This window comes from Ctenocephalides felis, unplaced genomic scaffold, assembly GCF_003426905.1.
Source record: "Ctenocephalides felis isolate EL2017-DRISC unplaced genomic scaffold, ASM342690v1 CF-g0.4_SCAFFOLD_03571, whole genome shotgun sequence".
NCBI classification, from domain to species: Eukaryota; Metazoa; Arthropoda; class Insecta; order Siphonaptera; family Pulicidae; genus Ctenocephalides; species Ctenocephalides felis.
The window spans coordinates 26,479,660-26,550,371 of NW_020539725.1; the positions used below are offsets into that span (position 1 = coordinate 26,479,660).

The following is a 70,712-nucleotide window of genomic DNA, read 5'->3' on the forward strand; positions in this document are numbered from 1 at the left end:
CAATTGACGTAATAGATTGCACACGTATATATCCATCATATAATATGCCATTTGGTTATCTGAAATCAGACTGCGTAATCGCGTTGAGCCTACTACGTTTTAGCTATCTCTTATTGATTTGTGTGACGTACGAGGAGACGTCACACTTTCCACTCTGACGTCATTATATGAAAATAATGACGTCACTGTGAAACAGAGACAGAGAGGGTCGTTAGATAGAGATCGCAGCAATTTTCACATTCACAGGTGAACTTAAATTCGCATTGTATATTTATGATCACAACACAAAACACATGTGCCTGCTGCTAAATGCGCTGTAACATTTTTATGAGATAAATGTAATAAGCAGTTTACCCAAGGAAAGTGGTATACCTTATGAAGGTACCCTGCTCTATATAGTAGGTTTAGTGTTAAATCTTTTTAGTCTGTATAGATAAATCTTGTTGAATATTTGGTAATAAGCTTGAATATACTGGTAACTCATTGGTTATTGTTATATATGGCAAATTCAATCGATACTACAAATAGCACATCACAATGCTAATTTAATATGCAGAGTTTCCGATTATTTACTTAAAATTATATTCAAATATTTCATATATTTACATCAAAACTTGTGGATGTTCGAGTTTTGTATCAATAATATTTTTTATATTACCTTAGGCAGAAGCTTCTCGTTATGATCTATCTTTTTTCAAATACTGTTGTCAAAAATGTGGAATAGTATATTTAGGGAGACATTTTTTATAATAAAAAGATTCTTTATATATTTCATTTTCACACAGGTTTAAGAATGATATAAATATTTTTAAAGCACTAATTACATCAGAAAAGAAGTCATCTGCAAATCTATAGTATTTTAAATGATATTACAAGTAATTACAACCTATTTAAATGCAAGGTAATCACTTTTTAAAAGCATATTTTACGATAAAATACTTCTTTTAGTTCATGTGCTCATAAATGTAAATATTTATTTATTTATTAACTTCCCAAAGGGTAAGTTATAGGAATGGCAAAAAAATCGAAAATGAAAATTTGTATATATCTTTACGATTCAAAGCTTTTGAATATGTTGGCATACCTTAGAAAAAATGGATGTATGTGTGTGTATGTGTGCGAATACAAATTTTCGTCCACGATTTCGGAAACACAGATCAACCGATTTGAATAATTCAAAAAACATTCTAAAAATAAGTTAAAATAAAGTCATTTAGCGGTCAAAAATTTTTATTGTACATCAAATTATCAGATATTGTATAGAAATTTTAATAATGTGTACAAAACACATTTCGTACAATTTTTTTTGGGTTCCGTACCAAGATTTTTAATTAGGGTACGGGAAGTACCAGCAATTTCGCTTAAGATACGATGCCATGCACCCCACTAGTTTATTTACTTATTTAAAGCCCATGACAATGTCTAAAAGATTGTCCATTCATGTATTTCTGTATATTTTAAGTAAAAAACATGTATATACAATAAGAAATATATGTCAATGCTTTGAATAGCCATCATAAGATATTTTTGAGGTATATCAATAATTATAACCGTATTTAAATATATTACATATATTTTTCAAATATATTACAATATTTTTCTGGAAAAAATTATTTTATAACAAACAGCATATAAGCACCGAATGCCATGAATTATTAACTTCCCGTAGGGTAAGTTATAGTAATCGTCCAAAAATCGAAATCAAAAATTTTTACATTTCTCGACGTTTTGAAGGTTTTTGAACATTTTGGCATACTTCAGAAAAAATGGATGTGTGTGTGTGTGTGTGTGTGTGTGTGTTTTGTATGTCCGCTTTTTTTCGTCCACGTTTTCGGGCGCACGGATCAACCGATTTGAATGGTTTAAAAAACATTCGATTCCTATTGATAGGGAGATGTGCTGATTAGTTTTTGGCAAAGGCAGGTCCAGCCGTTACGGAGATATGGAGCAAAGAGTGCAAAAAATAGAAAGCGAGTTTTTGAGAGAACGGATCAACCGATTTGAATGGTTTAAAAAACATTCGATTCCTATTGATAGGGAGATGTGCTGATTAGTTTTTGGCAAAGGTAGGCCCAGAGGTTTCGGAGATACAGAGCTAAATTTAAAAAAATGGCTGTTTTTGAGAGAACTAAGCGTCCGATTTAAATGATTCAATGAACTTTCTGCTTTTTTCAACAAAATAATTGATTTTGGAAAAAAAAAAATTTGTTTCTAATTTTTTTTTCAAAAAAATTTTTTTGTAATTTTGGATTAAAAATTCAAAAAATCACCCAAGCTAAGCACAGTCTAAGCGCCACTCTGGTACAAATGTTTACCCAAGTGCGTTTAGACTGTTTGTGTACTGGAGCACTTTTCCAATTTTGTGAAAATTATTGAAAAATGTGAAATTGCCGCCAAGCTGAGCACAGTATAAGTGAAAATGTCGCATAGAATTATTCGCAAATGCGTTTAGACTGTGACTATGCGGAAGCTCTTTTTCAATTTTGTGTAACTTTGGCAACTATTTTTTTTTTGGAATTTGATTCGAAATGAAATGACGATTGTTAATGTTCTGGAGATGATAAATTGATTTATTTATAATTAATTTTCCATAGGGTAAGTAATCGCAAAAAAATCGAAAATGAAAATTTTTATATATCTTCACGTTTCAGAGGTTTCTGAATATGTTGGCATACCTTAGAGAAAATTGATGCATGTGTGTGTATGTGTGTGTGTGTGTGTGTGCGTGCATGTGTGTGTGTTCGGATACGGATGAAGCAATTTGAATAATTCAAAAAACATTCTAGCCGTTCCGAAGATATGGGGCAAAAAGGGCCAAAAACGGTAACTCAGTTTTTAAGAGAACGGAGCGTCCGATTTGTATAGTTCAAAAAACATTTTACTTGTATTAACAAGATGAAGATTTGATCAAATTTTCATGAAGATAGGTCTAGCGGTTTCAGAGATCTAGTAAAAAAAAACTAAAAAAAAATAACATTTGGCGGTCAACAATAATCATTAGACATTAGACATATGCATATCAAATTACCAGATATTTTATTGAGATTTTAACAATAAGTATGAGTTTTGTTTACATTCCTATGGGTTCCGTACCATTGTTTTTCCGTTAGACAGCGACGCGGCGCTTACGCGCTTTATATTTTGTCCCTATGCAGTTAAAGCAGTACGATTGCTTTGAAAAAAAGTTCAGATCTTCCAAAATATATCAAAATGAAGATAACATTTTTTCCAAAAAAAAATTTTTATAAAAAAAATTGTTTAAAAATTTTTTAAAAAAAAAATTTTTTTTTCAAAAAAAAGTAATTTTTTGTCCAATTTAAAATTTCTAAAAAATCTTATTTTTTCGAAGTAAATTTTTTTCAAAAATGTTAATCGTTTTTAAAAAAATAATAATTTTTGGCACGGGAAGTTCCAGCAATTTGCCTTAAGGCACGATGCCTTAATTGCCTTAAGACAGAATTCCACTTACAGCTAGTTTTAAATTGTAATAATGAAATAGATTTTACCACAAGGAACAATAATCATTACTGTATTAATAAAGACATTTAACTAGTTATTGATAAATGTAACAATATTGTTTATAACTATTAGGTCTGTAATGTACACCGTTATTTTTATCAGTAGTGCTTACAGAAAACCTTCAAAGTTATAGCATTAATATTCATGAGGATTATTTAAAAAGAAGTATTTTTAAACATGCTTAATTTAATAATACCTAAGACGCAGAGAAATATAAATCTGAATATTAGATTTGATCACGCAAGTTTCATGAATATTACGAACATGAACTTACTTCGGTAAAGAGTCTTTATTGAAGACAAATTTTATTTAATAATCCTAGTACATCTGTGGGTTCACATGTTTAGACACGTGAGGACTAGATTTTTAAGGAATAATGAAACAGAAAAAAACATTTCTAAATACACTTTTCTCGAATTTATTCATTTACTTCTGAAATAATTACAAGTGGCTGATGTAAGTGGCATTTTGTCTTGGCAAGCTGCATGAATATCCTATATGTCTATAAATGTTTGTCATTCCAGATCGAACTAATAAATAAACAATCGATATAATAATTTATGACTGATTTATAAGTATATATACAGATTTTATTTAGGAACCTTATAATATTAAAAAATATTGCAGATAAATTTGGCAAAAAACTCATTATTTTAAACTAATACAGAATTTAAATCTTATATATGATTGTAGAAAAATGAACAAATGTACACATCATGAATGATTGCATGCATGAATATCCTATATATTTATAAATGACAAATCCCAGATCGAACTAATCAATAAACAATCGATATAATAATTTATGACTGATTTATAAGTATATATACAGATTTTCTTTAGGACCTTATAATATTAAAAAATATTGCAGATAAATTTGGCAAAAAACTCATTATTTTAACTAATACAGAATTTAAATCTTTTATATGATTGTAGAAAAATGAAGACAAGAACACATCATACATGATGTATTTTTCTTAAAAAGCCTCATTATTACAAACTGATTGTGAGGTCAAAATTCGGCCCACATGGACACACATATTTTTTCGTTTCAATTTTGGTTTCAAATGGTTCGGAACAACTTGGAAATATAAAATTAACAAGTCGGATTTTCTGACGAAAAACAGACTTATTCTTCACGTCGTTAAAAATATTTATAATTGACTTTTTAAATAAATTAATTTGATTTTAATAACCAACGGTTTGTAGCATATTTATTGATGAGTTTCATAAAACCAAGATTGCTGTGGTTTAACATGATTATATGAAACGTGATCGTACACTGAGAATTCTTTACAAATTCCTATGTAATAAAATAAAATAAAGATATAATCCTGCGTTCCAAGACTCTGCAATATTCCTAAATGAGGATTCTGTAATTTAGTTGTTTTTCCATAATTGTTTTATGTTTATGTTAATTGTTTAAAAACACATTTCAAAATATTGTAATTTAATATTGATACTGTTCTGATATTTTGAGTAAATGCAAAAGAAAAAAAAATCTTCAAATTGTTATGATATCAGATAAAATCAAAGCATGCCCTATAAGGAGCCCTATGAAATATTTTCAAAAATATTTACTACAGAAAAATAAAAAAAATAATAAGCGAGTTGAAATACATGGAAACGTTTTAGGATTGTTATTATTATAATTATTATTATTATTATTATTATCATTATTATTATTATTATTATATAGAAATTTTAACGCATGTCCTGAAATGGACAAGTAAAACAGTAGCATTAAAAAAATGACTTCAAACGTACATAATCATCTGACCATCTGAGAGATTTTAAAAATTGGCATATGTATATGAATGAAAAATGAATATTTTTTTATACTTAGCATTGTCTTGTTCCAGCTTAGTTCGCTTGCAAGTGAGTTCGAATGATCCTCGAGGCGACTTTTGTAATTGTCTGAATGTTTTCGTATTTCATCGTTTATTTTGTTCATTTTCGTGCTTTTATGTATTAACCAACTCGATATGTTCAGTCAGCTTGTTTGAAAGCTGATCCTCAATTTAAAGAAATCAGTTCGACTAATCGCCATAAAAAATTAATTAAATCAAGTGCTTGTTGAATTGGCTTTTAAATTCATGAAATCAGAGCAAAGACTAAATTTGCGCTGCCACATGCCCACACAATATCTCCTATTATTGTTGCTAGATTCAGAATAACTTGAAGAGTCGAGAAAATATAAAATTATCTTATATAATTTATTGGTAAGAACATTCAAAATATAGTAATCAAATGTGCAAGATAAAATCGAAATTAGGCTTTTCTGATTGTACACGTGCACATTTTGGATCTTATTGTGCTTTTAGCCTCATACTGAAATTGTTTTCAGTAAAGTTTAAAATAGTTTTTGAAACATGTCAATTACTATTTGTTTGTACAAGTCTCTGAACTTTAATAAAAACAAATCATCGTGATTGGACCTGGTGAGTCATCTAAAAAACAATCTTGGCAAAACCCAAAGTACATGGCACTATGGCAGAAACATAAATATTGTGCAAAATACTTGCGCAACCTAATATATATATATATATATATATATATATATATATATAATATATATATATATATAATAAAACATATTTGTCACGCTCTACAAGTAGCAATAAAATACTTCAACATATCATCTGTAGAAATTTTGGTGCATTTACACATGCGAAAACTAATTGAAGGCCACTTTCGATTTCATTTAGCTTTTGTCACGTACAAATAATAAAGAGTTATGTTCACAAACTTATTTTACAAAATATCTCACGCAGAGAAAATATACAAAAATAAACTACGTTAATTGTCTTAAATTAATGAACGAGTTGGAATTTGACTGAAAAAAATCATAAGTAAACAAAATATAATTATATTTGGAATAAATTTAGATGTTGATCAAATTAATGAAAAACTGAGAGAATATGTAAATTAATTTGATTCGCTATAATCGACATTCTTTATCAAAAAACACCTGTAAGAATACTCTTACCTTATATAGGAAATTTTTAATTTTTAACTAATTTAGCTATTGTCAATATAATAAAAAATGCCTATTACACACGATCATATTAATTTAAGTATCAACATCATTATTATATCAGATCTATGTGTTATACGTCCATTATAATTTAAGGCATTTCCTTTCGAATTCATTCTTAACAATTGGAGGTAAATTATTCCAAACAATACATAACCTCGAATGCAAAATATAAAATGCATACCTCTGCCAAAACCATATCAGCCACCTGCAACATTAACTTATAAAGTGCAGTTATTCTTCAGTTTTTATTTATTTTCACATTTTTTTAAATAAATTATTTGATTTAATTTGACACAAAACACTTCCACACAAATGTCACCTCTTCACTGAACTGACAGCGCCAGTTGTGCCATGCGCATTGCCAGATGACAGCAATAAATTTCGTAACTTGTTTCAAAAGTTATATTGTTTAAGAATAAATTGAATTGTTAGAAGTAATTAACTTGTATGTAATTATTAGATAAAGTACATATATTAATTGAATTGTGATTTAACAACCGATTTAACGATTAAAATGAATTTTTGACTGTTATTTTGATGAATCTCATTTAATGCTACTGCCACCTACGAAGAAGTCTCTGTAGGTAAAGAATAACGAGTTTCTTGGAATATGTGACTAGTTCAAAATGATTATATGTTGGGAATTAAATACATTTAAATAAATATCCAGTCTATTCGTATTTTAAATATGCATTATTTTTTAAATATGCATTTAAACTAGTGGTGTATGGCATCGTGCCTTAAGACAAATTGCTTCCCGTACCAGAATTAAATATTTGAGGGAAAAAAAAGTATTCAATAAATATTGATCAATGATTATAACAATCGTTTTAAGCATTTTTAATAGATAATTATAATCAGTATACATTTTATCGTTCATAAAATATACATCGCTCAAAACACTTGAGAAGGTCTACATTTGCAGGATATGCCGAATAAATCCATCTGAGGCAATATTTGTTACGATTAGAATAACGCATTTGAAATTATATACATTTTTAAACTGTTTTGTAAATTTAAAATTTATATTTGAAGTATTATATTAGTATATTTTTGAAAACTAAAAAAAAAATTTTTCTGAAAATTTTGAAATTGCTTGAACCGTATAAACTTTAGAAATTAACAATCTTGGTACGTAACCTCACAAAATTGTAACAAAATTAGTACACATTTTTAAAAATTTTATCAAATGTCTGATAATTTGATCTGCATATGTCTATGATCATTTTTGACGGCAAAATATTTTTACTTTTTCCTCTGTATCTCCAAAACCGCTAGACCTGCCTTACCAAAAATTTCATTTTGTCAATACAAGTAAAATGTTTTTTGAATCATTCAAATCGGGTACTCCGTTCTCTCCAAAACTGAATTACCATTTTTGGCACTTTTTGCCCCGTCTCTTCAAAACGGCTGTGCCTAACTTCACCAAAAACTAATCAGTACATCTTCTCATCAATAGGAATCGAATGTTTTTTGAATCATTCAAATCGGTTGATTCGTGCGCCCGAAATCATGGACATAAAATTGTATCCAAACATACACACACACACATACATCCATTTTTTCTAAAGTATGCCAAAATAATCAGAATTTTTTGGAATTACTATGCGAAGTTATTAAATTAAAATAAAATTATTATTTTAAAAAGTGATGAAAATTGGATTGAAACCTTGGTTATAAAGTATATAGTTTTTCCGAAGTCAACATGATTGTTAAGGAGATATTTTTTAGTCTAGAGACATGAATATTATTCGATTTTTAAAACTCAGTAAAAATATTTATAATTCATGTCTTGAGAACAAAAAAAACATAGTCATGAAGTTGTAATTCTAGAAAGTGATGAAGTTGGGAGTCTCAAAAAATTTAGCCTTGAAAATTTTTTCATGAGTTTAGCCCTCCAAATAATCTGAATTAAAAAAAAATCGTATATTATTAATCTAGAATAATATAGCCATCGTATGAACTATTACAGTATTATATAAAAAAAATCACAAAATAGCGACTGTTGTAAAAAATGTTTTTTGCAACTTATTGTAAATTTTCCAATTTAAAAAAAAAAACAAAAAACGGTTTTTGAGTATGAATGTAGTTCACACTGAAAAATAGTTTATAAAAATGAAAAAATTACAAGTACATAAATCAATCCAGTATAAGTTAAGAAATGGTGGAAATCGTATCAAAAAGAAGTTTTGAGAAAAATACGATCTATGTCTCTGAAAATAATTCAAATTAAAAAAAGCTATAGTACACATATTATTAAATAATTAAACTTTTTTAAATATTCTAAAAAAACAAAATCGATTTTTTTAATTCTTGTATAAAAATACCCCTTAATTTACAAGTTTTCAAAAACAGAGGAACACTTGCCGGGCATAATAATATTGCTCCCCAGGTTCCTAAACTTAAGAGAAAGCAAATGTTGAAAACGATAAAAAAATGTTTTATTGCACCAAGGCCAACATTTATACAAAGTACCTAATAACTTCCCCTAGACTATGTTAATGAAATCTGAATTTTGTACAGAGAGATATAAATTTTTAATAACAGAAATATGTAATATTTTATGAGTTGTCTCAACTAAGAACTTCTATGCCATTAACCAGACAATTACAAATGCAATTATATTCTCATACTATAAAATAATGATAATAGTGTTATAATAAATTTTAATATAAGGAGATCAAATTCTAATGTAAGTACATAAGTATTGGAATTACTTACTTATTTTTAATTATTTTAGTTATTTTCCGCTGAATGAAGGAAAGTCTAAACGTATGGATATCAAATAACTTATAAACAATTTGAACAATGTTTACTGATGTCAAAATATGTGAGTCAAAAATCATTTATTGAACGCAAACCGTTGCCTATCCTAAATATAATAACAATAATAACAATAAAATTATTATTACAATTTCTGTAAATCAGATAGTTTTTTATCTGTGCAACAATTCCAGATAAGAGCTATTTTTAATCGGAAACATTTTCCGATCGATATTTTTAGATGCAAATCGATGTCACTACTTCTTGACATCAGGCTATCCGAAGCGGGTATCAAACCTGGAACTTCTTATTCCCTGTAACTGCTAATCGACGTGGAAACCCTATCACTATCAATAAAAAATTAAAGCTTGTGAAGACTTTTTGACTTGTAATGTTAAAGAACGTTTTATATGCTTATAATATTGTGAAAAAAAGTCAAACAAATATAGCAGTTGCGTAATATAGTCCGACACTATTATAGCAAATTATTAATATTAATAACTGTTATTAGAACAAAATAGAATTCATGCATTTACTGTTAACAAATAGTAACAAAGATCTATATAAATAAAAACTGTATAACAATTCTATATAAATCAATAATATAATAATTACATTTCCTGTATTTTTTCCACAATCAAATATTTTATAGCTTCGAAAATTTGCCAGAATCTGTTGTAAAAGATACCCACTCATCTAATAAAAAGTTGATGTTTTTGGATACATCGACGAACAATTTATTATGTGACCTATAGCAAATACTGTGTATGTTCGTACGTAGATAGTAATAAACGGTTCAGTAAAATTGTTTTCTTTATGGGCAATGGATGAATACACGATCATTCTAACTAAAATCTTTATTGCCCATTAAAAACAGGCTTCGAGCGAGTTTATTGATGCATTGATGTTTTACAGATTTTAAAACTATTAGGAACTAATATTTTTAAATATCTTTTGATATTTTATTTTAATTATTACACCTAAATTAAAAGGTTCAATTACGCTTTGTAATGTTACCTTTATTAAGGAAAAATAAAACATTTTGATTCAAAATAAACCCATTATTATTAGGAAGAACCGTCGAAGCAATTTTGGAGATTCGAAGAAAAACTGGTGACTGCCAGTCAAAAACTTTAAGTGCGTTTTTTTTTAATTTTTATACATATATTGATTTCTCGTAAATATGTTGTGTTTAGTTCTGATATTCTATACTATTCAAGGTTTCAATTCATTTATTAATTTTGTCCATCTAATATTCAGTTACAATATTTGTAGAGTGTTATTTGAACAGCAATGAGAAATATGTATTTCCAAGACGGCAGCCTAGTGATTGATCATTCTTGTTCGCGATAGATTATATCAAAAATATTTCTGAAACAATGTCAAAATATATAACAGCAATGCTCCAAAAGACTATTGTATTAATTTTATATTTACAGTCTTTAATCTCAAGTGAAAATCGAACATTGCTACTGTGTGTTTGTTTGATATAAAGCTGGCCTAGGTGTGATCGAACCCAAATCTAGGTTTTTACCACGGTGCCATAGTCACTTCCATATTATAAACAAATCTGCACATTTTATGTATAGATACTTAATGAATCAGTAATTAGATTTGTTTTATTGAAGCTGAATAAAAGTTTTTTGGAGTAGTGTTTCTTCGAAATTGCTTATTCCATATGCCATTAATTTTATGTTATAATAGGGAAATTTGAACATCGACTTCCTCAGTTTTAGATCACTAAAGTTACCTTACTAAAATATATTAGGGTAGGGCGCATCACAAAGTTCCAATTTGACTTTGAACAAATATATCGTGAAAACCAAAACAATAAAAAATCATAACAAATAACATATATCAAATAACCAGCTATCTGATATTCAGTAAAAATCCCAGCAAATTCATCATTCTAGAAATGTGTTTTTTCTTGTTTTGCAAAAATTTGTAACCAGGTCCTTTTTACCTCATAGGCGTTGTAAATTAGAACGGTTAAGAGGCAAACCTATCCAATGTTTTATTTTAGTTTCAAAGGGGTTTTACAAAATAATAGCTACATTATTCAACCAATGCAAAATATAAATTTCATTGGTACATTTTTTACAGATATAACACTATATAGGAACTTAAACCGGTATTTCATCAAAAGTATATATCAGCAGAGTTGTAAAAACAATTTATTTAATTTAACTCTTGTAAATTTCCTCTTTAACTTTATTTACTAGTTTTTACATCTTTGCCAGGATGGAGGTTCAGTTGGTCCATTTTACCCCACGCATATGAAAACTGTTGAATCTACCTTAAAATTAGCAATACATCTTATACAACAATTACGTAACGTTTACTTAAAAACTATATAAAAGTCTAAAAAACTAAGCAACAGTGCTCACAATCAAAACAAATAAAATAAATAAACAACAAGAGAAAATACTTTTGTTGTGGGTTTTTAAACATTTAGTTCAGTCATTATAGTAAGTTTGCCTCGGAATTCGAGATACCCAGCTGTAAGTCTGTAAATGTATATTGACATCCTAAAATTGTCTCAAAACCTACATATGGTAGGGTATCAATATCATATGTAGGTTTTGAGACAACTCAAATTCCGAGGTTCTTATCTAATTTAAGCTTAAATGACAATGTCGTAAAAACCAAGGTGGTATCTGGTTATACAACTTTTTTCCTCTACTTTCTAACATTGTTGTTAAAAAAATTTACCTTTACTAGTTTTTGGGATTTCGGTGGTAGACCTTTTTACCTACGGACCTTTGCAGCTCTCTACCCTATTATACTTATAACTACATAAATAATAAATCTCTAGATGAAACATTGTTCTTCCCACAAGACTAACTAACAATAAGTCAAAGTTAAATTACCTAAGACAAGTAATTACTTATAAAGACGAAATTTACGAATTATTATCATTATTTACAAGGGCCAACTAGTCCTGGGTTCGCTGGTGCGATTACCGCTACCGCCAAAGTCCGACATCAGGCAACTTTGATGTCAAATTTCCACTTGAGGTTATAGATCCCAAATATAGCCTCAAGTGAAAATCGCCTCTCATAATATTGTATGAAAATCGCCTCTCGTGGGCATAGTTGCATATATATATATATAATAAAAATGTCAGCAAATACTTCGAGTATAGTTAATTAGTCAAAATTCATTCAAAAATTCATATAAAAAAGTCAAACAATTACTGAATGTCCTAAGTGTGACATATTGTAATTAATAATATATAAAAAATATATCATTATATTTACGAGAGCTTACAAAGTATTACCACACTAGATATCATTTTGTTAAAATAAATCGCTAAATTTGTACAATTTCTAATGTTTGACATCCATTCCTCTGTCCCTTTTGTGATAGCAGGCCCATGTGTTTATTCCGCCGCTGTCATTGTTTTCGTATTATTTGCGGCAGTCAAAATGTGCGAAACGTCAGTCTGACGGCGAACGTCGCGTTGTGCGGGCGGATGCTGCGAGATTTTGCCGTTCCGGAAATAGTCACGTGTTTTCATAAAGAAAAGCTCAAAATATTTTAGAATAAAGAAAATAGGATTGATTGTAAAAAATTGTAAAAAATCAAAGTTTGGTAAAACACTTTCTAAATATAATTCTTTTCAAAATAATTTTTATTTTAGTGATTTACAATTTTTATTTATGAATCTTACTCATTCCATTGAAAATAATCATCAAAATTATTTATTACATCACAACTTTTTATTGATAATAATAAATTTATTTTCTATAATCATTAATAAATTATTTTATTATCTTTATTAATAAATTCCGATAAATTGTGTCATAGATAATTTAATATATTCTACATGTTAACAAAAAAAAAGATAAAATGAGTGTTATGTGAAACAGTGGTTGAAGCAGAAAATGAAACATTTATTTTGAATTTATTATTGAATTATTAAGGTTGGTATTATTTTATCTAAAAATTATATTAATTTTAAATAATATTTGATGCTATGTAACTCATAATAATAAATCGTCAGACAAAACATTGTTCTTCGCACAAGAGTAACTAAGTTAAAGTTATATTACCCAAGACAAGTAATCACTTATGAATTTACGAATTAATATCATTATTTGCGAGAGCTTGCAAAATCTTGCCACACTCATTTTGTTAAATCAGCTATTTAAATTAGCATTCTAAATCTAAATGTTTGTGTTCTATTTACATGTCATATAATTTTATAACTTCTCCAAAAAAATTTAAAAATACTGGTAAATTAGCATCACGTCTTTCTAAAGATTTTTTCAAAATAATTTCAAATATTCAATATTTTAAATTGAAGTTGGTATAAATTAGCTTGCTGCAAAGATCTTTTCCACTACTTTTTAACCAGGTAATTTTTCTGTGTTGAAACCTCAACTGTATTTTTTATTGGTTAACACTCCTCTACTTTTCAAGATTTGCTTTGTTTTGTTCTAAAAATGCATTAGAAATATAAAAATACTTTACATACACCTAAAATCAATTCTAATATTACACCACATTTCTATGAATATTTTAAAAGAGAAAAGTAATTCGAAAGTTAAACTTTGAAGTTAAGGACAAAAACTGACTTTATATTACTTACTACTACATTTTACTAATAAATTTAAAATTAGCATTTTGAAAAAAGCTAGAAAGTCAAATTTTAGCTGAAAAATTGATGAATCTGTATGGAAGAAGTATATTCAACTAATAATAAATAAAATATGACTAAAGCAGTCGTAGCAATGAATAGGAAAATTAACACTATTTTGTAGATTAAGCACCTTCACACGAAATAAAAGCATAAATCTATGAATGATAAAAGAGTTAAAAAATGAAAGATTGAAATTATAGGATGCTTATCATAAAATTATGTGGTGCTTCTTTTAAGTATTCAGGGTGCTTGAAATATCTTATCCGATCCAAAAAATCTGATTATTTATTTATATTTCCATTATTTATTAATTTAAATTAATTATATACCTTAAACTTGAATTTTTGTAGCCTTATACGTGAACCGAATATAAAAAATATATAATGTAATGTAATAAAATAATCGTATGATAAGATATGATAAACAATTCAAGTTTTAAACAAGGAGTACGATGACTTTTTAATTGGGCTCAGTTTAGCAGTAAAGTAATGAATTTTTTACGATAAATATATGCCGAACCATTAAATCATTACGATCTGTTATTATATGTTTTTTACGACTCACATTATAGCAAACACCACACCAAAAAGATTAAAAATAAAATTTTAAATAAAATTGCCATCTAAATAATCAAAATTACTTTTAGATAAAACTAATATTTATAACCTATTTATAGTATTTTATAGAAATAAGATGAATTTTTCAAAGAATTATAAGATAAATCTAATAATTTTACAAACTTACAATGATAAATTATAATTTAATAATAGATTTGTAATAAACGGATGCTGATTTAAATTTGAAGTATCGACAATTGTTTATAACTAATTAATTAATCTAAATTATTAATAACTCTACAATATACACATTACTTTTTATATAATTTATAGCAAGAAAAGGATATATCTAATTTCAAGTTATAGTGAATTTATTATCTGTAAATATAAGTTGTCATCAATTATACTATATGATACAAGTCACTAATTAAATCTCACAAAAATATCTAAATCTAATATATATATATATATATATATATATATATATATATTATATCTAATATATATATATATATATATATATATATATATATATATATTATTTTTGGCATTTCTTAATATAAATTTATTAAATTTGCTTTATTTTATAAGTACATTACTATTTAATCAGCTCTCCTACTTATATGAGTTCACATTGTGAATGCCATAACCAGTTTTGCGTGCTTAATCCTATTGACAACATTTTTTATTGTTGAAACAATAATTAGTTTCAAGTTCCGCCGACCTGAATATTTATATTAGATAACAAATATGATAATTACAATATATCGGTTAGTTTTTCGTTTGTTATATTATTCTGATAGACACTGTTATTAGAGCTCATTAGCAAAAACTCTTTTAAAGAACCCAAGTTTCTTAAACGTTTCTATTTCGTTCACTATCTCATAGGAAGAACTATATTTCTTCATATTGTAATATAAGGTTGTCAAATATCTCCCTTCCGCCTTTTTGTATTATAAACCAAGAGCAAAAAAGCGGAAGGGAGATATTTGACAACCTAATATATATTCATATAATAAATAATGGGTAGTATTGTATTAGTGAGCTGACTTGAACTCCAACTAGATTCGGGGAAAAATATCGTAAAAAATTCCCATTAAGAAGTTTATTTTAAAGCTTTTCCCGTTAAGTAAAAATGGACATCGCTGCTGCACGATGTCAGGTTGTTCGGAGTTGGATTCTAATTCACGACTCCGTCCATATGAGTCCCTGCACCACGAAACATCCATGCATTCATATACCACTAAATAAAAAAATACAAAAATAATGAGAGATTCTATTTAGGGCTAGATAGTATGAAAAATCATAAGAATTAACATATTTTATCAACCGAGGAATTCCTTGTATTGCCCTAAGATTTTTTTAGAAAAATATATGAACTCTATTAATTCCAAATATACATTTTCTATCTCGTTAACTGTGTTTAAATTTAAATTACACATTGTAAATTCGTAGTTTATGAATTGTTAAACCGCATGTGAGTAAACCTGAACATTTTCCCAGATGTGGTTTTCTAACCTATAATGTTTAATTAAAATGCACTTAAAATGTTTGTTTACATGTTTTTACCTTTGCTTGTATACAAAATTTGAATATTTAACGTTATTTATTAAATCAATATAATTATTTTTGTTACTTTTTATGTAAATGATGAGTTATGTTTGAAACTGTACAATTTTAATTAAAAATTGTATTTTATTTCGACTGTTAAATAATTAAAATATATACATGTATAACTTTACGTACTAGTAGAAATCTCTATGTAATTCTGTATGTTTGAGTATATAAATATTTGATGATTGAATAATTAATAACTATTTCCCCAATGCTTTTATCTTGTCGTAATTAATTTATAAAATGAACAGGGGTCGAAAACTGCGGTCGGAAGCTCGTTTTGAAATTCATAAGGCCAGAGCATCCTAAATTTTCAAAAGCTCGAGGATTTAAATTCTTCAGATTTATAATTAATATTTATTATTAATATAATTTGTACATTAAAATCGTAAATATTATAAGTAAAAATTACAATGAATATTCTAATATAAATAGAGTTTCTATTTACTCATAATTAAAGTTCGATCAAAAGTTTTAGTATCGCTTATATCATTGTGTGTATTTTATGTGTTAGAAGACGCCGTTTGTCTTTAAACATGTTTATTTTTTGCTTCAAATCACCGCAGATTGCCTAAATCCAAACGGTTCAATTTGTTGATGGAATGAAAAAAGACGATAAAAAATCTTTGAAACAGTGTCGACTTGAATAGTGAAATATTCTCAATTAAATGTAATATAACAGGAAAATTGAAATTTCAGTTTCTGTATTTTCATTCATTATAAATTCGTGTATATTTTTACAATAAAATGTATGGTTTTAACTCATGCTTACTAAGTGAAGCGATCGCCAATTGACAGATTGATAAAAATTGATAGATATGTAGATAAAAAAATTAAATATTGTCAATTTCATATTCATATATTTTATCATGAAAACAACAAATTTATTAAAATTTATTTTAATATGTTGATTAATAATTACATATTTGAAAATACATTTTGTTAAATAATAATTGTAACACATTTTTTAACTAATAGCTTGAAACATTTACGTATTTAGGTTTTTACGTAAATTACTAATTAATTTAGGTAAATTATTAACTATTTCAAATGCAGAGTTCTGTATTATAAAACAAAGTAAAGAATAATATAAAATTGCATGAAGAAATTCAATAAATAGATTAAATTGAGACTAGAGTATTTATGAACATAGTATTGTGCATGAGTTCTAATTAAATTTTTTCTTATAATTAATTTATTTTGAAATAAAAAAATCATGATCATAAGAGGATAAAGATAGTATAATAATTCAATGTTTTTGACTACTACTGTCTTGTACAATATATTCATACATTTTCAAATTACTTCTTAGTTGTTAATTGATATGGAAAGGTGTTAATGTATGATAGTTCAATTGTGACATATGCTACGAATGATATTAGGCATATAATGTTACAGTATGGTGAATATTTTGTTGAGTTACTCTAATTGATGATTTACATTATTTATATATTCTAATGAAAGGTAAATATTATATTAGAAATATGACTCTACTCTCCCGTCTTCTTTTTAATAACAATTTATTTGCGTCGTATTTTAGCAATAAAAATGATATTTCAGTTTTTTGACGCATAATATAATATACTTATAATACATATGATAGAAAATCTGAAAACAAATTCAATTTGTTTACCTGGGTATTTAAACAAAAAATGTATCAGAAACATTCTTTCATAAAATGAATCAAATTTTTTTGATAAGCTTTTAGTCAGAATGGATGTCTTTATATTTTAAATATGTAAGTATGATAAGATATAATAAACAATTCAAATTTAAAACAAAGAGTACGAGGACTTTTCAATTGGGCACAGTTTAGCAGTAAAGTAATGAATTTTTTGCGATAAATATATGCCGAAAAATTAAATTGTTATGGTCTGTTATTATTCGTTTTTACGACATTGTAGCAAACACCACACCAAAAAGATTAAAAATTAAATTTTAAATAAAACTGCCATTTTAAGAAATCAAACTTTTAGGTAAAACTAATATTTATAACCGATTTATAGTATTTTATAGAAACAAGATAAATTTTTCAAAGATTTAAGAGGTAAATCTAATGAAATTTGTTTATAAGCTTTCAGTCAGAATGGACGTCATTTATATATATTAAATTCAATTATTGTTTTTAAATTAAATATTATTTATTCTTTTTTACTAACATGTGCATTATTAAAATCTCGTTTTCTTCAAATGAGGAAAATAATTAATATGTGTATTATATTTTTAAGAATTTGTTAATATATACCTAGATTTTAGAATTGTTCAATATATAAGGCTGGAATCACTCCATCATCACTAATACTTTATAAAAAATGTAATAACTTTAACATATAATACTATAGTAAAATATAAAATAAATTACTTATAAATGTTTATATTAAACTCATTAAACTCAGAACAAATTAAAAATGTCCTAAAGATCTACTCATAACTCTTCAATTTAACTCATAATTCTTTTAATACTTGTGAAATATATTATACTAAATCGACTAAATCACAAATGAAATACATCAAAGCGCAATTTTACCCAATGTTCAAAATTAATTACTTTAGAATCTGTGTTACTTGAACAGGAACAATATTTCAATGAAGATATATATCTTTATATTTTATAGAACGATGGATTCATTCACCCGAGTTAGTCATTAGAATGAAATATAATAGCATTTAGAAAGATTAAAATATTTTTAATGTCAATCAAAATATCGTCGTGATAGACACTTTGTATTACTTTCCTTAAGCCGATTTTGCTTCAACTGTTTAATGCGTACATTTCCATTCATAACAACCAGTGAAAGACGTTATTGTTTGACATTATAAAATATCTCGATGTGGTTTTTATATGCCTTTCACTTGATTTGATTTCGATAACAGATACCCGATTATAATATTCAAATCGAATGCTATATTTAATAACTAACAATAATACATTTAGCGGCTTAAAGTTTCAGTTACAAATTATTTGAGATAAATCAAAACATGATAAAACATAACCTTACGATGTTGGATATTCTAAATACATATATCAAAAATAAAAATGGAACTGAATATAATTCAATGAGATCGTTTTACAGTCATAATTGTTTAAAAATTTTATTATCTACAGAAAGTTAGAAGCACGATTTGATTATATTCAATGGATAAAAATGAGATTGTAATGATCATAGGATTCAATATTAGTTAGTATCTGATTTTTTATATTACGTTAATTCATACTTCCAAATTTTAATTGATTTTTTAATATTTATTTTCAAATTAAGTTAAATTAAATTAATTTTCAAATGCTTTTACGAATATCAACTGTAAAAGTTGTATAATGCGCTACACCTCGTGTTACAGAATTTTATATTTTTTGATAAAGGTAACGCTCATTTTTAGTAGTACCTAATTAAAAAAATTCAATTCTTAGGTAAGTTGTCCGTTATCTTTGTGATAAGATGATTATAATATTTCTAATAGTGATGTGATATTTAAATATTACTTCAAAGTTACCCCGAAAAGCTATTTTTCCCTGAAATTATAAAAAATCATGCTTATGATGAAAAATTATATTTTTGTTTTTGCTTGATCATCTATCTACATAAGACATTCAATAAATTCTTTATAAAGTAAAAAAATATATCTAAAATTTACGTCCAGTGATGCAGCTCTTTTTGATGATGATTGTACAAAAAGGAAAAATGAATCTATAAAATATTAAAATACCTAGATTTTAGAATTTATCGTTTCTGATTTTATTCTAACAACTTTTTGGCTAGGCTACTAGTATGTTTGATAGGCTGTTTCTATATTTCGATGACTATGCAAAAACATCTTATAAAATGAAGAAAAATTTCGTTATAATTATTTGTTTATTATGATTGATTTAATTAATCATGTTACACAATTATATTACAATATACAAAAAAGTACATTAAGATAAATGTATTAATACAATTAGAAAATATAAATGGTTTCACGAATAAAAATCTCATGTATTTAGGAAAACTGTTACTAGGAATTAAATAGTTCATAAAATAAATCATATTTTAAATATATAGTTCTGATTGAATATTTTAAAAAATATTGTCTTTAAAATAAAATCAAGTATATAAATTACTGAATGCACTCAAAATATTGCACGTTCACTAAGTCACAAAAACATTTATTGGAAAATTTTATTAGTGAGCTATGCCGTGACGAAACACAAAGCTATAAAAAGATAGTAAAAAAATGCAAGGAAAGCAGCACATAAAAAAATGTTCTCTTTTATATTGACTTTCATATATATAATATTTTTAATTTAACATTACGTTGAGCAGAAGTTATGTGACGTTTATCTACGTAATTATTTCTTAATTGTTAATGTATGCTTCATTTTAATTAATCCTATACACAAAGCTTTGCTTCAATATAATTTGCCGAAAGATAACTCTTAAACCAGAACCATAAACAGTTTAAATGGTGCACATCTTACATATAAACGTACATACATACTTAAATTTGGCTTTGATAAGCTTAAAAGCACATACGTATGTGGATAGAGTACAATGTAAACATAGAGCGTACTTTAACTAATGGTACGAACACTAATGTACATAAACTAATATATATATATATATATATATATATATGTATATATATAAATATATATAAATGTATATATACTACATTTATGTGTGAGTAGTAAGAACCAAAATAAAACATTAACCCCCCGTTAAGTTTACAAGAATGCCCTGGGTGACTATGACTGGCTTAGTACAAACATTACGTCTTTAATAATATATTACTAACGGTTATAAATATGTATATGTATATATATATATATATATATACATGTGTATGTATCCAGATAAGTCTATGTGTATGATATAAAGTTCGACCTATTTTCTCAGAACATGATCAAATCCTTTCAGCCAATAAATAAATGGGTTAAAGACCTCTTATAGCTTTCAAGCTGGTACATATTAACTTTTTCCCTATATATACTTAAATATACATGTATATATGTATATACATATATACGTGCAAATAAGAAATTTTGAAGTGGAATGATTTCAATATTCAATAATCTGTACTATGGCTAATTTCATTTAACTCTAATGTCGTGAAAAATTATTTTATTTTAATGTGTAGCCAGTTTAAACGTGGACCTCAGTGACGATTTTGAAACAATTTATGAAGGTTATTATTAAGAAGTTAAAATTTGAATATTTGTAGTAATATTTCTACTAATATTGCATATAGATACTTAACTTTTCTGAAAACAGTATCAAATCCCATCAGCCAATAAACAAGTGGGTTAAAGACCTAAAAAAATTTATCCCATGTAATTTGCTTTCCAAACTTCAAATTTATCTCGAAATGGTGTTTTCAAAATCGGTGACCAACAAAACTCGAAAACGGCTTATCCGGTTAGCCTCAAATTTTAACAGGATCTTCATAAATATATTTTTCAGTAATTAGTCAAAGATTTTTCCTATCCAGTAAATATTTTGATTTTTAGGAACGATTTAAGGACAAAATTTTGGCAAAAAAACGATTTTTTATTATTATTATTTATAGAAGACGCAATTTTGTCAAATATTATTATTTTGCTTATTGCTTCGATTAATTACTAGATTTATCATTTTTTTAATGAAATCTTTTTAGGTTTTTTAATTTCATATAATTTACTTCGGAAGAGTAGTCACCGCAAAACGTGTTTTTCAAGACATCTGCTGTAACTATTTTTTAATAAATATTTATACCTGTAATTAAAAATATAGTTAAATTTTTAAATATAGTTAAAAGATGCTTTTACATGTATATAAATTTTTGTATCGATAGATTTAATAGTTTGCACAGGTAATATTTTAGAAAAATGGCTTTTTTTCGGCCGATTAAGTGTATATAACCCCTTAAAGCTTTCAAGTTGGTGCATGTTAATATGTATATATATATATATATATATATATATATATGTATATATATATATTTATATATTCATTTATATATGTGCAAACAATAAATTATGAAGTCTAATGAAATCAATATAATATTCAATGCTCTATTTTATTGCTAATGATCTAATTTCATCTCACTCTTATGTCGTGAAATTATTTTATGTATAGCCGTTTACACATAGACCCCAGTGAAATAGTGCAAACATTTTATAAAGGTTAAGAATTTAAAATTTGAATATTTTTAATAATATTTTTATTAATATTACATAAAGATACTTAACCTATATTCAGTTCTCTATAAAGTGGTAATAGCAGGGAATAAAATAATTTTTATATGCATATTTATAGCACCATTAAAAATTTAATATTTACAAATAAGATGTGCACTAAAATAAAATATATTTGCATAAACGTTTTACTTGAATGCATTCATTTTATTTAAATGTGGTTTCCGGACGTTGCACATTTTATCATAATTTCTTATGACGTGAATGCTTCACACAAATTATGTTTTGTGCATAACCGTATATATATATATATATATATATATATATATATGTATATATATGTCTGTATGTATATATATATATATATATATATATATATGACTTTCGACTGTGCATTCTGCAAAAGCGTGGAAATTACTTTATACGATTCTTAATGCGGGTCACGCACAATGGCCTGTTAGTGATTTATGAAATGGGTCATGAAAATAGAGAAAACTGAAAAAAATGTATCGGAAACGTGAATTCAGTTGCAATTTCGGGCTAATGCCCTCCAAACAATGTGCCACTGGAGGCCGATGACCTATTTATTTTCAACTCGGTCCAAGACGTCGTACAGCATTCATTTATTTTGGGGTTGTTTCAGAAAAGCACCCCGTGGTCTATTTGAGCCCGATGTATGCAGTAATTATACTACCAAATGATACACATCGAAACTGCATTAGCATTTTATTGGCGAACAGGTTAAAATGCTCGATATAACGAAAGGGAGGAAAAGCTCTTAATATGCTAGACAATAGATTATTGCAAAGTAAAACAACTTAAGACCTTTTGCATTTGCAAAGAATAACTGCACAAATAAGATTAATGGCTTGCTATCATTTTTAGAATTAGCAGAAAAGTGCCAAATTTTTTATCTGCATATTTGCCAAAAATCTTAGACCGATTTTGAAATCGTGCTTATTAGGTTTTGGAGAAGATCAGTCGGTCCGGCTTTCAACTATTGCCATCAAGACAATCAAATTAACGATTTTAATAAAAAATATTAGTAATATTAATAAAATATTTTAGTAAAATACCAAAACTAACAAACATCCTGGAATATTATAGGCCTACGACAGCGGATTAATTATGAAAATTCATCAATGCTTGGAAAGTCGCTATTTTCAATTTTTATTGATTAAGTCGATTATATGCACATATTGGAAAGTTTTTGCAAAATATCATTCACAACTAAATAAATCTTTTTGAAATATATATATGTAATATAATTTTTTTCATGTATTTTACTTACACAATTTTTGTGTTATAAAAATAATAAATACTAAAATAAGAGAGAATAAGAAACACATTTCAACTCATTCATGTTCATTGAATAAACATAATTATCTATTAGATAAATTTTAAAAATATATTTATATATGTTTGAAAACTTGAAAATCATTTTATTTCAAAAAAACTATTATTAATAATATAAATACTCCTTATATCCTAAATAAATAATAAATTTTTAGTATCTAAATAGTGAATAAAATGTTTTACAGAAGATAGAGTATTGTATAAAACAACAATTTATTATACAGCATATCACGCATGCCATAAAAATATTTTCCAGCATTTTATATGGGTATACGAAATATTATTCGAGTAAGTTTCTTGTACTTACATTTAAGAAAGAATTCCAAGTCGTCATTTTATATATTTTTATGACAACGCAAGTTCTGAGTGTTTTTATTTGAAAATGATTTTGTAATAATGAGTTGTATTTTTTGGGACTGGATCTTCCAAACCACTTTGTAAATGCAGGATAATAGATTTTCTTGCAATTTATAGTGCCGGAAAAATACAACTCATTATTATAGAATCATTGGTAATGCAAGCATTCAGAACTTGCTTTGTCATAAAAATATGAAATGGTGAAATAAAATTCTTTAAAATTGAAAAAAATAGATACAAAAGTAAAAATATTCAAAAAAATGTACCTAAATATTTTTATTAAATATTGTCAAAATGCGAAAAAATTGCGAAAAGCTCAAGTTGAAGTAGAATGTAATTTTTGATAGTTGTAAATAAATTATATTGCATTTGTCGTATAATAAGTTCCAAAATTAATGAAATTGAGCAGTAGAAAATTTGTAACTAAATTATTTTGTAACAAATTTTTTTTAATTACTAGATGAAGATAAAACTGTAACTAGTTGGTCATGGCACGTCTTCTTATTAATAAAAATCGAACGTTTTTGAAACATTCAAATCGGTTGAACCGTGTTCCCTAAATCGTCGACGAAAATTTGTATCCGCACACAATTACGAACACACGCACACACACACACACACATACCAAGTATGCCAAAAGGTTCAGAAACCTTTGAAACGTTAAGATGTATAAATATTCTCATTTTTAACATTTTCACAATTAACATTTAGTAGACTAAATTCTTTTAAACTGCCATATAATATGTCAAATATATTTTTATTCTACCTATATCACATGAGTAAAAGACGCGTAAAAATATATCGTCTCGGTACAACGCTTAAGATAATATGAAATTCAAGATTTGATATTTATAAACGACACCGTATATAAAATATCGCAGTGCCATCCTGTAATGCAGAATTGATCTTTCTGCACTTTCATCATATTTTACGATACTCCATGTAAAAAAGCATATGAGGGAAATAACCATTTTATCTAACAAAACATTTAAATTCATAGCAAACTTTTGTTTAAAACTGATTGATTAACACACAAAAATAAACATGGGTCGTTAATTTCTAAAAATAGCACCATAGCAATTTGATATCTTACGTGAATCTCAACATTTGCATGAACTTTTATCTGTAGTTTTACATATTCATGCTGGGACCAGTATTATTAGTTAATTTTGAAATCTTTGCACGTACATCGACACCGTTGACTTGCATTTATCATGGTTTTTGATTATTCAGTGAGAATTTTGAATTATACTGATTGTGTATATATATTCTTCATATATACAGTATTCCGTCAAAAAAATTATAAATGTTACGGATGACATTAATTTATTCTCAAAGGATAATAATTTGCAAAACCATAAAAATGAAGACTTATTTTTAAGAGAAAAACTAAAATCTACAAATAGATGGCAATGCTCAGGATGGTAATAAATATATAATATATATTAATCAATTCTTATTTTTAATACAAATTTATTATACTCATTTTAATTTTTCTCTAATATTGAAAATCCTTGACGATGAACAAACTTCACGATGAATCATAATAGAGAACGAATTCAACTTAACTTTAAAAATATTACAATTATTTTAAGCTGAAATTACGACTCTATTTTAATTATTCTGTTATAATAAAAAGAGTGTAAGCTTAAGTTCAAATGTTTTTACGATAAGGTTATATTTATTTATTCAATATTTATTATAATCAGAATATAATTTTAGCTGTATTTTAATTCCAACGTCTTACTGCAGTTTATTCATTTTCCATGATTTTTTTTTACTTACACTCAATTCTATCTACATATTTTTTCTTTTCTGTATCTAATCTGGTACTTATCACTACATATAAATTACTAGAAGAAATATGTAAAAGATAATTATACTCATTTCTGACTAGGTTACTTACACGACGATTTATTGCCAAAATATCATTTAGCACTATTCTCTACTTTTTCTATTACTCTGATATGTGTGCAAAAAGATATATACACATATGTATGAAAACACATAGGCACCCTCCTGTAAAAAGATTTTCTTGGAGAAAATAATTTTTCCGGTCGTTTAAATGTGTCCTCTCCGTAATGCTGCTCTTATGACATAAAATATAAATTTATTGTTAAATATATACATATAAGAGTGTGTGGATATGTAATATATATATATATATATATGCGGGGGCTGGTAATAAAAGATGAATAGTTATTTAGGGTTGAATGGACTTATATGTCCGTTCAGTACTAGATATTTCTGTATATACAGGCATACTTACATATATAAATATGTGTTTGTGTATGAGCTAGCTTAGGTATCTTTAGTATGAAAGAACATTATTTAAAGTAATCTAGTGGTTTAAAGTAACAATCTTTCATGTCAAATAATGTTTCCAAGCATAAAAATTCTGAACCTTTAATTTATTATAGTAGTTTGCAAATTAGTAGTAGCAATAGTAGTGATTGAGATTTTATAAATTGCAGACTGCGAATCGGTTTACTTACAAATTTTATCTGTAATGTATATTAAGTTTTTATAATAAAAATTAAGTACTTTCAAAAAAAGTTAAATTTGTTAAAATTTGTGCAAACAATTTGTATTAAATATTACAAACATTTATGAAAACTTTGAAAGCTCTATCAGGATAGTTAGTACCATAAATAAGAAAACGAGTAGCGCCAAGCGATTCGAAATGCAAAAAATAACTAGCTGTAAGTGGAATTCTGTCTTAAGGCAATTAGGGCATCGTGCCTTAAGGCAAATTGCTGGAACTTCCCGTACCAAAAATTATTATTTTTTTTTAAAACGATTAACATTTTTGAAAAAAAATTACTTTGAAAAAATAAGATTTTTGAGAAACTATAAATTGGACAAAAATTAGTTTTTTTTGAAAAAAAAAAAAAATTAAAAAAATTTTTTTTTTTTAAATTTTTTTTTTTTTTGAAAAAAATTTTTTTTTCTTTATTTTGACATATTGTGGAAGATCTGAACTTTTTTTTCAAAGCAATCGTACTGCTTTAACTACATAGGGACAAAATATAAAGCGCGTAAGCGCCGCGTCGCTGTCTAACGCATAAGCATTGGTACGGAACCGATAGGAATGTTAACAAAATGTATACTTATTGTTAAAATCTCTATAAAATGTCTGATAATTTGATGTGCATATGTCTAATGATCATTTTTGACCGCCAAATGGCTCATTTTTTTACTTTTTCCTCTATATCTCCGAAACCGCTGGACCTACCTTCATGAAAGTTATAACGATTCTTCATCTTGTCAATACAAATAAAATGTTTTCTGAATTATTAAAATCGGACGCTCCGTTCTCTTAAAAACTGAGTTACCGTTTTCGGAACTTTTTGCCCCGTATCTTTGGAACGGCTTGACCTGCCTTTGCCAAAAACTAATCAGCACGTCTCCTTATCAATACGGATCGAATGTTTTTTGAATTATTCAAATCGGTTGATCCGTGTTCCCGAAATCGTCGACGAAAATTTGTATCCGCACATACATACACACACATACATACATACATACACACACACACACACACACACATACACACACACACACACACATACATCCATTTTTTCTAAGGTATGCCAAAATGTTCAGAAACCTCTGAAACGTAAAGATATATAAAAATTTTCATTTTCGATTTTTTTGCGATTACTATAACTTGCCCTACGGGAAGTTAATTACATCTATTTTTTTAGTATTAAATTTTTTATTAAACTATTTATTTTACACGATTTTTTATTTTTTTGTGTGTGAGTGATTTTTTGAGTTTTTAAGTTTTAGTGTGTTGGCAATATGCCAATAAATATTTTAAAACTTCATGATATATTACAACATTTTAACCTACTATCTCAAAATAATTTTGTAGTGAATAAAAGAACTAAATAAATAAAAAATTAAATAGAAATTGTTGTGCCAGGACATGGAATTCTATTTTAACTTCACTATCGACTGCAAATAATTAAAAATCTTTGAATATAAAAATCCATATAATTATTTCCATCAATAATAGAAAAGATAATATTTGTCGTTGAATTGAATTGGAAGTGTTTTGAAATCTTTTTTGAGTGATTGGTAGTACAATCAATGAAAAACCAAAAAAATGTTAGAATATTATTATAAAATCCAGTATTGAAACTATTCATAATATATTATAATATTTGTATCCTAGTACCCAAGTAAGTAAGTAATAAATTTGTCGTTAATAAAATAAATGAATAATTTATTGTTGAATAGCATTGAAAATGTTTATGATATTGTTTTTAAGTGATTGATAATAAAATCAATGAAAAACTATTAAATTATTGAAAGATTATTATAAAAACTATATATTAAAAAAATACAGTTATAACTTATAATAGTTTATAGATTGCACATATATTCTCTAAAAAATGTGCTTTAAGGTATAGTATATCCTTATACTAATTATAAATAAGTTTTAGTTCAATTTGAATAACAAATTTATTGTTTCATTGAATGAAGCTTAGAACCTATCTGAAGCGTATGAATTTTTGATAAACCATTTAAAAAAGTCGTGTTGTTTACTGATTGTCTCTATTAATGCATATGTAAAAATCAACTTCGATATATATATGTATATATATATATATATATATATATTATGTATCGTCTTTATATGTTGATACAGAAAAACTTCCACATTTTCCGCTTAACTGCCCATTATAGATCCAATTAAGATAACTAAGTAACCATTCCCTATATGTTGCTATCATTTCTTGCACTCTATAAAAGGAGGATTTGCGAATCTGTTATAGATGTACAATTACCAGAAGCCACAGAGTTTCATTGATCTAAATGACACTATAAAAATCCATAAATCGATAGATGCTTATCGATCTGATAAATATAAAATATTAATTACTAGCACATATTTTCAATCAATATCTATTAAATTTTCTTCATTACAAAACGTGTGTGTTGGAAATATCACATAGACATACGCATTGCACACATACTGGGCGACATAGTTTTAGTACTAGTTCTGTATTCTAATGTTTATTACTTCTCGGGCATAATAAAACCATTTCTCGGTTATTTTTTCGGGCAATTTGCCAGGATTTATACATGATTGCTCACCTACATTGTGCTGGAATAAATTTCCGTAAGTCTGTATTCATATGTGTATCGAGTTTCGGGGTCGAAGGTCAAATGTAATATTAGTAATCGAAACTATGTATAAAATTTATAACTAATAGTTAGTTGAATATTCTGATTATAATTTAAAGAGCATCGATTGCTTTTTATGCCGCAATTAGAAGGCTACATTTATTGTTACACTTTTTTTTGTAAAGTATGACCTCATAATCATTATGTCTGTATTCGCTTTTGCCTGTATTCATTATCCTCATAAAATCCTTTAAAAATAAATAATTATTTATATCTAAATTATCGAAGTTCCTGGTTAAGTTGAAAAAGATCTACTTAGCACTAATATATCGTAAGCCAAAGTTATTAATTTAAATTATAATATAAGTTGCAGTATGAAGTGTTACTGGTAGTAGGAATGTAGGAAACTAAACACTAAATTTATTTAACATATTTTTCATAATTTTGAAAACTATCTACAACCATACAATAACAAAATAATTTTGATGTTGACAAAATCTTGAGCTTATTTTTCTTTCCAATACCATATATCTGTAGCGACCTGTCAACACACGTCGCATTTTAACTTGACAGATGTTCATTATTTGAAGCTCATCATAGTGTCAGCTCAAAAACAAAAAGTTCAAGTGTCAGATCAGAGCTAGTTTTTGTTTGGTCCATGTTCGAAATGCCAAAATTATAATTCAAAACTTTTTTTCCTTTTTTTATTATAAATACTGAAATAACATCTACGTTTTTGTAAATGATCAATATAATCACACATAGTGTTATTACTATTGTCATAATAAACAATATACGTAGTATAAAGAACTCGAGTTTCTTTAGTGGTGACCGCGAACGTGAATTAATAGCACGCATATAGAAGGAAAGAAGGTAAGAAGATCAAGACACATTTAGAAGTAACAAATTTAGAAGTAAAAAAATAAATTGAAGTCTCATGAATTATTAAGAAAAGAATTTTTAAAAATAAATAATGAATATAAATGGCTCACAACCGCCATAACTCTAAGAACATTCTAATCCTACAACTGAGACTCCGGCCACGCACATCGAAAACAACAACACGTGCTCAATAAATCCCTCATTATCCTGGAAAATGAGTCGATTATAAGCACCACGGCAGAGGACAGGGAGCGTCAGCAAACAATTTGGCAACCGCCACATACACTCAACCGCTAACTCACCAGCGAAGGGCCACATACAATCAACCGCTAACTCACCAGCGAAGGGCCACATACACTCAACCGCTAACTCACCAGCGAAGTGTCAAATATACTCAGCCGCTAACTCACCAGCGAAGGGCCACATCTACTCAACCGCTAACTCACCAGCGAAGGGCCACGTAAGCAATCAACAAACTCAACAAGCCAACACGGCATTCAAAACGGCCACGGCCACGAACAAATAAAATTTATCACACAATCTCAACCAAAAGAAATTTACAAGGAAGTTCAAGATGGCACTCAGAGATGCGAAACAATCTTTTTCATTAGGGCGGAGTGATCTGTAGCGACCTGTCAACACACGTCGCATTTTAACTTGACAGATGTTCATTATTTGAAGCTCATCATAGTGTCAGCTCAAAAACAAAAAGTTCAAGTGTCAGATCAGAGCTAGTTTTTGTTTGGTCCATGTTCGAAATGCCAAAATTATAATTCTTAACTTTTTTTCCTTTTTTTATTATAAATACTGAAATAACATCTACGTTTTTGTAAATGATCAATATAATCACACATAGTGTTATTACTATTGTCATAATAAACAATATACGTAGTATAAAGAACTCGAGTTTCTTTATATCCTTGCATTAGCGATAACAGTTGATTGTTAATTAGATCTATTATAAAAAATAGTTTAAAGAGATACAACTTACTTAATCACAATTGCCTAATAGTTAAAAACCTAAAAATAGCATAAATTTTCAATTTATGTATAACTTGTGGAAAATAAACTCATTTTAAATTGATATGATCATCCGTGTAATACTTATTTCTTTTACAGGTTTCTCTTTCTTTAATTAAATTATATTAGTAAAATAAAACATAAAATGAAGCTCTAATTTCAAAGAGAATATTTTGTAGACTTTGATTCAGTATGTTAAATTTAAATAGTTAAAACATCTATTAGTTATAAATTACCAGAATTATTACAATAAAATACTAAAAATGAGAATAAAGCTATATGAACCATATCTGCTTTGATCATTTTTTACCATTTTTACTTTATGTTTACAATAATAATGTTTTTATTTAATGTATTTTATAATGTGATTATTCTATTAAGTTTTAGTATGCATATTGCAATATTATAAATAATTACCAGAATTATTAAGATACTAAAAATGATAATAAAGAAAATATTTTGATAATAAAGAATTTGCTGTCTTTTATTTTCTTTATCATTTATAGTATTTAGGTTTAATAATTGTGTTATTTTACAATAATATAATTTATAATATTGCGTTAATAAAATCTTATTGAAATTTACCCCATAAAATACTAATTTCTTTGTATATTATCAATTTTTTTAAACAAATTCTATGAAAAACATGTATTATTGTAAAAATAAATTAATACTAAAAATAAAAAATAATCATAGCAGAGCATGGTTTCGATCCACGGACCTCTGGGTTATGGGCCCAGCACGCTTCCACTGCGCCACTCTGCTAACGGGAGTGAAAGTAAAATTAGCCCGTTTTATCGCGCAACTGGATTTATGTATGGTGTGATGTAAATGTATTAGGAGCTTTAATTTTGATGCAAAATTATTATAAAGTTAGTACAATTAGTAATGAATATTAAATTGCTTTAAAAAATTTATAACTAAATTTATTGAATGATAGGATCATCAATACTTTACATTTATAAATATTTGCAATTTGTATTTAATGTATTTTATAGAAATGAATTTTCTTGTACGTACAAATATCTTTTTAGTCCACACAAATCAGTTCAATATTTCATTTTATATTGATACTTTTCATTCTATATTATTTTTATTCTCTTGTAAATATATTTATAAAGAAAAAATTGAAAGGAAAACGAAAACAAAATTATTGTTAGGTTCAGTTTCTAGTTTTAACAAGACAGGTAAAATTATATAAATTTGAATAAAATTTGTTTAAACTTTAGAAAAGTCGATAAAAATAATATGTCCAGTATGTCTAGTAATGCTGTTGTTTACAGCTATCACAGTCAATTAATAAAAATGTGAATTTTTGAATAAAATAATATTAATTTTAATGTAAACTATTAAAAAAGTCAACGATACGTGGTGTTCCCAAGCGGTCTCCCATCTAAGTACTACCCACGCCCGATGTTGCTTAACTTCGGTGATCAGACGAGAACCGGTGTATTCAACATGGTATGATCGTTGACAATTTATACACTGTTCTAGAGAATGATAAGTTGATAAATTGAAAATGATTTAACTAAAATATCTAATCACAGATGAACAAGTATAAATTATATCTAATTATCTTTTCATCTAAGGATCTAATTAAAATTTTAAAATAAATATAATAGTCAAAGTGATTGAAAGAATAATACGCTCTACATAATCAAGATTTACAATTAACTAATTCATTTTTAATCTTTATTCCAAAAATTGTAAAATCTAATGTAGATTTATTTTAGAAATGAATATTTCTAAAAATAAATCTACTCTAGAAATTTCATTGACCCTTTAGGTCTCTTGTAAATTTATTTCCCAGCTACATGGGATTAGTTAGCATATTATATCTTAAGCTCGTATTCTTTTTCAGGTTTCATCAACCGTAAATAATCGTAAAAAATTGAAAACTAAATGTGATTTCGATTTTGAAAAACATATGAAACGCTCTAAATAAATAAAAATAAAATGTGATTTTCATCAGACTTATACCTTATTATCAAGCTATTTTTCAGGCTTATACCCTATTAACAAGCTTATACCTTAATTTTTATATGTACCTTTTCAATATTATGAATACACACTGTTATAAAAATAAAATTTTACATTTTATAGAATAATTATCATGTAATTTTCACGCAATATTAGTTATATGTAGTTTTTAATATTTAATATAAAGCGTTCATTTCAAATATTTTAGCAATTATATTATTGCACTTTGTAATACTATAAACGTATTGAATGAATTTATTATTGTGTGTTTATTTTCCAGATTACTTCTGCAATTAATCAAAGGGAAAAGAAATGTTAGCGTTGAATTTTGTAAAAGCGCTGCTAGCCATTATTCTGGTTACGTTAGGACCATTTGTTCTCTTTGTAAGAGCAGAAGAATTTTTAATTGGATATCTGACAGGATCTCAGCGGCGAAAAGGCGATTTGGAGTACAAAAGACCAGGTTTAAGAATATCTGGAGCAATTACTTTGGCCATTAAGGAAGTCAACGAAGGTCCTTTGGGTAAATAAAAAGATTCATTGTAATATAATTAATTGAGTCAATTATATAATCAATTGAGTTGATAAAACCAACTTTACAGTTAAACTTTTTTAGGTAATTATTCACCTGATTAAGTAAGGTAATTATTCACTTTAGAATGAAATTTCGCATAAATCTTTTTTCTGTGACATACAATGTATCTTAACATATTACATTATTACGTAAAATTACTAAAGATCACAAATGAGCTAAAATTACTTTTATGCACATAAGGAAATATTGAGTTTACTCTTTATCGCTGATGATGAAATGATATAATAAATAATTTAATAAACAATTATTTTTTATATATATATTTACTTTATATTATCAATTTGTGGCTTGATAAATAAAAGGTACCATCAATTGAGTATTTAAGAATATATATTGTCAAAAAAATTAAGAAAGGAGCAACGATTTTGGTAAAAAAAACGGAGGTACACGGTATTAAGAGATTGAACATTACTGCTCTAAAATACTATTTTGAAAATAATAGTATTTGTGAATTATTTAATTTGTAATTTGGTATTTGCTAATAAAATAACGTAACGTTATGACATTAGCAATAATAATTATTTAAAGCAATAGTGATTATATTTTATATTTATTATTATTGCCTTTGCCTTTGAAATGAAACTTGATTCCTCGACTTACATGTGTGTGTGAAGCTCTAGTAGAGCTGTCGAAAGTAACGCAGTATTTCTACAAGCGTACACATGGCCTCTTTAGCTCAGTGGTAGAGCACTGGTCTCGTAAACCAGGGGTCGTGAGTTCAAACCTCACAGGAGGCATAATTATTTTTTATTTTTATTTTTAATATTTTACATTACTAAACACTACACTCTTTTTTATTGATCTTTGCTGTTGCACTTATCTACTTACAACACTGTTCATTTTCATTAATAATTTTTTATTGTATTATCTTCAAAGATAATACATAAATTGATTTTTATATGTTTTATCAATAGTTCTAATATATTATTCTTTAGTATCACATATATATTTTTTACATTTTCAAAATATAAGTCTATTCAATTTAGGTGCGAGACGAGCATTTAGCCAATCGGCTAATTCACCGCGATATGCTAAATAAAACATAGCTGTATTTTAAATTTTGTTAATATTCTCTTCATGATAAAACTTCTATTCTTATCATATACTATATAAATTTTAATAATAGTACATGATATTATTTTTTCAGGTCGTATGGGCCATAGTTTAACATTGGTGCCCAGAGAAACCTATGGGTCAGAAGAAGTTTCGATCCGTGAGACCGCTTACCTTTGGTCTAAAAATGTTTCTTGCATAATAGGCCCACAAGAAACTTGCGTTCACGAAGGGAGAATGGCAGCTAGTTTTAATTTGCCGATGATTTCATATGTGAGTGTCAAATTTTTTAATCTTCGAATAAGTATATTTCTACGGGCAGTTAAGCCATTTATAATAATTATGATTTTACAATAAATTCGACAGTAATATCCCAAAAATACGAGTAAATCATTTTTAATTATATTTTATGTTTAAATGTTCACTTCCGTGATGTTTTTAAGATTCATTCTAGGTGATTTCATATGTAAGTTTTTTGAAACACACTTCATTCAAATATATTCCATTTTAAGTTTATTATTATTAACTGGAGTTTTTTTGGCGAAAATTATGGAATTCGATAACCGGGTTTTTAGTGAAAAAAGTCGGTTTTCACTGTATAAATGGAAAATGACAAATATAGGCATATAGCCAAATATAAAAGATAGATGAAAGCGTTTTGATTTTTGAAATCATATCGGTTCAATAGCATTTGATATCTTATAAGTCTGCAATGGTCCCCAGAAAGGTTTTGTATATATTAATTTAGATTTTTATTCCAGTATACCTATACATTAATTTAAATCAGTGTGACTTCTTCTTGAAGAAGTAATTTCCTCTACTCAAACTTAAAACATATAAATATATAAATTTTCAAACTTAAAAAAAGAGTTTTAAACCTTAGAAGCCACAAATTAAAGAACAAAAAACTTAGAATTAATATATCAGGCTTTAAAAACAATTGAGTATAATTTGGTCGCAAGTATGAGAGTATTTAAAACGTATGTATCACAGCATGTATCGACATGTATCTAATATGTTTTTGTTTTCTTTTAATTTAATGAATTTTTTTTATCTAAAAATGTATAATTTTTATTTATGCGAAAATGATGCATGAATACCGAATAATTATTTTCAAAGTTATTTAATCAAGATAAACTATTATTATTTAGTTCTACTAATTAAAATTAAAATAATTTTGTTTACTATCTATAAAATTGAACAATACAAAACTTCAGTCAAATACTGCTCTAAATTACACTAAATTTTCGGATAACTTACTGAATATTCGAGCAAAAATTCATTTTCTATATAAAATTCGAAAACCGGTTAAAAGCGGTTTTTTAGTAAAATTAAAATTCAAAAACCGTTTTTCTAAAATGTCGGTTTTTGTATAAACCCTATTATTTACCAATTCATATCACTGTTAGATAATGGGTTTGTGTTCGGTTCAAGTATATATGTTTTTCAGACAAAATTTTACTATATAATTATACCGCAAATTTGAGTTTTCTTAGTATACTTAATGTCGTTATAGAGTTTTTATCTAACTTTTTCACGCCACAATTTTTTATGCCAGAAATATTATTCAATTGTTTGTTTCTTAAAAATGTCCTGTTATTTTATCGGAAAAGATTCTACTGATTGCTAATAGTCAAAGTTCATTATATATTTTTTGTATAAAACATTATATTAAATAGGATAACATTAATACTGATGATTTCTTTGACGACTTATTGTCCTAGGTTGCAATTAATTTAATTCCGAAAAAATATCATTAGGGTGATATTGTTGTGTTATATCATACTATGGCAAATCATGCTAAAATATAATAGAACATAAATTATTGCTGTTATCTAAATATGTAACAAGAAATAAAGTAAATCGCAATAAAAATAATTTATGTTTTGCCTAAACTCATAGCCTGCTATACATATAAGATGATAAAACATGTAGGACAAATACATTTTGTGATGATAAGCAATAAGATTAATGACTAAAACTTTATTGCCGCGTATAAATGTATATTTACATCATGAATATATATATATATATATATATATATTTATATATATATATATATATATGTATATTTAATATACGAAACTGAAATAAAAAATAAAGAAGCCACCTAATTTTCTCAAATGATCAAAGTCCAAATGGGATACGCATAAAAAAGCGACAAACATAAAAACATAATTTACATAAAAAGTGTAACACATAAAATATTGAAGTAATATGGGGTCGTAAGATAATAAAGTGTGAACTGTATAAGTAATTAAGAATAAAATGGAATTTGTTAATTTTTCTTGACATTTTAATTACGATATAATTATTCAGTTCCTGCAAAGAAAAGAATTATGAAAATAACATTAAGCGATAAATTATTCTAAAATATGAATAGAGAAATATATCTCTTTATTGTTAATTTTTTTATGTGAATATTCATAAAGTTACTAGAAGAATCGAAAAATCTAGATAAAAAGACGTATTTTGCGACAACTTGAACAGATAACTTAATTTTTGATCTAAAAATACATGTTGTAGGTTTGTAGTTTAAGTTTCAAAGGCAAGTTTTTCTAATTTACTGAAAGACAGTGAAATGTTTATGCGATTAGAAAAGTTCATCTATTTTTTGATTTCTCAGAGTCTTTGTCTCAAATCCAGATACATTGTTTATCAAAATTAATTTAATTTGTTTTTCTTTATCATCAGCTTTATATTTCAATTAAGTTCCAATTTCTAATTCAGATTTCCCAGATTAGCATTTTTTCCAACAGTATTAATTCTCTGTAGACATCCAAAAAAATATATTAAAAATCCCATCAAAATCAATATAAATTAAGCATGAATTTGCTTAAAGAAATCAATTTCGAGAGCAAAAAAATAAAATCTAGCGCTTTCTCGTGCCTTAGTGGTTAGAGCTATGGCTTCTCTTCAGAAGTTCATTTTCGATACCCGTCTCGTATAGTCTGATGTCAAACAGTAGTAATACAGATAGCTACGTTTTCAAGTGCATTGCTGCATTCAATAAAATGTCACCAATATTATAATTCTTTTATAATAAATTTATCAAAAAGAGATTGGCCAACTGATGGGTTGCCAATCTACAAAACCACTTCATTGAAGTCACCACAAAAAGCTTGTAGGACTTTTAAGTTCTGATTGTTGCTAATAAGAAAATTAAATGAAATGTGTGAGAAAATTGTTCAGGTCCGAACCACACATTTAATATAAATTTTTAAAGTATGTTATTAACATATGATCCATTACTTTTTATAATACATATTCAATCAAACCGAATAAAAAAGACATATCCGTTGAAATGTAAAGAGCTGACATTGTATTGAATCACCCAGCAAGCACAGGAAACTTCGTACGAAACTAACATGAGCAAAACTCTGGAATAAATAGGACACGATGTTTTCCTCGCAAACCCACACACACATAATAATATATAACCGTGAAATAATAAAGTGAACAAATCCCGTGACGTCACAGGATAAGGATAACCTCGTTGCAAAGGATTTACTGGAATATAATTTACTTGATCCCTTTTCGTTCGGATAAGTCTATCCAGTAAATTATAGGCAATGCGATTTCCTTTCCGAAGATGAATGAAACTGATCAGGTTTTTCCGATAATGGTTTTATGTGAATGCGTGGATTTTATTTGAGAGTTAAGAATAACTGAAATGTTTCCAGAAAGCAATTCTTTGTTGTGTTTTATTGTGTTTATTTATTAAAAAGATTGCATTCTGTTTTTTTGAATAAGTCAACGAAAAGTATAACTTTCTAGGCGGGGTTTCCAATCAACAACTTGAACTCTGAATTCCATTTTTGTCAGAAATTGATCAATGATGTTTTGCTTATCGCTGTAAATAAACTATGTGTAAACAGTTAACTTAATAAATAAAAAATCAATATGTTACTATATTTAAGAGTGATCTATATAAGTGTTGGTTAATCAGTGTAGGGCCAAATCATATTGAAAACTATAGCCGATTATTCTATTCTGTACAAATTTGCGAAGCATGTAAGTTATTTTCGACAAATAGTTTAAATATTATACAATATTTAATGGAAAATGAACACTCGCCTAATACATACACAATTCATGTTCTAAAAGCGAGGCATTGTTCTTACCATTTCCTACATTAATATAATGGTGTACAATTTTTTTTTGCGTATTTTCTGCTAATTCTAAAGAAACAGTGCTTCGAAAAACGTCTTGGTAAACTAATCAACGAGTCCTTATCGAGTTTCAACAATTAAATTTTTGAAATTGGCATAGACGTTTTTAAGAAAACGTCGACGAGAGATCAAAGTTTGGATCATGTTTTTTTCAAATTTAGTGCCAAACGATTCCAAATAACTTGAAAAGCAAAACCAATTTTGTTATGAAAATTATAAATGGTAGGACTGGTTCAACAATCAGAAAGACTGCTATCATTGATTTCTATTTATTTACTTCCAGTTTAATAAGACTTTAATATGTATGTATGTATTTGATTTAAATATATAAATACCATCAAAACTGTGTATAGTATGTGTAGTATAATTTAATTCTATTTTATGTAAATAAAGTGTTTCGTTTTGGTAGTATTGCCATTTCGTTTCGTTTTATTCCTTCCAATCTTCCAAAATACAATAAAAACCTTAATATATACGCAAATATTATCACCTTCAAAAAAAGATTTTGTAGAGTATTATTGCATATCCTGTTGCAACTTAAGTGGTTAAAAAAAGTATGTACTACTCATATCCTTGTAACTTTTCTACTTTCTTGCAAATTTTACACCAATACTATAAATACGTGCGATTTTGTCGTTTCTTAAAAAAAATCTAAAAATAATATACTTGCATATTAGCTGTCCAGGAAACATATATAAATATATATATATATATATATATATATATATATATATATATATATACTCGTAATTATAATATATTCGAGTAACCTTGACAGAAATATGTGGTCTTTGAACTTCATTACTTGACAAATAATTTGAGTATGTTCGAATAATATACATACCTTCCTATAGTTACACCGAAAGCTTTTGGCAAATATACCAACAGAAAACGCATACCCATATACAAACTCTAGATAAGCACATATCTCGTATTATGTAATTACATGCAAGGAACATTAATTTTGATGGAGAGGGCGGCCATAAAATAAATGGTGCGAATTAATCAAATTACAAATTTGGTGCGAATGCTGCATTTAAACGAGTAATCATAAAATAAATGTATCTACAAATTCGAGTATCATTTTTATAAAATCTGATGATAACCATATGGATAAAATAAGTTGATATATCAGATTTATCGTTGAATGGCTATATATGATAGATCGAATCAAAGTACATATATAAAATTGCGAATAACCTAATTACAAACTTCTCGATAGAAAAAGTTTTTGATTGCGCTTCAATACCTCAATCGAAAGTTATGTATTTCCTTTACGCAGTGTAATATTCTGGAACAAACAGAAAAAAATATTCTTAAAATATAATTATAACGTATAAACTAATACACGAAAATTATCATTGAGTTTTATCAAATAAATTTTAATTTTTCTGATCGTGTTCTAATTTGTTTTTATCACAAAGACAACGAAAGCCACCAAATCTGCAACCGCATATGTATAAATACACATATTGCATAAACATTTTACATTATATTTGATTTTATAAAAATTTAATGTTACCTATATAATTTCTATTTCAATTATTATGAATGTATTGTTATAATAAGCTGATTTTCATTATTTAGTTCTGTACGAATGCTCTAAGCTCCAACAAGATGGACTTTCCAACATTCGCAAGAACTAGGCCTCCCGATACTCAAATTTCAAAATCTGTACTAGCTGTGCTGAGACATTTTAATTGGACACAGGTAACTAAATTGATATATCAGATAAGATATATAAATTTACTATTATTATATAATCATTATTATATTCTACTGAGATATAGATGTATTAAAAGAATTTCTGCATGAAAAATAATCATTTTCTTTATACTAATATAATTGAAACACAAACTAGTGGTGCATGGTATCGCGCTATAAGGCAAATTGCCCGAACTTCCCGTATCTTATTTTTTTTTTAAATTTAGATTTATCTTGAGAATTTTTTTGCATAGTGAAAACGTGATTTTTTAAATACTAATATATTTTGACAAATTAGAAAATTTCTGAAAACTGTTTTTTTTTTAATTTTGAAATTTGTTGAAAGTTTTTGATACCCAGCATGTCGGTTGATCCATACTGTCGAAAATATCTAATTTTCGATCAACAAATGACATTTTTTTGAAACTTTTTTTTGTAGATCTCCAAAACCGCTCGTTCTGCTTATGCAAGAATTTAATCAACTTGCATCAATACAAGTAGAATATGTTTTGAATCATTGAAATTGGATGCTCCGCTCCAATTTAGTATGGAAATATCATATACTAATATTGTTAGGCTTCGTTCTCTCACAAACTTAACTGCCATTTTCTGTACTATTTGCTCAGTATCGTCGAAACGGCTGGTCCAACTTTTGCCAAGAATAAGAACTAATCAGCACGTCTTCTTGTCAATAAGAATGGAATACTTTTCAAATAATTCAAGTTCGTTGATCGATGCTCTCGAAATCATCAGCAAAAAATTGTATCCGCAAATACATACATTCATTTTAATTTTACATTCTTCTAATGTAATATAATTTTCTAATAAATGTAATAATCAAGTCAAGTCAGACAAGGTGTTTAGAAACCTTCGAAACGTGAGCATAAGCAATTTTAAATTTCGATTTTTGAACGTAATAATTAAAGAAATTATTTTTTTACACAGGTAGTATGTTTTATTTAATATAGTTTATTGGCCCAGCGAATTAAATCGCCGGGCACACAAAAAATTGAGTTATATACTCATTTGAGTGCTCCCCTCCACGGAAATCTTTAGTAAAAGGCGAAAGATTTATTCGCTCTGAAGGGAAACCAGAGTGCCGAGCCGACAAATCAGTTTTATTTTATCCTCACCTGGGTGTAACAGTGCGGCGTGTGTTGGGCTGCCCAGAATACCGAGCAAGCTAGCGCTATCTGTTGAATCAATTCGCGGAAAAAAGAATTTCTCATAGTTAACACAAGAGTTAGAAGAATTAATACAATTTCTCAAAAAATAACCACCTTTGAAAACATTGAAAGTAACTTTTTTTTTATTATCTTTGCGTTTCAATGCCTCAATTTAAATTTAGTAGTAATTCACAGTGGCGTAACTAGGCCATCCGGGGCCCGTGGCAATTTTTTTTGATGGGGCCCCCCCATCAGTAAAATCAAGTGGTTTTAATTTAACTTAAAAAAACTCGAAATTTTTCAACGTGTTGATTTAAATGTTTAAACTCGAAATTTTTCAATGTGTTGATTTAAATATCCACGATTTGTAATGATTTGTATTGAAAATGAGTAAATCTACTTCGACTTATTCATATTTTATGGATTTAAAATTAGAAATTATTTAAAATGTATGTATACAAAAATTTAAAAAAAAAATAAAATGTATAAGTACAAAAAAAACATAAAAATAAACATAATTATAAGTCAAAATTAATAATTTAAAAGTACAATTACTACTGTGTTTTGAAAATCAAACATAAAATTTTTGTGTTTAAACATTGTAATACATGAACTATAGAAAGGATTTTTTTTATGACTGAATTCAACAGAGAAAGAACATAGTACTTTGGGGTTAAAAATAATTATTACATAACCTAACATTACCAATCAATTTTTCACGCGTTAAAAAATATTTAAAAAAAAATCACAACACTCTAAAATTATATTTTTACATTCTTACACGCTCATGTTTTTTTTTCTCGAAATTAAATTTATTTAGAAGAAAATTTTCATGTTTATTCTAACTTTTGTTATTAGTGAAATAAAACCAAAATTTGTTAGATTTTACTAATTTTTACGCGTATTTGGGGCTCCCGTGGCCTGGACAAAATAAAACTCTTTAAAATAATAATCTTACATTTTTCGCGTACTTTTTTACGCGTATTTGGCCCCCCGTGGCCTAGACAAAATAAAACTCTTTAAAATAATAATCTTACATTCCTCGCGTACTTTTTTGCGCGTATTTGGAGCCCCCGTGGCCTGGACAAAATAAAACTCTTTAAAATAATAATCTTACATTCCTCGCGTACTTTTTTACGCGTATTTGGGGCCCCCGTGGCCTGGACAAAATAAAACTCTTTAAAATAATAATCTTACATTCCTCGCGTACTTTTTTACGCGTATTTGGGGCCCCCGTGACCTGGACAAAATAAAACTCTTTAAAATAATAATCTTACATTCCTCGCGTACTTTTTTACGCGTATTTGGGGCCCCCGTGACCTGGACAAAATAAAACTCTTTAAAATAATAATCTTACATTCCTCGCGTACTTTTTTACGCGTATTTGGGGCCCCCGTGGCCTGGACAAAATAAAACTCTTTAAAATAATAATCTTACATTCCTCGCGTACTTTTTTACGCGTATTTGGGGCCCCCGTGACCTGGACAAAATAAAACTCTTTAAAATAATAATCTTACATTCCTCGCGTACTTTTTTACGCGTATTTGGGGCCCCCGTGACCTGGACAAAATAAAACTCTTTAAAATAATAATCTTACATTCCTCGCGTACTTTTTTACGCGTATTTGGGGCCCCCGTGACCTGGACAAAATAAAACTCTTTAAAATAATAATCTTACATTCCTCGCGTACTTTTTTACGCGTATTTGGGGCCCCCGTGACCTGGACAAAATAAAACTCTTTCAAATAATAATCTTACATTTTTCGCGTACTTTTTTAACGACATTAAATTTGATTGAACGAAGTTTTCATGATTAATTCGTTTTTTATTATTTTTTTATATTATTAATGTTTCCTACAGACGTTGGGGGCCCCCTGGTTCGGGGGCCCCGTATATTTGATACGGCTGACACGGCGGTAGTTACGCCCCTGATTCTTACGAAAACATACTTTCAAGTGAAATAAAGTATTAGAGTATAATGTAAAGACAATATTTCTGAGCGCGCGTCCTCTTGGGCCGGGGCCCCCTTGGGCCGGGGGCCCGTGGCATTTTGCCACCCACGCCACCCTATAGTTACGCCACTGGTAATTCATTTGAGTACTTCTGTCCACGATAATATTTATTAAATAAATGTTTTTGTATTATATGCAATTCCAAGAACTTACACCCCATGCCTAAAATATAATAGTTAATATTTTAGCATAGTATTTATAGATGAACAAGTTTAAGATAGTATTAGCTTAATTACATTTTATAAAATAATTTTTCAGATTTCGTTTCTTCACATGTCTGGACCAGATACAGATTTTGGTCTGGTTGCTCAAAACATAATAGATCAATTAACAAATAATGAAGATGCAGGTTAGAAAAAAATACTTAAATGTTATACTTTTTTTTGTTAATTTTATGACCTTCTACATTTACTTCACATAATATTTTTAAATTAATTATGACCGTTAGGTCCGGTAAAATATTAGTGGTAATTAATGCATTTACTGCCCGAAAGCAATTCTTTATAAAATCATTATCATACGCTATAAAAATCATTTTTCTATAATAAATTGTTCTAATAACTAACTTCCAACCACATTAACTTCTCATAATATCTTTAAATTAAATGTGAGTCTGTTAGGTCCGGTAAAATATTAATGTTAATTAGTGCCCGAAGCGAAAGATTTTAGTTAGGAAAATGAATTTGTAATTTTAGAGTATAATTAGGAAAAAAGTCTGGTTTCAATAATTCAAATTGATAAAAAATTGACAAACTGTATACAGATGTATGCAATTTTTTGGTTTATCTTTAATAGTTACTGGAGAAAACGTGGCAAATAATTAGAAAATAAATAAATATTTTTTCAAAAATAAATATATATATATGCTTTATTTGAATATTTATCCCTTAGAAAAATATAATACATAATATAATATATTGTTAAAATGCATAAAAAGATTCGGGTTTATTTTTGAAATTTTATTCTCAAATACAACGCTGTAATAAAAATAAAAATATAACGCACAAACTTTTACGCTGTGATTCAAATTAATTTGTGATTTGACTCTTATTTTACTCGATTTTTATTATGACTTTTTGAGAAATATACTATATACGACATATATATTGATTTACATAAATATATGATTTATTCATGGATGATTTATTACAATACGTTAATCCTTATTCCTTGTAGCTAATATACTACCATGATGCTTTAAATAATTATTTGAAAAATTCCATTAACCTAATTTTGTCAACGGAGTCGACTGTTTCTAATCCTGAACTATTGCAATCATTCATTAAATTCCTTTTACAGGCTGCCCCATTTAATTAATTATCCACATCCTTCTGAAAGACTCCATCTTATCTATATTTTCTTAACTTCGTGGCATTCCATTCATTATATTAACTGGCACAAGCCAAATTAATTTGCTATCATGTTAGGAATACATCCATCTCAATCAATGAGACTAACAAAAAATATAATTATCTTTTAATAAGATTATTTTGATAATCAGGTATTAATATACGTCAGATTTCTACATGGCCTCAGCAATACCATCATGGATATACTGAAAATCCATTTACCAAAATTGTTCAACAAACTAAAGATGACACAAGAAGTAAGTTTAATTATTTATAATCTATTTGTCAATGTTTATGATATATTTTATAATTTATTCAAGTTTTAATCGACAAATAAAATATATTAAGGATGATTTCAAACATTTAAGAAAGTAAGTTTAAAATTAGTTAACTATTTTTAGCAACTATTTAGTTAATTAGAAGATTTAGTTTTGAAGAAAATAAGTTTTGATCATATCAGAAACATTTTAGATTCGATTTTTTCATTTCAAAAGAAAATAATATTCACATATATAATTGTTGTATCTGATTTTTCAGACAATAACTAATGATTATTATGAAAATGGAAATATTCTGTAGATGGAATACGATATCGTAAATTAGCCTCTACAACATAACATCTTAATATCTCCATTCATTAAAAATATAGTTAACCTTTTATCTATTCATTTACGTATTATTTGTTGAATTATATATTATCAAAGTAAAAGTTTTTAAGACTACTAATAATGTAAGAACTATGCACTATTATTGATAATAAAATTCAATAGTCCTGCAGCCAGTTTTCCCGACATAATAGCAGCATGTATTTTATTATCAAATCTTTGTTACAAAATTTCCAGCAACTGCTAAATTTTTTTCTCAAAATTAAACTATTTATAAAAAACCTAAGAAGTTAAAAATAGAAAAATCTGTCAGACATGCAATTATTGTCTTTAGAGGCAGAAACTTTTAAAAAAAATGAAGAATCATTTCTCCTAATTCATTAATCATAAATCAGTTTTTTGATAAAAGGCAAAGAGAGTGAATTTGCAAAAAAATCACTTAATTAAATGTTTTTTTAATTGCATGTATTTTTTAAGTTTATGAGGAATATTTATCCTTCTTAAGAAGGCCCACAAACGAATTTTGATATGGAGCCCTTCAGAGGAACGCTACGCCCCTTACTAACATTACTACTAAATACATACTAAAAATGTAAGAAAACTGTTAGTGTTAAGTAACAATAACAGTTTTACTCGAACTATAGTAAATTGATAATCATTGTTGAAAGTTTTGTGTTAATTTTAATTTTGATTCTTAAAATGAAATTTAATAAAATATGAATAAAATAAAATTTATTTCAAACAAACACTTTCACGAATCTTCCGACTACGTAAACGAACATAATATAATATATTAATTGCCTTATCTCAATTCCCATCTCTCGGCATTTAATGCCCATTTCGATAACAAATTGCGATATAAAGATATAAAATGTTTAAATTGCAATTAAACGTGACTATAAAGACTCCATCAATTAAATTGCATAATTTCAGTTTACGTGATAGTAGGACACCAGTATGAGCACATTGGCTTGTTAATGGCGATGGATGAACTACGATTGTGCGATACAGGTAATGTGATAATGATAATGGACACATCTGAAAATTAATTTATAATAGTCAATTAATTTGTTATAGAATATGTTAATATTTACAGGACAGTATTGGGTTCTAGGAGTCGATATAGAACAGTATGATCCGGAGGATCCTTATAAATATCTTCACGGATTATTGCAGGTAAGAATGAGTATATTATTATAAATAATTGTGATACATTTGAAACTATAGGCAAAATTTTAGATCAGCATCAGTAACATATTTTATTTTTTAAAAAGGATCCATCGTAGGAGTTTTCGCATAGGCCAACCTGATATCTAGCAATATTGATATTCGTTTTCACTTGAAAATTTAGATCTAATTATGATTTCAAGTGAAAACAGCCCCTTTTAAATAATTTATTAAAACTACAATTATATTAAGAGCTTTCATATCGAGTACTACTGATATGCGTTCTCGAAATTTAGATCTAATTGTAAGTATTATTTCAATTGGAAATAGCCTCTTTCCAGCATTGCTGCATCAAATTAAAAAAAATTTATAATAAAATTATATGAAATATAATGAGGTCAACCGGTTAAGTAGCCTTCTAAAGTTGCCTTCTTTAAAAGCTAAAGTAGTTAAGGAGAATGATCACATCAGCCAGCCTACAGTTAAGTTCTGATTACTGTTCAAAAATAAGATTAAGATTAATATTTAAAAGAATCTTGTATCAAAATTAAGATTTCTAAATTTATTTTAATAAAAAATCTCTGGATAAAATTATTTTTTTATAAATATTTAAAGTTAAATTAGTATGTTCAGAATATCGTAAACCGATTTAAGGTGCTACACATTCATTTGAGAATTTGTTCGTTGTTAGTTTATAATTTTATGTATGGTTCTTAAAATTTCGCAACCATTTAATAGGCAATTGATATTGAAACCTCGACTAATATATTCAATTATTTATGATAAATTAACGTATTTTTCTCTGTTATAGAAAAAGCCAGATAAACGTTCATTCGAAGCGTTCCGCTGTTATTTTCTGGTAATGGCCACAGCCCCAAAAAATCAAAAAGATTTTGCTCGAAAAGTAAATCACTACTTAGAGCTACCACCATTTAACTATCCGAATCCATTAGCTGCTATAGGAGGAGCGAAAACTGTAAGTAATTATGATATTCGGCTTATTATTTTTTAATTTATTTATAATAGTATTAGTTTCCCAAAATTATTGCGCCTTCTGGCGTTATTATTCAGATATAATTGTTCATTATTTCGTTGAAGAGTTTTGAAAATGTAAACGTATGGTTTGTTGATATTTCTGTTTTGATCTTTGCTTTGGAATGCCTTTATTATCTATTTTCATGACACCTTTTTATTCATGGAGAGGGCATCCTAGTTCTAGTTATGTTTTCAAGCAAAAACAAACTTTTCCTGGAAATGCTGTATCAAATATAAAACCATAACTATTAGAAAAATTCTAATAATAAATTACATTAAATAAAGAAACACGTCATTGCTCGTTGGTTGCCTTGTACATTCATAAATTATTTATAAATAATTCAAAAATTCATTAATGATTCATATGAACTGTCGCCATAGACTAGAAATAAATCTAGTAAAATTTATTTTGGAATGCATTTCACTATGTATATCATGGAGATATTAAGCTTGTAATAATATTATTATAATATTTTTAATATTTTTTTTAATGAAAGATAAGAGCAGAGGCTGCTTATTTGTATGATGCCGTACATATTTATTCACGTGCATTAATGCAAATAATTGAAAACGGCGGCGATACAAGAGATGGTATTGAAATAATTGAAGCTGTCAAAAGAAAACATTATATGAGTGCTATGGGGTGAGTAAGAAATAAATCTAAAAATTAGTTAAATCTATTATTTAATATATATGTTACACACAGCAGAAAATCCGTTTTTTTCTTTTATTTCTTATTAAGATTTGTAAGTTAAATAAAACTTTAAAGTTAAAATCGCAAACAAAAAATAAAACTTTGAATTAGATCCGATCGATTTTTACAATATAATCAATTCAACAAAAAGGTGAAGTGACGTTATGTAAACATTAGAGCGGGTCGATTTGTATGGGTCAAAAAAAGTCGCATAGGCACATATGATTTTCGGATACTGGGGATCAAAATAAGATATTTTGCTGAAGAAACCATATCTCTAAAATGAATTCGGATGTCCCGTGCACCTACCCAAAAATAAGGGTTAAAATTTAAGAAATTCTATTTTGTCCCATTCATAGTGCCAATTGCGTCCAAATGTATGACCGATCCCCACTAACTTTGGAGGCCGATTCACCCATACCCGTGGTTCACTCCCTGGAACCCCCCCCCCCTGAGAGGTTTTTCAAAATTGAACTCTTATATTTGGGCCAATGCACAGGACATCAGAATTCATTTTAGAGGTATGGTTTCTTGAAAAAAGTATCTTATTTTGATGCCTAGAATCCGAAAATCATATGTGCCTAAGTGACCTTTAAATCGACCCGCACTCGTAAACATAAACCTATTTCTTATTAGTTTGATATATGCTTTCAAAACAAAACTTATTTCAATTAAATTCAGATTTTCTTGATGAAGGTAATGATTTATAATGTGTAATACCTATTTATTTCATATTTTTAGATATATGGTGTATATGGACGAAAATGCAGATGCAATGGGTAACTACACAATTGTTGGCTTCAAAAACAATACTACAAATTCTGGTTTATATCCTATCGGTGACTTTATACTAAATGAGCATCATACTGGAGTGCCGGTAATATAATAATATACATACTCAAATAATGAAAAATTGTGATACATATTAAAATTGCAATTAACAAAAATATATTTCTTCATGAATTTTTCGATAGGAATTAAGGTTATTAGAAGAAATACATTGGATTGGTGATGGTCCACCAGTAGCAGAACCTCGTTGTGGATTTCAAAATGAAAAATGCGTCAGTGAGTATTAGTGAAATTGTTGAATTTTTAAAACGTTACACTTATGTAAACTTCTCAAATAAAAACTGATATAATTACTGCTTGATATCAGGCTATACGAGGTGGGTATCAAACCTGGAACCCCAGATTGCAAGACCAAACCTTGCAGAACTGCGGAGGTTTGAATGATAAATGTTAAAGTTTTTGAACTTGGTTTTGAATTTAAAGATTTCATTAGGGTGCCAGAGTATTTAGTATCCGGGTAGATTATTTGAATAATTATAAAAATGTAATTTCCTATTCCAGCATTTAATTAAAACCTTCTCTCCATTTACATACAATCACCTACTGATCTTGAATACTAGTAAATAATATTCTATTATTCCTGTCATCGTATAAAACAGGCTCAAATGCAGTATTTTCCACCCCCAGACCACACAACAGAGATAGCAAGCGGCGTAACGGGCGTGATAATCACTTGTGTCGTGATCATTTCCCTGATAGCATACAGGAATTGGCGCTACGAACAGGAGCTTGATAATCTCTTGTGGAAAATAGATTTCCGCGAAATACAGCTCAGCGGAGCCAACGGCGCTAAAGACGACCAAGATGATTCCAGAAAACAGAAAAACACAACCACGGCGAAAATCACACGGGTGAGTAGAGATAAATTATGCCTTTCACATTTTTCTGGTGCGATTTTTCCATTTACGCGACTATTAACGATATTTATTTATTTAAGGAGCAAGTGAGTAAGTACAGTTTTTTCAGAATATTTTCACTAAGACCATCAACATTTCTTCTGCAAAAAATCAATTTATTATTCTACAGTTTTAATTTTAGCTTCCATTCTTAATTGACATTAGACTCTCCAATTTATTTTCAAACTTTTATCTACTTACTATACCCATTTATACTTATTAACTCAATATAAATAAAAGAAAAAAATATAAAAAAATATTGCAAGTAACTTCTCAAGATATCTTCATAAGAAATTATATTTTTTTTTATTAATAAGCAAACGATTAAAACTACTTCAGTAGTTTCTCTACATATCTTCATAAGAAATTCAATTTTTTATATTAATAAGCAAACGGTTAAAACTACTTCATCGTGTAACTATTCTGTTCAGATTTACGTCAACGATTTTAAAGTTAGGAATATTTTGTTCCATATACCTCATAATATTTATTATAATTTTATATATCGTTTTAATGCTTTTAAATGTACTTGTTATAAAACAAAAAAAGAACGTTATTCAGTGTAAACATAAAGAACATCTATAAAAATATACTGCTAAAACATGAAATTATTTTGAGGCCATAATACTAGATCGTTAAATGTTTAACGTTGATGTTTATATTCAACCAACAAAAATATACTTTTTTCTAGTTACAGCTGTTAGTCGTAAAATGCTCTATATGAAATATAAGTTATTACTATTACACATTAATTATTATTTTATACTTTAACATTAAATTTATTTTTAAAATATAGACTTGCACACAGTAATAATGTAGGTATTTTCATTTTCATAGCAAAGGTAAAATTACATGCAAATTAATTTCAACTAGTGAGGTGTATGGCAACGTGACTTAAGGCAATTGCTGGAACTTCCGTACCGTAACGAAATGTTCGAGGAATATTAAATGTTTTCATATAGATTTTTATAAATATTGCAATATATAAACTGAATTGCAAAGTTGGAAATATTTGTTTAAATTTTAAAATTTAGCTCTGTATCTTCGAAATGGCTGGACCTGCCTTTGCAAAAAACTAATCATCTCTTCTCCCAATCATTACAAATTGCATGTTTTTTAAATCATTCAAATCGGATGCTCCGTTCTCTCAAAAACTCGATTTCTATTTTTTGCACTCTTTGCTCTTTATTTTCGTTTCTGCTAGACCTGCCTTTGCCAAAAACTAATCAGCACATCTCCCTATCAATAGGAATCGAATGTTTTTTAAACCATTCAAATCGGTTGATCCGTGCGCTGAGGTATGGCAAAATGTTCATAAACCTTCAAAACGTCGAGAAAAGCACAAATTTTCAATTTCAATTTTTGGACGATTACAATAACTTACCCTACAAGAAGTTAATAATTTCCTACAAACACACATGTTTTTGGCACAATTGTATGCCTAATATATGAAATATATAAGATTTTAAAGTAGCATTCTAATCATTTAATTGTTGCCAAAGCTCCAAAAACATTTTTGGAGAGAAAATTAGTGAAAATAAAATATAGTTGGTCCAATAAAATAAATCAACAGAAACATTATATTCATTTAACGATATTTTATTTTCATCAATTGTTTTTACCAAATCACATTTCTCCGCAAGCTTTTTTCCTTTTATTATCGAAAAAGTTATCCACTTATGCATGTTCGTTGACATTCATAAAATTTAGAAATATATTTCAATCCTGTCCTCCTAATTTTGCGATTGGCTTTTAGATTTTTCCATATATGTGCCAAAAGAATGTTATTATACGAATCATGTCCGGAAAAGTTTTAATATCATTTGACATTTTGCCAAGAGTTAGTAGTCGATAATCGTAACTCTTAGTACAACAAGTTTTCGAAATCGATCATAAATCGGAAATTACATTTTCAATATTTTTACGTATACTTTATTTTTACGGTATAGTTTCGTCAACTTTTTCCAAAAAAACGTATGCGACCGTGCAATTAAGATTCAGATTTAAATGAATTTTTGTTTATTTGTTGTTTCTAAAAGAATTAATTATTTGATTTTACTGATACTATGTATGAAATAAATCATTAGCGAAAGGACATTTGAAATATGTAGGTCAACCTGTTTATACCCCACTTTGATGCGCTTATATTTAATTTCATATGCTAGCTAATATAATGTGTATTAAATATATATCGTATAATTTGTTACCGTTAAAACCATTTATTTGTTTTACAGGCAAATCATCCATTAGTAAGAACAAGTCAGGTATCATTAAGTTCAAATCCCGATGCGGATTTTCGATATTCAGCTATTTTTACACCTATAGGTAAGGTTTGAATTATATTTTGAATTTAATAAATAAATTAAAATATCATTAGTGTAATGAATCGTAATATCCAAAAATTTAAATTAATTATGATAGATAAAGAAATATGATCAAAATCTTAACAACCCATAATGCAAATTGAGATTCAATTCACAAGCTATTTAATTCACAACAATATTGATATAACAGTAGATATAATATAACTTTCAAAAATTCTGTGATAAAATAATTAAAACAACATTTAATAGCTTTATATTTTTATAAATTGAAAAGTCTTTTGTATATTTACGTGAACAAAAAAAATAAAAACTTTAAATTCTATTTTTATTATATTTAATGTTTAATATTGTCAAGATTTACCGCCTTCATTTACATTCATATTTAGTTAAAACTCTTATATCTCTTCAAAATATAGGTTTATATAGAGGCCGAATTGTCGCGATCAAAAAGATTCGGAAGAAAAGTATCGACCTGACCCGTGAAATGAAAAAAGAACTTAAATTAGTAAGTAATATATATATATTTTTTTCTGTTTTAATTATTCTTATAGAACATGTATTTTTTCTTGCAACTCGATTCAACATATCAATATTTTCTTTTTCTTTCTCGTTTTTTTTTAAAATATATGGTACCCAATTTTTTTGAAATAAAACAATTGTATTAACTTTAATATTTTGGAATTTTTAAGTATTAATTGCTAGTAAAAGTCTTATTAACATCTTAGTAATTTTTTTAAATTTTTTCCTGTACAAGTCAAGTGACATTTAGAACAAAAAATAATTTTAAGCACATGCTTTCCTTATGAATATACTATGTGTGATCTTATGAGATTTAAAATATTGTTGTGCATGACAAATTCGTTTTACGTGATCTTAAAAAATATTATGCATTAAGGGTACGACATGAAGAATATTCAATGTTTTTTATTTATGCTCTTCATACGTGTCGGTCTGTCATTCACAGCCCGTTTGACATGAAGTAATATTTCACAATAAATTTTAAATTTGGCATTTATGTACAGATGCGTGACATCAGGCACGATAATTTGAATCAGTTCATCGGTGCTTGCACAGAATCCCCAGATATCTGTATACTGAGCGAGTACTGCAACAGGGGAAGCCTGAGGGTGAGTGACGGGCGATCGCCTGATATTTTCACTTATACACTTTTCGTGCATTATTTTATAAAGAATATATATATATATATATATATATATATATATATATATATAAGAAAAGCATCGACCTGACACGTGAAATGAAAAAAGAACGTAAATTAATAAGTTATATATTAATTTTTTGTTCTATTTTAGTTATTTTTATAGAACAACGTAAAATATACTGTACCCAGTTTTTTAAGTAAAATAATTGTATTAGTACTAATATTTTGGAATTTTCAGTATTAATTGCTAGTACTAGTCTAATAATTGAAATTTAAAATATATAATTTTGCTGGAAAAGTGTCTGTTTGCACATTCATTTGGTAATATGTTAAAAAATGATTAAAAATGATGTGCCCGTGATTTAATAATAATTTACGTTTGAGAAAATAAAATATAAAACTATCAAATTTACTAGAACGCCTCCTAATGAAGAAGTCTATATATTTCCCACAGTAGGTTTATTATTAGTAAAATAAGCTTTTAAAATGTACTTATATTAAAATTCAATTATAAAGAAAAAAATTCTAATATGTGCCCATCATGAAATCGCTGGTCGCCCATGTGTTTCATCGATTTTATAAAATCTTTTTTCTTAATAAATTACCAAAATTTTGTAAAATGACATTTTTATTGATATAATAATATTACAAATAGTATTGAATACATCAAAATACATCATTACTAGTATATTAAAAATAATGATTTTTTTAGTGAAATATTTTTTAGTATGTTATAATTAGTTTACCAGAGCAAACCCAATTTATACATTGTATATACATTGACCCAATTATTATTATATTGCAAGTCAATGAGTTCAAATGATTATTTATCATGATAATTGATTTTTCATCTGTGCTGTGTTGAAATTTCTGAAAATGTGGAGGTAGAAATTATTTGATTTATACGTTCAGATTCTGTATGTTCTAAAAACTTTCAAAACAAATATTAAAAATTTTATAAGGCACTTCAATTAATCGTATATTATAACCAATTGCAGCTATCAGAACTAAAATGAAATGACCTGAATTTGAAAAACTCATATTTTTGCTAGTTTCTGACCATGTCTTCCATTTCAATATAATGAATTTTTTACACCTTTAACTCCTTTTGATGGAAAAATTTTCAGAAAATTTCAATAAATAATTTGACTATTTGAATTAATCGAATAGACATATGGAGTGAGAATATTCCTGATTAGATAGAGCTTAGAAGTATTTTGTGAAAATGGAAATTTACGGTTTTCCATAAGTTTTGATGATTAAAATGTTATAGTATAATAAAATATACTTTGATAGTGAATTTACTATTTTAATTAAAATATAAAAATATTATTGAAGTTTTGAAGATTTGATTTGCATAAAAATTTCGACGAGAATGTATTTTCAAATATTAATATAAATTATTAATATTATAAAATATTAATATTATTATAATTTATTAAGAAAATTTTAATACTCTGCTTCAGGACATACTTGAAAACGAAGACGTAAAATTGGATAATATGTTCATAGCATCATTGGTTGGTGATATCATTAGGGTAAGTTGATTGAAAGTATCGAGATAGATGCTTATTTAAATTATGTGTTTAATTATTAATTAATTATAGGGAATGATATATTTACACGAATCTCCTTTACGTTTTCATGGCAACTTGTGTTGCTCAAACTGTTTGGTGGACTCTCGATGGGTTCTTAAACTTTCTGACTTTGGCTTGCATCTGTTCAAAGCTGGCCAAGACGTGGAAGCAGAACATGTAAAATATGACGGAAAACATAAAGGTAATTTAAAGAGCAAATTGGACTTTCTAAATCAATAATATAGATGTAAAAATATTAATAAGTATTTATTGTAATTAGTACAAAGTTCGCGTAACATCAACAACGTTTTAAATTTTAAATCTTTCTAATAATAAATGTTTTAAGTCAAATTTATAAAACAAGTAAATTTAGGAAATCTCGTGAATTGAAAGCAGAAGTATATATTTCTTAAGTGAACCAAAGAGTATTGATCTTACCGAATGAAAAGTTAACCATTTCTCATTTTCAATAACCCTAAAAGTTATATAATTTAACATTCCTAAACAGTTTCAGGACTAATATACCGCGCACCCGAGTTATTAAGAGCCGGAAAATTTCAGAGTGTTACGACAAACCCTCTATTTGGTAGTCAGAAAGGGGATGTGTATTCCTTCGGCCTGATCTTATATGAGATACACACGAGAAAAGGACCATATGGAGAAAACAACATGTCTTTTGATGAGACGATTTATCGTTTGATAAATTCTTCGCAAAATGGTGAACCCTATAGGTGAGGAATCATTTGACTTTCACCTTTGATGTATATAAATATTCAATACATAGCATTCACAATTCATGCAGAAAATATGTTAGATTTTTTTGAATGTAAAACAATTTTCATATATAATTATACAATTTATTTTATTGATGAATGTTTGTTTAATATTTAAATTGATTTAAACAAAAATAAACATTGAATAATAATAATAATAATAAATGTCAGTCTGCCAGAAGCCATGATGTGTGAGCCAACACAAATTAACAATTTCCTTTCCCTTACTTATTTATAATTCGCATTACCATTTTATTACTATTAAATACTTTATAAATAGTTTTACACATTTTTCTTTGCAAGCTTCTGCTTCCATATTTTCTTATCTTGTGCCTCAGCTTTCAGTTACTAGTATTTTTACTTTTCACATTGAAACATTATATAATGAAATTTATATAATTTTTTAGTAAGAAATTTTATAATAAGAGATTAAAACACTTTTTGAAACCTGCTTTAAGATTTCAATAAAATGATTTATATGCAATTTTTCCTCATAACTATCGATGTAGGCCACCACTAGAACCATTAGAAAATAGCTTCGACTGCGTGCGTGAATGTTTGATGGAATGTTGGAATGAAAATCCGGAATTAAGACCAGATTTTAAAACAATAAGGACCAAACTGAGACCACTTAGAAAAGGAATGTTAGTATTGAATAACTTATCTAATAACTGCAGTAGGTACTATTATATATTATATAAATTATTGTTTATTATAAATTAGGAGACCTAATATATTTGACAATATGATGGCAATGATGGAGAAGTACGCGAATAACTTAGAACAATTAGTCGACGAAAGAACTGATCAACTACAAGAGGAGAAGAAAAAAACAGGTAAACTATCCCGATATGTGAGTTTCTTTGAAAACAGATTTTATTATTTTTTTATCATCTTGAACTAAACTTTAATAACTGAGTTTTAGTTCAGAATTAATTAATTTAATGGCCGCAAGAGATTATAAGAGTTTGAGATGAGGATAATCGGATATGCCACCTGCAATTAATTACATTGAAATTATATTAGAGCTTTTGACCTCATATTGCAGTAATAGTGAACACAAAAAGTGGATAAAATTGCAAATTTTGCGTAGAATGACCATATTCTAAAGCATTACATAAAAAAACAAAATAACTAAAATCATTTTTCTTATTTGTTGGATACTATGACTAGAGGACGGTGAATAAAGTTAACTTACAACCGATGAATGTATTTTTCAATTAGCCGTATTAATAAAATATATGCTCAAGATTGGAAAATAGAAATTTTGGATGGCATACACTAGATGAAAAAAGAAAGATGAAAGAAGAGAATCTTTATTTTTATACTTGCTTCGACATGTTATTTTAGGTCATTATCACTGAATATTAAGAAATTGTGGACTTAGCATTATTAATGCTAGACATTTATAAATATATAGTATTATAAATATATAGTTTGGTATAGTTTGTCTCATTGACAATATAAAAGACTAATACGTAAGCATGGAATTAGAATAGTTTAACAGAGCAGTAAAAAAGACATCAATATCGAGTTATTGTTTGTAATAAATTTGCTATAACGTAATCTATTCCGATACAGATAAATCGGAAAACAAATTTGTATTACATATCTAGTTTACTTCACTTTATCAATTTACCAGCAACAACTCTTGTAAGTCGCCCTAACCAAGTTTCTTTGGTATTTCCTACTCGGCGCGATAATATCACTATCACCATTTTAGGGCGATAAAAGATCAGAAAGGAAATTGCTTTCAGCCAGTATTGATATTGCTTACAAAATTGATGCGTTTTTGATTATGAAAAAGGAAAGGACCCTTTTGCGAAAAGTTAGGTTGGAAATAGATTTATTATAAAAATATGTATATATATTTCAATATATTGTTTTATTGCATTATAATGCGTTTTTCAATTTCAAATTGATCAATATTGTAGATTTGCTTCTATACGAAATGCTTCCCCGACCAGTGGCTGAGCAATTAAAACGAAACAACAAAGTCGAAGCAGAAAGTTTTGATGAAGTTTCCATTTATTTCAGTGATATCGTTGGTTTCACAGAAATGTCTGCACAAAGTACACCACTACAGGTAATAATATCTAGAAATCGATTTTATGTTGTCTAGTGTTTAAGATAAAATTTATCATCAGAATTTGTTTACAAATATACATAAATTTGTCCATCGTATATGCTTGAAATTTGTGACAAATTGATTCCATATTTTTATACTATCAATCATAGAATTAATGACGTATAATTGGCCTAGAAAGTGAGAGTGTTCATTTAGAGAAATAATTTAATTTATATTTATATACTAATTTGGAGTTAAATTTTTCTCTTTTTTATTCCTTATTTAATTAAAATGGAATTAATTCTTCCAAATATCATTAATTTTGTTTTATAGATTTTTAGATATTAGTAGTTTCTATAATAAAAAGTTTTGAACTTTAGGAAATTGCATAAGTGAAAAATAATGGCATTTCCATTTTCATGATGACTTTATATCATTAAGTTGTTTACTGTTCAGTAAAAAAATAGCAAGTATTGCAACTAAAAAGTGCATTTACATATTTCCATTATATCTTTTAAAAAACAGAGTGCAATGCAATTAGGTCGAATTTATATAATAGAACATACATATTCTCCATTTATTAAATTTCATCATATTTCAGGTTGTAGATTTTTTGAACGACTTGTATACTTGCTTCGATTCCATAATTGGCAATTATGATGTTTACAAAGTGGAAACAATTGGAGATGCTTACATGGTAATATAAATTATTACATGACAAATAAATAATTTGTGTTCATATATACATAAGTATATATATTTTTTTAATTTGCTTATTTATAACTTGTGCGATATTCATTAAAAAAGTCCAACATTTTTGTCTCAAGTATTATATTATTATTGAAAATTTAAAACTAATCAAACTTTGTAAGGTTGTATCCGGCTTGCCAATAAAAAATGAAAATCTACACGCGGCCGAAATTGCTACAATGTCTCTCCATCTATTGAGAGCAATCGACAAGTTTCGCATTAGACACAGACCAGAAGATAGGCTAAACTTGCGTATAGGAATTCACACAGGTTTTTATTAAGAAATTTCATTAAGAAATATTTGAATAATTTCTTGTTTTTTAAACAATTCTTATGAAATTATAGGTCCGGTGTGCGCAGGTGTAGTAGGATTGAAAATGCCGCGATATTGCCTATTTGGGGATACGGTTAATACTGCGTCCAGGATGGAATCAACGGGTCTACGTAAGTAGAAGTATTAATTATTTAAGAACAAATTGGTTCCAAATTCAACGAGATGTTATCTAACTGTATTAAAACGTCAAAAATTAAAATATTGAAGGATATGAAATTAAAACCTTGAGTTGAAACATGATTACCCCGATCGCATATTGTGACTCTATCGAAACCATTGCTTTATTGTAGGCTTGAAAAAACAATGTTGAAGAGTATGATTAATTTATTGATAAAATGATAAAAATTAGTAAATACGCTGATATATTGAGTTGTTAAAACTTAATTCTAGATAAATGCCAAAAATTTAAATAATTTTTGTTTGTTAATTTTGTAGCTCTCAAGATTCATTGCAGCGAGGCCACAAAGCATTTATTAGATGAATTAGGTGGTTACATCATGGAAGAACGTGGTTATGTCACCATGAAGGGAAAAGGGCAACAACTCACTTACTTTTTAATTGGTGAAGATGAACAAACGCGCGTCAAACGCTCGCTGGAACGCGAAAATAGACGAGGTAGTTTGGCACCACCCAAGGAACTACTTGGTAAATATAATATAAATATCCTCTACCAAACTTAAAATTTGATAAATGTTTACGATGATATGAATTTCCTTTATAATTTTCACTTAAATAATTGTTCTTTTTTAATCTTTTTAGTACCAGAAAACTTAATAGGACCAAAAAGCTCTCTCAAAACTTCCAAAACAACGAGTATCATTCCACGTAGCAGCAGTTTAGAAACGCCAAAGAGATTGCGTTTTGCCAGCAGCGACACCTTATATCTTTCGCAACATCATCACAACACAGAAAATAGTACTTATTGCAAATTATCAAATTCCAGAACAAATTCATTAGAGAATAATACAGAAGGAATAAATGAAACTCATATTTCTGCAACGACTTCTTGTCCTTGTATTGAACAGCTGGTGCAAAAGACAATGGGTTTGGCTACGCTACAATTAAATTTAATGGATAATAGCAGAATTGCATATAATATAGAATCAAATGGTTTGAAAAAGGTGAAGGATAATGGAATTAAACGTAATGGTAAAGCTGAAATGGTAAATCCATTTTTGGAAGACTGCGCCAAGACGCCGTTGTTGGTTAGAGGTTGTGAACGCGTCAAAGACGGTGATATTGAAACCATAGTCTAATTTAAATATTTTAGTCTAATTTATTTTTACACTGGGAATTTTGAATAACGGGAATATGTGTTCTAAATGTATAATTTCTGTAGTTGAAAGCAGTTTGCTCTTTTATATTGGATTGAATTGCATAAATCAAAAATTATGTTTTCAATTTTAATGCAGGCATATTCTCTGATAATACAAGGTATTCTCGAAAATCTTAGAAAATGGGGTTGCTTTTGCCACAAATAGGAAATGATTTTAATATGGCCCAAATTATACTTCCACATCACTTTAAATTTTAGTTTTGTAAGATTTTCTCTATATATTTGGTCATTACAATGGTAAAAGCGATCAATGGTAAAACGCTAAAGTTTACGAAAAGTGTCACTTGGTATATTTTTTGATACTATTTTCTTTTAATAAAGCAACGTAAATGAAACAAGCTCTTATTTGGGGTGCGATTTTTGAATATGTGTGATTTTTTATTTTAGCCAACTCCTGCCAACTTTTATTAAAAGTATTACATACTTACTGTATAAACAGGAAAAATTCTTGAGTTTAAATAAATAGAGCATAATAGTTTATGTTTTATTTACGCGCCATATAAAAATATATGAAGTCAGCCAAAATATAAGCATTCAAATTTTCTCCAAAAATTACATACATTTACATAATATTTATATTTCAAAGTAACTAGCAGCCCATTCGTCGAAATAAAAAAGGTATAAAGAATAAAAACTTTTATTTATACGTTTCGACACAAGATGCGTGTCATCACTCACCAACTACAATGACACGCATCTTGTGTCGAAACGTATAAATAAAAGTTTTTATACTTTATACCTTTTTTATTTCGACGAATGGGCTGCTAGTTACTTTGAAATATGTTTCAACGTCGAAAAAACTATCAAGATAATATTTATATATATATTTAGCTAATGTAAAACTTAATTTTTTTTACTAATATAAGTATTAAAATTGACTTTTTAATAAATTTTATAAAGCTTAATGGACAATCTAGTCAATCTCTGTGTGGCAACAAATAAATGCTGTGTTGTATACGTTTATTGTAGTTAATAAAATAACATTAATTATTTAATAAGATTCAACTTTTATAATAATATTAAAATTTCAAGTATTATAATGTAATTTCCAAAAGGGATTTAGAAATGTTAACAAATTTTAATATGTGTGTATTTCAATAAATCAATGTATAAAATAGCATGGTAATATTATTACATCACTATATATGTGAAAAATGGTATTACATGTTTGAGTTTATTTATAATAAGTATAAATTTGAGTTTATAAGTCTATTAAAAGAAATCTCATTTAAAGTTTTTGGATTTTATTTTTTTTTTGGTTTGAACAATTTTTTTAGCTTTTAATTAGTTATGTTTCATTTTTATTTACAACTAATCAATCAAAATTAGCTGAATATGGCTTATATTTTGAAAATTAGTGAACAAATTTTTAACTTTTGTTCTAAAAAAATAGTTTCACTATGAATAAGAAAATCTATCTGAAATATTTGAGAAACGAAGAAAAATTGAGATTCATTAAAAATTCAGCAAAATTTGCGTTTAATTTTTGGATTTGAAATGACGTCGAACATTGAAAAAATATAAAATAACAAAATAAGATTTTTGGTCAAAAATATGTTATACAAAAAATAATTTGCTTCTATTTACCATTGGCAAACGATAATTATGTTGTGGTCACAAACTTTATTCCAGTGGGCATATGCCTTTTATAAATTTATATAGAGGATATTAAATTTTTGATGAATCGCATGGATTGGATTTTCATTTTTTTATTATCTAAATTAGCCATTTTTTCCTCTGGCTGGTTCCTGTACAAACACCATTGTGTTTACACAAAGTAATATTTTTCCAGACCGATAGCTTAAATCCAATTTATATTTTCCATCCGGCAAATAGGACTTTGTATCTATAGTCACGTTTCGTACATAGTATTTGTCCTAAAATTGAATAGATCAATGTTATATATAAACTAGCTGTAAGTGGAATTCTGTCTTAAGGCAATTAGGGCATCGTGCCTTAAGGCAAATTGCTGTAACTTCCCGTACCAAAAATTATTATTTTTTTAAAGAACGATTAACATTTTTGAAAAAAATTTACTTCAAAAAAAATAAGATTTTTGAAAAACTATAAATTGGACAAAAAATTACTTTTTTTTGAAAAAAAAAAAAATTTAAAAAAAATTTTTTTTTTTAAAAAAATTTTTTTAAAAATTTGTTTTTTTTTTAAAAAAAAATGTTTTTTTTATTTTGACATTTTGGAAGATCTGAACTTGTTTTTCAAAGCAATCGTACTGCTTTAACTGCATAGAGACAAAATATAAAGTGCGTAAGCGCGGCGTCGCTGTCTAACGGGTAAACATTGATACGGAACCCATAGGAAAATAAACAAATTTATACTTATTGTTAAAATCTCTATAAAATATCTGAAAATTTGATGTGCATATGTCTAATAATCATTTTTGACCGCCAAATGGCATTTTTTTTTACTTTTTTCGTTAGATCTCCGAAACCGCTAGACCTGCCTTCATGAAAATTTCATCAATTCTTTATCTTGTCAATACAAGTAAAATGTTTTTTGAATTATTAAAATCGGACGCTCCGTTCTCTTAAAAACTGAGTTACCGTTTTCGGCACTTTTTGCCCCGTATCTCCGAAACGGCTAGACCTGCCTTTGCCAAAAACTAATCAGCACGTCTCCTTATCAATACAAATCGAATGTTTTTTGAATTATTCAAATCGGTTGATCCGTGTTCCCGAAATCGTCGACGAAAATTTGTATCCGCACATACACACACGCACACACACACACACACACACACACACACACACATACATCCATTTTTTCTAAGGTATGCCAAAATATTCAGAAACCTCTGAAACGTAAAGATATATAAAAATTTTCATTTTCGATTTTTTTGCGATTACTATAACTTACCCTACGGGAAGTTAATTAAGAATGAACTGAAAAGTTTATAAATTTATTACTTCATTATATCAAGGTCTGCACAGTGCAACAAAAAAATGACTAATGAAATGATTAATGATAGCGCAGAAAATTCATTGTAAGTGCAATTTTATTGCACTCTAGGAAATTATTACGCTATCATCTTCGTATTGAAAATTCGAAAAAATATATATATTTCACCATATATGATATATACCTCTTATTTGAAAGTGCTTACAAGTCCTAATGTTTCATAAGTGAACTTTTGTTTGTTAAAATAACAGTCCACTATACAGAGAACTTTTGGAAAAACATGAGTTATGTTTGATTTAACTTTCTTGAATAAATAACGTAAGTGAATGCAGAAGTGTAGACTAACATTGTCTATTCTTTTGCATTCTGAACATAATTTGGCAAAATTTGACAGTATTTATGAAAAAAATTATACACAATGCAATCAGTTCTCTAAATTTTCCTTACTATTTTTACTGATTACAACTATATACGAAACGGAAAATTTATTTTGTTTACTTTTATTGTAGTAGTTGTTCAGATGCACGTAGATAATAAATTTATTGAGCAACGGGCAGTAAAAATCATTAAGTAGCTTTTGTATTGTTTATTATACTTCTGAAACATATTTTTTTATTTTCATATAAAGTATCAGTTTAAATTTCTCAAAATTTAAATTTTAGGTTATAATTATTTTCTGACTGAATATTCATGTCTCTGTGATTTAAATTTCACTTAATGTTACTCACAATTATTTCCTATTCAAAATTAACTAGTGGCGTAGTATGGCATCGCTTGAACTTTTTGTATCAAAAATTATTTTTTTCAAAAAAGATAAAATGTTTTTTTAACTTAAAAAAAAAATACATTTTTGAGGTTGGAAAAAAATTGACTTTTTTTTTTATTTCGAAATATTTTGGAAATTTTGAACTTTTTTCAAACCAATCGCAATGCTTTAGCTGCATAGAGACAATCGAAGCGCGTAAATGCCGCGTCGCCGTCTTACGGACAAACGATGTTACTGAACACATAGAAATGTAAACAAAATTGATACACATAGTTAAAGTTTCCGAAACCGCTAGACCTGCCTTTCCAAAAATTTAATCAGTTCTTCATCTTGTCAATACAAGTAAAATAATTTCTGAATTATTAAAATCGAACGCTCCGTTCTCTTAAAAACTGAGTTACCGTTTTTGCACTTTGTATCTTCGGAACAACAGGACCCTTGCCAAAAACTGATCAGCACGTCTCCTTATCAATACGAATCAAATATTTTTGAATTATTCAAATCGATTGATCGGTGTTCTCGGAATTGTCGACAAAAATTTCTATCCGCACACACACACATACATACACACACGCACACACACATATACATCCATTTTTTCTAATTGTGAGATATGCCAAAATGTTCAGAAACCGCTGAAACGTAAAGATATATGAAAAATTTTATTTTCGATTTTTTTGCGATTTTATAACTTATCCTACGTGAAGTTAATTTAAGCACTAAAAAAATAAATGTTAATAATTCAAGTTTTCAATTAAACTATATTGTTAAACCATCGTCTAATATAGTTATAAATATGTAAAAATAACGTTTGACAAGACAACAAAAGTTAAATATATATTAGGATATATTAACTAATGAATTTTTAATAATGATTAAAAATAAATATAACAAATAATAATATAATTATTATATTTTTTTTCAATACTCAACTCACTGCCTGAATTGGGCATTCTTTGGGCATATGTCCCGAGCTCAATAGAGTTGGGTATAGCAAATGGATTAGCATTTGTGATAAAGGAATTTTAAAGTAAGCACATAAATCATCTGTTTTATTAATGTAAGCTGGAACAAACTGATTTCCTAAAATTTGATAATAAATATTTAATTAATCACAAATTCGTCAAATATTAATAATTTAGTCACTTACTTTTATATACGAAAACTTCCATTGAAATCTGAAATTTTAAAGAAATCGTAATTCCCGCTGTCGTAAAAAATTTCATGTAAATTCAAACTTACTGTAAATTCATCCAACTTTTGCATAATGTCTAAATCTGAATTCAACACAGATACATATCGACTTATTTTTCGAATTTCCATGGTAGAATTAGCGTATTTTGTATTCGAAAATGTGTTTTTTGCATATTCCATTCTAACTATACTTTTCTATAAGTCATTATAAAAAGAACTAATTTAAAATTTGCTTTAATGCAAGCACAAATTCATACACCGCTACTTACAGTATGCAATATCAAAATCATTACATGGATTATACTGTAAAAAATCCAGAATTTTATAACATATGACATAATTAAACATGGAAAATTTTGAGTTTAAAGATAAAAATTGAAAGATTATAGAATACGTATTTAATAGAAACTTCCAACTATAAATTTCAATCACTGAGTACGCATATGATTTAATTTATTTGTGTATATATAAATAAAATTGTTTGCATTTTTATTGTAGATGTAGAGATTATTCAGAATAATGCGTATTTACGTGACTTTTGAGTAAATCACAAATTATATTTTGTTGTTATGAAGTTCAATTTCATTAATGATAATGACTTTATTTCAAAAGCGGATTTCGGTTTTGTTGATAGATATTACTGTACTTTGAACTTTACGAATGTTAATTTAAATTTTGTTATACTACTAATATTTACGGATAATACAATAATTACTAAATCAATATTTAATTTAAAATATTGACTTGGGCTTTTAATTAACTTTATTATATTTGGCTATAATAGAAATATATAAGCATTAAATCGTGCTTTGGGTAATATCAATATATATTTTATTGATCTTTAGGCAAATATAAATAATTCGCCCAAAAATAGTTTTTTAAAATGTTTTCATAAGTTTTTTTTTTAATTCATGCCGTTTTTTGCTGAATAGCAACCTATATTTTTTATATTTTCAAGTAAAAACTGATGTCACTTCTGTTTGATATCTGATTGTCCGAAGCGGAAATTGAGCTTGGAACACTTTGTTTGAAAAGTCAAAGCTCTTACTACTGAATTTACCATAAACAAGTTCATAAAATTGAGAAAAATATAATCTGAATTTACCTTTTAAATCCTTATGCAAATATTCATGCATTTATGGATATATTCGAAATTTTAGTAGCTTAATAATCAAAGATAATCAAAATTTTAAGCCAAAGACCGGATTAAATACAGTTTTTTTAATCATTTATCTGCCAACAATATAAATGTTTTTAACTACCGTAAATTATCCTACAGTAATCCAGTATAAATAACTTCTGGGGCAAGATAATATGAATTACTTAAAAAACATTCACTAATTTTATTCATGTTGATTAAATCATTTATAAACATTATCATATTCTTTATTCATATATAATTAAAATTTCTATTCATATATAATTAGAGTTTTTTTATTAATAAATAATTATTACATTTTCCAAATCAGTTATCCCCTTCTTGATTTGAGTCTTTCTTGAACCATAACTATTGATGAATCAACTAATAATAATTTTCCTGAGCGCATACTCATATCCAATCTGTACTTGCCATCTGGGATATAAGATTTTGTATTGAAAGTCACATTGTGAACATAGAAATGCCCCTAAATAATAAGGAAGAACGTATTTAAATTTAAGTTCTACCTCAGTTTTAAATCTTATAATATTCTGACTTACGGGTTCTACAGGACATGATGTCGGTAATTTGCCAAACTTTTGTAAAACAGGATACACTAAATGAGTTAACACTTGCGAAAAAGGATTTTTATAATAAGCGCACATGTTTTCCGTTTTATTGATAAATGCTGGAACATATTGACTTCCTGCAAATCCATATTATAAAAAGTTTTCATATTAAATTTTAATAATATTTTTCAATTAAATTATGATAGGATTCCCGCCAGATGAACGCTCGAATAGACAAGGCTCTGTAAGTACTCTACATTTTTATTAAATCGCTTAAATCATAAATTGTTAATATATAAATTTTGTTGCAAACGACAACCAGATGATAGAAAAAATAGTTTTCTACCCATTTCATTATTTTTGGGTGTTCTATAAGCACTTGTAATAAAATTCCTTAGCCTAGCCTAGTTAGAAAGCCACCCAGTGGTTATTTTTTCACACTGTGATTGGAATAGAAAACAGAGTTTGTTTAAGTTTTCTTTTCTGACTTTTTCTGAATATTTTCTGGACAAGTCTTGGACATTTAAACACAATCAGATTTTTTATTAAAAAAAACAATACTTTTTAACAATATAGGCAGCTGTTCTATTCGCTCTTAAGTTTCGAATTTTATCAAAGCTTCGCGCATACTATTTTTTTGGTTTTCAATTTTTGTTCGATTTCAGTAGTTCAATCTATTCAATTTATTAAAAATGTGCACAAAATAATGCTTACCTTGATATACATAAGTTTGAATAGTTAGCTGAAAAAATATGTCAATATCATTGAAATATATATTTCAATCTATTTCAAACACATTATTTAACTCACTAGTAAATTATCCGCTTTTTGTTTTACTATAAGATCCGCATTTAAAACCGAACTATAACGGTTTATTTTGGTTATCACCAAAGAATAATTAGCATAATATGTATTAAGATACGATATTTTTGCATATTCCAATCTAACAAAGTGTTGCTAAAATGATAAAAAATAGATTGGTACTATCCAATGCAAATTATTATATATTATATATAATTTCATTACTTACGCAATAAGATATTGAGACAAAAGTTAAGGTAAAATTTAGTAGAATACACGAACAAAATCTTTGCATGATTGATAATAGATGTCAATAAATTATTTAATATAATGACATATATTTATTACAAAACATTAAAAAAATTGGTACAAAGCAATGAATATTCATTGAACAATACTGTTGTGTTTTGTTATTTTTACATCAAAATTAATCAACAGAGCGTGAAATAGTAAATAAAACATACATTAGTACTTTTCATTGTGCTTACTAATGGCTCATTTATTTAATTATTTTAAACACATAAAATGTAAATACCAGTGAAATGTAATTTTTCCTTAATACACGCGCTACAAAAAAGAATTTATTAATATAACAACAGTACTTTGATTAAACATTATATTATAAAATTATGCGAATTATCCAATGTAGTAAGACATTATTATCTCCAAACACAAATAAGTTTTATAATATCTCCAAATACAAACAAATATTCATTAATTACATCAGTTTCGTTAGAGACAATTTATAAGGAATCTACTAGCATAAATATCATATATTTTAAACAATTATTCCAGACATTTTCCGAGCCTGTTTTTTGAACATCAGAGATCAAATTTTTCCCAAAGCGCACAATCACAAATAAAATCAAATTGAATCACACGAATTAATTGTAATTGAATCATCTATCCCCAATGTATATTTGAGACTCTATTTATAGAGAGCTGCAACGCTAGGCTTTATAGAGAGATATATATTTATAGAGAGATCAAATCATTATTACTGTATTTTTACTATGAAAATCCTCTAATTTTTGCTATAAAACTAAATATGCAAATCAATTATTTCTCTAGTGAAATATCATGCTAAGTAAGATAAATCTATTTTTAGAGATCTTTTATTACATAAAACGTAAGTAAAGTAATTACAAACTAATAATTTTCAAACAATCGTAATTCAAAAGTAATTGGTCCAGTAAAGTTAAATATATTGATGTCTCTTGCGCAAAATTTTGACTAGTGGTGTTGCATCAAGATGAAAATTACTAGAATTTTCCAATATAAAAAATATCTTATAAAAAAGATTAAAATATTAAAATTTCTTAATAAATAATTACCATATAAAACACTCTTGGTATGTCGATTATTCATTAATATTGATAAAAATATTTCATTAATTAACTTTTAATCTTGTGAACATTTTAAATTATATCCGATTAAATATAATGTAAAACTTATATTAATAATTAGAATTTTTCTTGATTATTGTTACTAAGAATCAAGTAGTTTCAACATTGCAATCATAAGGTTCTTCGTAAATTATATATTAAAGTGAATGTAGTATAAATTTTTCAAAATTTTGAAATTATAGCATTTACATTATCAAATTAATAAATATCGAATACTTGGTATATAAAGAATAGGGGAAAGTCCCGTAACGCCGGACGGCGCCAAGCACCGGACACTCTATTTAATACGTATTATTTAAGCAAATCTTTTTATTTCAAAATACAAGTCAAAGGGGCACAGGGGTCACACAGGTACAGGATCACGCGCCAAGCCTCAGCCTGTGACGCACACGGCCACGGCGGGAGCAACCCTTTGCTGTTTTAGGCGCAAAATCACGGCGTCACCTAAATATCAATGGAAGTATTTCTAGCATAATTATGCATTTACATTTGAATGGTATGCAAAGATAATAGTTGTACTTGATTGTTTATCCGTAAATATGATTCAAAAATATGATTTATCCGTAAAATGGTATAATATTATTAGATCTTTTAACCAATTTTAGTAGATGCCACCAAATGAACAAAAATGTCTGTTCCTTAGCACCGGACACTGTGTCGTCGCTTAGTGCCGGACAGTAAACATTTTTTTTTTATTTTATTTTGCAATTTGTTTTACATGAGCATTAACATTATGCAGAAATTGCTAACAATAAATATCTTACAATATAAACTAGAAGATAGTAGCAACACCCAGCGGCGTGTCTACTAGGTATGGACAGTTAACATATTGATACTTTTTGTGAGAATTTACGTAATTTATTCCAGTTATTTTGAAATGTCCGGTACTAGGTGCCACTGTTTAAAATCATATTTTTGATACCAAAGTTTGATTGATAGTATTAATTATCTTTAAGCAAAGATTGCGGTTTTGTTAATTCAGTTTGATTTTTAACTTTGTTATATTGTTATAACATAAATCGTAATTTAATAAACATTTCGTAAAATATTTTTTGATTTATTTATAAATAACCTTAGGTGTCCGCCACTAGGGGACTTCCCCCTTCTCTGATTTAACATAAATATGATATGAAGATGATTAATGCAATCATGCTTATTAATTTATCTTTTGTCTTTATAATAAATCAATCCAATTAAAACAATCATCATGCTGAAGTATTCCTTTTTTATTAAATACAATAACTCAAATAACAAAACTCAACAAATTTCCATACTAAATATC

The 70,712-nt window shown here is 27.2% G+C and overlaps 2 protein-coding genes and 3 non-coding genes across 5 annotated transcripts in view; 2 read left to right on the top strand and 3 right to left on the bottom strand.

Annotated features, from left to right (window-relative positions):
* Positions 1 to 6,861, bottom strand: part of LOC113385863 (protein retinal degeneration B-like) — a 92,696-nt gene extending 85,835 nt beyond the window's left edge. Inside the window, exon 1 of the mRNA XM_026623690.1 lies at positions 6,741 to 6,861. The gene's annotated coding sequence lies outside the window, so the exon portion shown is untranslated. The remainder of the gene's footprint in view (positions 1 to 6,740) is intronic.
* A 25,535-nt stretch (positions 6,862 to 32,396) lies between these two features.
* LOC113387152 lies at positions 32,397 to 32,515 on the bottom strand. Its single transcript, XR_003368106.1, has one exon. It is a non-coding gene; the product is annotated as a 5S ribosomal RNA (ribosomal RNA).
* An 817-nt stretch (positions 32,516 to 33,332) lies between these two features.
* LOC113385866 (guanylate cyclase 32E-like) lies at positions 33,333 to 60,560 on the top strand. The gene is made up of 26 exons (XM_026623693.1): positions 33,333 to 33,543; positions 34,763 to 34,941; positions 40,428 to 40,550; positions 43,980 to 44,070; positions 45,223 to 45,327; positions 46,609 to 46,686; positions 46,772 to 46,851; positions 47,654 to 47,818; positions 48,375 to 48,520; positions 49,313 to 49,448; positions 49,546 to 49,636; positions 50,048 to 50,271; positions 52,551 to 52,641; positions 53,057 to 53,145; positions 53,663 to 53,767; positions 55,269 to 55,340; positions 55,410 to 55,581; positions 55,888 to 56,110; positions 56,662 to 56,796; positions 56,876 to 56,988; positions 58,087 to 58,238; positions 58,822 to 58,917; positions 59,093 to 59,240; positions 59,316 to 59,414; positions 59,740 to 59,949; positions 60,064 to 60,560. Exons 1-26 carry the CDS (start codon positions 33,333 to 33,335, stop codon positions 60,558 to 60,560), a joined length of 3,831 nt encoding a protein of 1,276 aa, XP_026479478.1.
* Trnat-cgu lies at positions 34,281 to 34,352 on the top strand. Its single transcript has one exon. It is a non-coding gene; the product is annotated as a tRNA-Thr (tRNA).
* Positions 41,522 to 41,644, bottom strand: LOC113387089. The gene has a single exon (XR_003368058.1). It is a non-coding gene; the product is annotated as a U5 spliceosomal RNA (small nuclear RNA).
* Positions 60,561 to 70,712: the final 10,152 nt, after the last annotated feature.

Bases quoted from the DNA above. Each gene is read 5' to 3' on its own strand.
- LOC113385866 (XM_026623693.1), top strand. From the start codon at position 33,333: ATGTTAGCGTTGAATTTTGTAAAAGCGCTGCTAGCCATTATTCTGGTT. The intron at 33,544-34,762 runs GTAAATAAAAAG...TTATTTTTTCAG, and splicing joins AGTCAACGAAGGTCCTTTGG to GTCGTATGGGCCATAGTTTA. The intron at 49,637-50,047 runs GTGAGTATTAGT...TTCCACCCCCAG, and splicing joins TCAAAATGAAAAATGCGTCA to ACCACACAACAGAGATAGCA.